The sequence below is a fragment of the Falco peregrinus genome, chromosome Z, assembly GCF_023634155.1.
Source record: "Falco peregrinus isolate bFalPer1 chromosome Z, bFalPer1.pri, whole genome shotgun sequence".
Lineage (NCBI taxonomy): Eukaryota > Metazoa > Chordata > Aves > Falconiformes > Falconidae > Falco > Falco peregrinus.
In genome coordinates, this window is record NC_073739.1 from 308993 (window position 1) to 380299 (window position 71307).

The 71307-nt window shown below is 44.2% G+C and overlaps 1 protein-coding gene across 1 annotated transcript; it reads left to right on the forward strand.

Annotated features, from left to right (window-relative positions):
* Window positions 1–3503: 3503 nt before the first annotated feature.
* On the forward strand, window positions 3504–56532 carry ANKRD18A (ankyrin repeat domain 18A). Its single transcript, XM_055790987.1, is given in 40 exon segments — window positions 3504–3947; window positions 3950–4109; window positions 8141–8255; window positions 8490–8663; window positions 8778–8861; window positions 8863–8888; window positions 9408–9545; window positions 10323–10462; window positions 16218–16251; window positions 16334–16400; window positions 18306–18344; window positions 19204–19360; window positions 20932–20993; window positions 22091–22193; window positions 23799–23827; window positions 23934–24000; window positions 24088–24132; window positions 28208–28293; window positions 29951–30037; window positions 30039–30080; window positions 30083–30158; window positions 30161–30385; window positions 30388–30609; window positions 30612–30904; window positions 31713–31951; window positions 32780–32929; window positions 33901–33934; window positions 34166–34304; window positions 36193–36406; window positions 38556–38736; window positions 39185–39331; window positions 40509–41462; window positions 42159–42271; window positions 42689–42830; window positions 44707–44988; window positions 45212–45222; window positions 45621–45905; window positions 46668–46899; window positions 53392–53437; window positions 54942–56532. Coding segments are annotated over 40 exon segments (5928 nt in total). The 5' UTR covers window positions 3504–3808; the 3' UTR covers window positions 55091–56532.
* The last annotated feature ends 14775 nt before the right edge of the window (window positions 56533–71307 follow it).

A 71307-nucleotide genomic window follows, 5' to 3' on the forward strand; every position in this document is an offset into this window, starting at 1 on the left:
ATATATATATATGAGCTATCCAGAATTTTGTAAACCTAATCTATCAGTATAAAGGCAGTTGTTATTCTAAAACGAGCTCAGTAAGAAGACTACAAGAGGATGTGATTCAACATACTCTTAAAGTGTATCTCAAAAGAGCTTTCAGATATTTGTATTCATTTAATTGTATTTGTATAGTGAAGAAACAGAACAAAGAACAATCTAATACAAAGTCCTGCCTTCAGTCACCAGAGTAATATCAAACTATGGCTCTTAGATCATAACAGATTTCTTTGGGTTTTGTTAGAAAAAAATACCTGATTGCAGTGTGTGCTTGTGTATTGTTCAAGGAAGAACAATACTTGAGCCTTTTTTATGTGTTAGGAAACAGAAATCCTGATGAACAGCTGCTGACAGTTGAAGGTGCTCAGCTGAGAAAGATGACGAGAGGTTCATCATCTGCGCAGATGCCTGCTGGTGGCAGGCAAAATTTCATACCTTTGGGTTCAATCTAAAGACAGGTCTAATTGTATAATAAAATAAGTTAAAGGCGTATTTCATGTTCTTAGAACTTTCTTCATGCTCATTTAACTGTTTCGTTAGGGCATGGTTGGACAACTGCAGCAGGAGCTTGCTGATGCACTTAAAAAGCAATCTATGCCAGAAGCTTCACTTGAAGTTACTACACGCTACCACAGTGACCTGGAGAGAGACAAGCTGCACTTGCAAAAGGAGTTGGAAAAAAAGTTGAAAACTAAGGTACTTAATGTCTGTAACTATATGAAGAAATCTGACTGTAGCTGTTGAAAGTAGGAGCGAATGTTGTACTTTTGCACCACGTTTTGCAGTGTTCTTATGAAAACTGAAGTATAGAGGGAACCAGAGGAGCTTGGCAGGAAAGCTGTAGGGTGATTTTGTGTGTGCGTGGACACGTCATCTTGTTCTCCAAAGTTGTAACCTCATCCTGTCACTTCTAGAGTATTCCTTCTTCCCACCAGCTCCAGCTGCTGTTCTTGGTTATGATTCCTAAGGTGTGTTTTACACTCCACATCAACCTTGGCCATAGGTCTTGGATGGGTGGAGGAGAGTTAGGCCTGTTTCTGTGTAAGTTACTGCATTCTCCTGCACTCTTGTCTTTTCCGGCCACCTTACTTTTTCTTCTGCCACTGTTGCTTTCACAGATGCAGAAGCAGAACATGCTGGCTCTGACATCCAAGGACTTGCACAGCACGTGGGAGGAGCACTTGAAGTCAAGATCCCACCTTGAAGAGCACGTTGCTCATCTTGACAAGGAAAAGGCTGAACTGTTGGAACAGGTGAGCCCAGAAAATTCTCCGGGCACCGAGCCAATACCCAGGAGAACCACATGCACCTTCTGGTCAGGTTCTAACATACTCATTGTTTTCTGTTATCCCTGCCATTCAGGCTGCGAGTACCTTATCGTTTGGGGGTCATGGAGGAAGCAAATAAAAACTAGACGGGTATCTTTGTGTAAGTTCTGGAGTGGCTCTGTTGGGAAGAGTTCCCAGTTACTCCCTCTCGGAAGAGAGGGGAGTAACGCCACCATCACTCGGAACAACTCTATGAAGTTGGCCTTGCCCAAGGTCACCCCCTGAAGCCTGTCTTAGGCACGAGTTGAGCAGGAGGCAGGTGGGGGTTTGCTTTTCGGAATGGTGTCTTTGCTTCCCAGGGCACAATGCAGTGTGAGGTGATGCAGAAAAAATGCAGTAACTTATTGCTTACTAGTAGCTGACTCAGTCCATCTTTCCTGGTCTTGGAGACCCAGAAGCAGAGTTCCCAGAAGTGCTTTTGAGGTTGCTCTGGGTGATAGATTCTAGTTTTTAGTTTTGCATCCTTTCTGGCTAATAATAAACAAATAGTGCCCGTTGTGCCCATAATACTATATCCACAGGACCCATCAGCACCCTCTTATCTTCAAAGCCTGAAACTGAATTTCAGCCCAGCCAGCTACCAAGTCCCTGCCAACTAAAACTGGGTAATCACGGGGGGGAGGGTAATACCATTCTGAAACATTTAATATTGCACAGGAACTGTAGAGTCTCCTGGTCTTGGCTGGGGAGTGACCTGTAAAAAACCCAAGTTTTTGTGGCTGAGCATGCGTGCACTTGAAAAAGGACTGGAGAAGAAATACTTCCTCCTGGAAAGAGCAGAGATGGATTGTGTTTACTCTGTATTGCCACCTTGTAAATAAAATCCTGCCTTTCTTCTAATGTCTGGAAGAAAACAAATACACTAAATTAAAAAATGCATTTTGCTCTCCATTCCCCCATTAAATGGTCAGACTGATTACAGAGGTACTCTTGAAATGGCTGCTGCTCATAGCCATTTCCCAAAACTCATAGAATTCAGGTTTTGCAACCTGAATTTACTTGGATGTGTTTTCAGCAAAAGTCTTTTTTCGGTCTTTTTTAAAAATAATAATACTAATAATTATTATTATTATTGTTATTATAGTTCTTCCTTCTAGAGATCACATCTGCAATAACGGAATGCTGCTAATACACTGAGCATCAGCTAAGGAAAGTGACTGTACATCAGCCACTTTGGTCGGCGAGAACACTGCCAGAGCGAACAGGCTTGATAAAGCTGTGAAGGCTCATTCCAGAAAGGAAAATGAAGGTTCTAGGAGCTGTGCCATTATTAGCGATGAAGGAAAGGAAGGTATTTCAAAGGGCTGAATCTCCTCCCTAAAAGGTGATACTAGATTCCTGTCCTGTTGTAATCAGTATTTTCAGCGCTAATCACAGTCAAGTGTGTCCCTCTCTCTGATTTGGGTTTTCTTTGCCATCTCTCCCATGTTTCACAAACTCATTGGCAAGAGGCAGTTTCTAATAGGAAGTAGTGTGCTGGCAAGGTGTTCCATGAGTCAAACCATCTAGGGTATACTGGACTGTGACATCACCCCAAAACCATATGGTACTTATAGTAAGGTTTCACCACGCTGAACTACTTAGTGCCATCACCGCAGCAGTACAACACGGAGGATGGTTCCCAACTTATCTATACCAAAGGCACGACCTGTCTTTTGATTTCTGGACCACGTTTCCATACACTCAGTGGCCGTTTGTGTTCTTTTGTGGCAGTGCCAGCTCAGCCACGTTTACTGGAAAGTAACTTTCTGACCCTGTCATGGCAAGGCAGGTAACTAGATGGTGCCTACAGCCCCCCCCAGCCCCCCTCCCGCTATATTAACCCTTGCTGTTTGTTCCTTTGGCATCCATTTGCCCAGGGCTAACGATGGCACACAAGCAGGACTGCTCAACAAACTAGGAGGCGAATTGCGTCGGAGAGCTGCATTGGCCGTAACTCCCTGACGAGATTTCCTTGCCCTGAACGACAAGCGCTTTCCCAGTTTGAGCCATTTTCTTTTAAAACCGACTCGCCCGAGCCGCCCCGCGTGACCGGGGCCAGCGGGGAGCTGCTGCTGCCCGGTACGCCGGCACCCCCCGGGCTTCCCGGCAGCGGCCCGAGTGCTCTGCGGGGGGCGCAGCGCCGCCACCACCCGCCGCGCCTCTCGCTGCCCCCGGCCCCGCTCGGCAGCGCCGCGGCCGGGCACCGCGCAGGAGCCGCCGGGCACCGCGGGGCAGGAAGTGACGTCACTCGCGCTGCGACTCGCGCCGGAGCAGACCCCGCCCCCGCCAGCAGAGCCCGCGCTGAGGGAGGCGCTGCCCGCCGCTGCCGCGCTGCGGAGCTGCCCGTGCGCTCGGCTTCCCGCCCCTCTGCTGGTTCGCTCCGTAGACAGCCGTACCGGACCGCTGCCCGGGGCCCCGACCCCCCGTCCCTGCCCCGGGGGCCCTCCGATCCCCCGATGCCCAGCCCCGGGACCCCCGATCCCCCGGCCCTGCCCGGGGCCTGCCGCAGCCCGCCGCGTGCCTCCCGCCATCTCTTCCCTGAGGCGGGACCGTGCCGCGGGATGAAGAGGTTTTTCGGGTTCGGGAGGAAGAAGAAGGAGCGGCCGGCAGCTCCGCCAAGCCCTTCCCCACCGGTGCCTACGAGCTCCGGCTGCAGGAGCTGGGCAAGCTGCACCGTGCGGCCGCCCGTGGCGACCTGGGTCAGGTGCGGCAGAGACTGAAGAAATGCGGCATCGACGAGCGGGACGCGGCGGAGCGGTAAGCGGCGGGGGGGGCAGCAGCGCCGGGCGGTGCTGGGGCGGGGTGCGGGGGGGTTGCGGGCAGCGCCGGGACCCGCAGGTGCAGCTGCAGCCGCCGGCAGCTCAAGGGCGCTGGGAGCGAACGGCAGCATCGCTGCGGGGAGCCTCAGCCTGGGCGGGGAGCCAGGCCTGTGCTGCCAGGAGCCCTTGGAGTCGGCCGAGCATCCCCCGTCTTGCCCCGGCCCCCTCCGTGCCCTCGTTCCCGGGGGTGCTGCCTTGCCTGGGGGCGCAGGAGCGGCAGGGGGCCGGCAGCAGCCTGGCCGGGGGGGTTGCAGAAGGAGCCTCAGGGCCATTCTCCAGGCAGGCTTGGAAGGCAGAGTGCATGCACCTCCGAGGCTCGGCGTGCGGGGTTAGTAGTTGAGCTGAGAAAGCTGCACTGCCTCAGCTGGGAGTAAAAGAGGGTAAGCACTGCGTTTAGGAAAGGGTAAATGTGCTGTGTATTGGTGCTGTGTGGACGGTTGCCTGATGTGCCTTTTGTGACTGTGATGTTGCAGCCAAAAGCAACATCAGTCTGATTTTAGGTGGCAGTTACTTTGCTGTTTGCTCTGTGGCCTTGGTACAGCTAATGAGTGCCTTGCTTTGGAAGATCTGGGCAGTGCCATGCAGAGGAAGCTGCTGCTTCTGGCAGGTGGTAGGATGTGTGCTTTTGAGTCAAGCACAGCAAGTACTTGGCAGTTATATCTTAGGGAGAAGCCCCGGGCTGCAGCGTAGCTCCTCATGATCCACCGCAAGCATAAGGGAATCAGCTGAAGTTTTTGGGTCTTGGATGTGTCGAGCTGTTAATGCCTTTTCTGAAAAGACTGAGTCAAAACATCCATGACATTCAGAGGAGATGCTGGTTTAATCAGAGTACTTCAGCATCCTGCACTGTCTTTTCTGAAGACTGGACTTTTGCCAGCCAGCTAGCTTATTGCCCTGAAAACACCTGAAACTGTCTAGATTTGTAGGAAGGCGATGAAGAGTGCAGTCAGTCAGCATGTGGGCTGTGTGCCTGAGTGTTGCCAGCCAGTATTTGTTTATGCAGCTGCAGGTGGGGGATGCCATTTAAGGTGGCTTGAGTGCACTTTTGTGCATAATTCAGCTGCCAGAGTCAAGGTGCCCGATGGCATTTATGGAAATAGTTCGGAAAGTTTCTCTCTTTTTCTTCTTACTGCTTACTGATTCAGTCAGCAGTCAGTCACGAGCTCTTAGCAGACCCTGGTATGAAATTTCACTAGTTTTTGCATTTCAAGTTCATCTTGTCTAGAAAGCTTTTTTTTCCTCTGAAGGGTTTCCTTCTGTGTGCCAGGCAATTAGCGGTGTTATAACAGGACAAATACAGTCACAAACTGTAAAAAAACAAGCTGGGGGCAGGGGGGGAGAGGGAGGGAAGAAAGAAAAGGCAGCATACTATGATGAGCACTGTGGTGGTTTTGCCGTGATAATGCCCAGTGCTGAAAAGCGAGGCTGAGAGCAATTCGGTGGCCAGAGCCTGCCTACTTGCTGCAGCCACTGCCCTCTGTACCAGCCATGAGGGTTGCAAGGCCACCTGTGCCCTCTTAGTGCTTGTGGGTGTGATGTGTGTTGTGAGTGACCACCAGATGCAGTTGCGTTTCAGGGCTTCGTGTTGGAAGACTTGGTATCATTGGAAATAGAGGTGAAGAATAGGAAATAATGCAAAGTAACGGCAACAATGTGTGCGTTGGTTGTATGAATATCTCGGGTTTGCTCCTCAGGATTTCCAAAAGCAAAATCCTGTACCAGGAGCATGGCAAGGATCACACCAACAGGTTCCTTCCATAAAGTGGGTCCTGTAGCCCATAAGACCTCCCGAAAGTGTGCCTGATACAGCATCAGTTAGGAGCAGGCAGCTTTCAGAGGTGGTCTAGCCAAACCTTCAGCTTCACTGACAGAGACGGGCAAAAGTCAGCACAGAGTTGGAAGCACTGCGGGCACAATGCCAGCTAGTCATGGATCCTGGGTCAGAGCTCATCGCTAAGGGAGATTGACCCTGTCAGCTGCCTGTCAGACTGAACTCCAGCGCTTTCATTGCTTGGCTTGTAGCTGCTGGGTTGTCGGCTCAAGCGCCGTTCAAAGTGCGTACTGCCTACCTGCTGTTTCCCAGTGGGGTTGTTTCGTGGCTGCTCAGCATCAGCAGTTCTCTTCTACTCTGTAGATCAGCGGAGCAGTGTAGCAGCAGCAGGAGCAGGAACAGAATCTGGGCAGTGTCCCCAGGGCTGGGTGGCAGAAGAACTTCGGTGTTACTGGAGGCCTCTTGCAGGGACAGGCAACCCTGAGCCCTGGTGTTCTCTGCCAGCCTGTTCCCTGAAGTGGATCTTCTGTGGAGCACAGCAGGCCTTGCTCCAAGCAGAGCTGTCTCCTGTTGACAGACTGAGAGGCTTGGTTGAGGAGGACAGCAACAAGTCCACAAGTTTTCTGAAGGCTTTTCTGTTTGCAGAGCTGATAGTGACTACTTCACGTCTGTCATGCTTCCTAGTGGTTGGTAGTAGCAGCTTTCAGATGATTGTGGACTCCTTCATAACCGGTCCTGGTTAGCTTTCAGATAATCTCAGTCAGTCATTTCTTCAGAGATGAAGAATCCTGCATGTTTCCATGGGAATTTCTCAAAAAGTGGTGGTAGTTGCTCTTGAGCTACTCCTCTGTCAATGCTCCAGTCTGTTCCCTGTCTGTAGCAAGACATTACAAATTCTTTGAAGTTTTCTGTATTTCTCTCATCCTCATCTTTGTTGCAGTGGAGGAGGATGTCAGCTGCCCTGTAACAAGTATCTGTGTTACAGATTACTGTGTTTCTGCATCACCTGCCACTGCATTTGTGTACCTCTCCCTTTCCATTCCCCCTTAGCCAGGGAGCTGTTGTGCTCCTGTCTCAGCAAGGTACCCAAACAATTGCAAGGCTAGTTGAGCTTTCCTAAATACAGAGAAGGACCTACCTGCAGCGATGTGGTTCAGAACCAGTGCTGGTGTTCCCCTCAGTTCTTGAGGAACTGTGGGATTGTTACTGCATCACCTTCAAGGGAGGAAGGTCCCAGCTGTTTTCTAGCTTGTCTTCTGCTCTGTTGGGACAGGCGTCCTACAGAGCAGGAGGTGCTTTGCTTTTGTACAGAGTGAAGCTTGTGCTGATTTGTGCCTCTGATTTAGGGGGAAACACATGCAAGGACTTTCTGGGCAATTTCTTTCAGTATAAGTAGGCTGGTTAATTGACATCAGACCTAAGATGTTCTGTGGTTTGAAGGAGTGTTTTGGTTTTTGTTGTTGTTGTTGTTGGTTGGGTTTTTTTCCCTCTGGCAAGGCTTTAACTTGAAGAAAAGAGTTTCATTTTCTTATGCTGGTCATGTATTATGGAAACACAGTATTCCCTCCCTGGAGAAGACTTCCTCTGTAGTAGGCTTATTATGACTATTGTAGTTATACGTATCTGAAGGATCAGGTATTACTTTCCTGTACTCAGGATTACAGTGTTCTGTCTGGTTTGCTGCATGTTATGGGGGGCACTTTGGTGCAAGTGAGTACTTGGTTTTGTTGCAGTAGTAAGCAAGCTAGAGAAAAAGCAGAAATTCTTGAAGTGCAGGGAAACGCTAATACACTTTATATAAAGCCCATCTACATCTCGGATACTTCTGGCACATGAATAATTATAGAACTTAGAGGGTTGCTTGCCATAGTTCTCAGATTCCCAAACTTTGGTCTTTTTTGCTGCACCACAGGTGTAGTCCTGCTGGAGGCAGTGACCACCACCTGGGCACAGGAATCTGTGCAGATTAAGTTCTAGAGTGAAGGAAATGGCACCTTACTAAGCAGGTGCTGCGGAGGGGTTTTGCTGGCCAGTCTCAGGTGTTTGGTGCGCAACTGCTGTTACTGGTAACGGAATGAGATATCATTTCTTAAGCTCGCTTTGTGCAAAGTGAAACTTGTGGTCATACCAATTTATCAGAGCCTGAAATTATTTCTCTAGTTGTCTGTTTGTGCTAATTTAATATGTTTAATTTTTAGGACACCGCTGCATCTTGCTTCTGCGAATGGCCATGTGAATGTTGTTACATATCTCGTAGAAAACAAGTGTAAACTAAATCTTACTGACAGTGATAACAGATCGCCACTGATGAAGGTATGTGGAATATGTTATGCTCTTTCAAGTGGGGCTTGTCAACTGTGCATTAAATGAGAGGTGGCTGGTAGGATTCTTTACACAGCTCTGCATAGAAGCATGCGTCTGGTAATCAGTGTGGAATAGGCATATGTTAGCTCAGCTTTGAAGGTGCTCTTATTTTCCAGCATTGGGAAGCTGGGGCAATTGTAACAGGGTGCTGGAAGTTCTTCCTTTTTTGCGTGTTGTTCCCAGGCAGTACAGTGCCAGCAAGAAGAATGTGTAGCTGTTCTGCTAGAGCACGGTGCCAACCCCCGTCTGGCGGATGCTGACGGCAACACTGCCCTTCACCTTGCTGTCCGATCTCCTAATACAACTGTAGCGGGGCTGTTACTTGAGCATAATGCCAATATTGATGCTCGGAATAAGGTAAATTTTTGTGTTTGTTGGAGAAGTTCTTTCAAAAAGTTGTATTAGTCTTTCCCTTGTAGGGTTGGTTTTTTTTTTACTTTTATTTTTAAATGTATTTATCTGCCCTTTCAGGAGGGAAACACTCCGCTTATTCTTGCTATCTCTGAACATCATGAAGATATAGCAGAGTTTCTTCTGCAGAAAGGAGCTGATGTGCATGCATGCTCGAGATCACTGTGAAAGGTGAGTGGTTTGTCAAAACTACATGGGTCTCTTTAGTATTCTTTAGGTTGGATTAATCAGAGGCATGAGAGTGAGCTCTGAAAAAAAAAACCCGGGGAGCCACATAGCAGCTATTTCTGTGTGACTTGTGAAAGCACATCTGCGCTTGGCTGTTGTCATACCTCAGTGGGTGTTTTCCTCGTTGAGGATTACAAGAAGGCATTGCCTGTGGTGTCCCTTCTGGCAGGAAACATGCTGTTAGCTCAGCAGCACTGCCTCAATTTGAAAAAACATCTCCTGCATAGTGGCGTAGTTTGTATGTGAGTGTTGTCTATGTGGAAGCTTTGTCTGAAGATTGAACGTTTGGTTGTTTTGACTCCCTCTTGCATTTTATGGTTGCTCTTAATATTTAATGAAAACTGCTTTTTCTTTTGCTCATTCAGTAATGACGAAAGTAGTTTTTGAGAGCAAATAGGAATAAAAATAATTACAGTGTCTGTGTCAAATGATCTACTTCATAACATATTTTTGGTGTTTCAGAACCCCACTTATGACTGCAGCATCTGGTGGACAGCTTAATTTAATAAAAGTTCTTCTTCGATATGGTGCTGATCTTTTCCATAAAGACACTAACGGATGGACAGCTGAGGATTATGCTGTTACTCATGGATATTCTAGGTAAATTTTTGACTTTATTGTTAGAATAGGTTGTCAGTTGTCAGTGTGGCTTTTGAATGTTTTCGGTAATAGCAGCAAGGTTTAATGGTGTGTTGAAAGCTGTCCTGAAGCTGTGCTCAGTGACGTCTTCTGATACGTATCGTTCCCTGTGTCTAGTATTAATCTGGATGTTGAAGAAAATTTCCGCCCCGAATTGTCTGTTAGATGTCAAGTTTTGATGCTAAACTTGCACCTGCCCAATACAAACTCTAAAACACGTCTGTATCCTACAGTTACCCAGAGGTAGAATGTGGCAAACTGAAACGCATGTCAGTCCTCTCCTCAGACCAGCACCATTGTCCTTACTGACTTCCACTACAATCACCAGGAACTACCAGCCTTTTGTTTTCCGAGATCTAACATATCCCTTTTGTTAAAATCTGGAGCGGTTTCACCCCTCTTATGGATAGCTTTGTACCTGTGCGTATCCCTTCTCTAAGGTGGTTATGTGTGCTTAACAGCTAAGCTGAAAATATTGTGCCGAGCTGGAGCTAATAGCTTCGTAGGTGTGGATATGCACCTCTAGAGTGAACATGACTGTAGTGAATATTGAAGTAGGTAGTAGCCGTGCAGTAAGTTCTGTGTGTATTACTCTCAGTGAATGCATACAAGCATATGAATTCCTACGGCTATGAATACGTGTAGGGTGGATAAGTGGCTGTTAACTGTTCTATTAAACTGTATAAGCAAGTATGTGGTTGTTTTTACCAAATATGTTTCTTCTCTTTCCCTATATAGTCTTTGTAAACAACTGGTGGCATACGCATTCCGGGGAGACAGAGACGAGGGTGGTGCACAAGGCGACACAGTACCTGGCATTCCTCACCGGGCCGGAGCTGCTGGCTTGACGTTGGGTGCACCTGCTGTGGACAGAGGAGGTAGGATCTTTAATCACGCAGGAGCTCACGAGGAAAATCACTGTGGCCTTTTCTTTAGGGGGTTTGTGTTGTCAGCGCTCGCTGTGTTCGCCGTTGACTTTAGGGGAGGCATCAGGTGGGGTAGCGCAAGGAGCTTTGTGAATATGCTGACTTGTTGCTGGTTGGAGGTGCTTCTTGTCAGGGGTGAGGACAGCTGCGGTTTGTGTGCTACGGGCCCACGTACCGGGTTGTTGCGTTCTGCCTGCCAGATTGCCCATCTGTATAGGTTTTCATACCGAGAGAGAAGGGGGACAGGGAAGGAACTAGGTGAGAGTGGTTTTGGTTTTGGGGTGTGTACTTGTACCTGTAGATGGCCAGTCAGATTGTGAAAACGAATTGCAAAAGCAGTAGGTTCATCCTGAGTAGTTGTTCATCTTCCTGTAGTTGGGAAGCAACAGATGAGTTAGCAGGACTGTACATGTACATGATATCCACTGAGTTTGTGCAGTGGTGTTTTAATATTAATAGTTTTACCTGCACTAAGCTGCTTTTAGTGAGTTGTCTTATTTCTCAGCATCAGTTACGATTGTTTCTGTGTAGGTGCTGTAGAGACATACTTAGGAAAAATAGTCTTGGAAAAGTCACTTTGTTAGAAACAATAATGCAACTTCTGTGTGTACTGTATCTTCATGGACGTAGTTTGATTTCCAGTAAAAATAAATAACACTTTTACTTCCAGTAATTTTATGAAATAAACGTTAAAAAGTCCACATTAACCTGTGATCCAGAAAAACAATTGAATTGCCTTGTTATCAAAAAATCAGCTCCTTCAGTGAGTTCATTTTAAATTTAAAAAAAAACAACCACTCCTTAATTTTTAAGATCCAGTCTATGCTTATGAGCTCATATAGCCCTAGAGGAATCTTAGAAAACTCATCTTTTAATATAGAACAAACTCAGGCCCTATGGTGGGAAGTTCTATCCTTTCTGGTTTTTTTAAGGGTGTTACATCAGAACTTTGTGGCAAATGGGCAGCAGACAGTGTTCAAACACAGTTTATTACTCCTTTTTTAAATATCCTGTGTTTTGCTCATATTTCATGACATATTTTTCCGAATTTACTTTTCCCAGATAGGGGAATTTAATTTAGAGCCAAACTTCGTTCCTTTGACTTAGGAATAGTTATTTTGATCTAGTCAGCAATGTGTAAAGTTTCTTGATAGACTGAAGGAAGATGCAGAGGTTTTTATATTTTATTTTGTTTTTGGAAAGGGCTTGGTACAGGTAGTTTAATCAACAAAATGTTGCTTTTACCCAAACAGCACTCTGTGGCTGCCTCCTGTGCACGTAGATAATTGCTGTGGTACCACATTGTGATGACTGGCAGGCCTGGGTTATTTTAAAATATGTGGCTTGAAGAATAATACTGTTGTGTGATTCCAAAATTAATATGCCCTCAGGGAAATAAGGGTTCTTGAACCAAGTAATTTTCTCAGTTCCTTGAAGACAGTAATACTACTAGCATAAGTCCACAACGTTATGGGAAATCCTCACTTGAAGAGGCCTAGTAAGTGTGAAGAGAATATTTATGTGGGTTAAGGACTTGGGAGGAGAAAGAGTGTGCTGTGGTCTCAAACTGTTTATAGTAGGGCTTGTTTTTCTTGAGTAGTATGAATCTTTTTCTTCTTATGCTCAGTCTCCTAGAAAATGACCCCGGCCTGTTGAGTGAGAGGGATTAGTAGCATGCAGGGAACACTTAGTGGCATTGATTCTGCAGTCTCTTGCTTGCACACACAAAGCGCAGGTCCTGCATCCTGAGTCCCTTTGACAGGCTGCAGTGGAAGCTTTGAAGCCCCTGTTAGAGGAGAAGCTAGACTGATCTTGAGACAACGGAGGAATACCCACTTTGAATTCTTTGTTTTAATCTTGCTCTTCATTCCTATTTTTCTGGGATCTTCAATGTAGTCCTTCCTCCTTTTGCTACTTTTGCACTTGTTGAACATTGTTCAAAATATTCACCTCTAGTGAGCAAGTCGGTATATTTAAGAAGTTGGCTCATGCTTATTTGAGCGTATACTTTTTGTCAGAACATGAACCTTTTTGTTGATTACAGACAGACTTGCAAAAACCTCCAAATGAATGGCTTCCACCTCTAGTATATCGAAAGACAGACTTTTCAGATTTGAAGTTGGAATTTCTTTGGCAAAAAGTAATTATGCATTTTTTCTAAAAGCGAGGGTTCAGATTTCTAGTATGTCTTCAGTGGCAGCTTTTTAGCTGCTGCACTGCGTATTGGTGTATTGTTCCTACAGAAACCATTGGTTTTTCGTCATAGAGCTCTTGGAAAAGAAACGAGTGCTTCAGTGTGCTTTATATCTGCTGTATCACCTTTTAAGAAAACTGAGAAATGGAGAAGGAATGAGAAACAATCTTGAGGTCATTTTTTTAACTCTTACATGTGTGTTTTTGATAGGAGTCCTCTTGCCACATCCATTCCATGTATTTGTGGTAACATCAATATAAGCAGGACGCCCTGTTGCTCTGAGGCAAATGTTATGGCCTTGTCACAAAGCCATTTGGTGTTGGGTAGCTGCAATAACAGAACCACACCATTCATTGATATAAAAAATAAAATTTTACTAAGTAGGATGGGTAGAGCAGGCGGATGGTGATTTATATTCTAAAGCTTCTGTTCCACAACACATAGACACGCGTACACACACAAGCACACATGCATGACACTCACAGCAGCCAGTGCACCCGTTTTGGTCCAGTTGTGGCCTGCCCTATAGCCCTGGGGGAACAGGGTATTCACTCTGACTGCTTGTCAAGCCTGCGTTCTGGCTGGTGGCGTAGCTTCTCTATGTGAACAGTTCAGCATGGTCAAATCAATATATGCAGGGCTTTTACCTCAAACTGAGGTAGGAAGGGGCTGTGTTTGCATCAGGCACCATCTGACACAACTGGCTAGTGTATCTCCAAAGTTTGTTGGCACCTACAGATTTTTGGGATGCTTAGACGGAGGGATTTTACGTGTGCCGTATGTATAAAACACTCTACAAATATGAAAGAATTGCATTGGCAGTCAGTGCTGGGCAAGGACTAGTCAAGCTGAGAGAAACACAAAGTTGGCAGTACAGTAAACTGCCAAGAATTGTTTCGGTGTTTCAAAATATTGGAATATAGGTATTTTACAATGGAGCAAGTAAATTAAGTTACACTGTTTGACACTGTCCCTTAAGAGTAGAGTTCTGTAGGTTGTGATAGGTTTGGCTTCTACTTCTTGTAACTGTAGAGTAGGCTGACGGTCACAGTACATTCTCCCATTGCTATAGCTTTGTTAATGTACTGGTTAGGTTTTCCAGATTTCTGGGAATTCACATTTATTCTGGTGCCCTTGTTTGGTCTGTCCTTGACACGCCTTTCCCTAAATGGATCTAGGAATGCAACAATCTCCTAGCCAGACATCAAGAACAGGAAAACCAAAGAAAGGTATTCCATACAGTAGCATTTCAACTGTGAAACATGTTGTGTGATGTACAAATACTAACACACCTGTGATGTTTGTTATCTTGGAGGTCTCTATTCTGATGGTTTTGGTTTTATAAATTAGGTTTGAGAGCAGGCTTTGGGCGCTTTTTGTTGGCATGTTTTGCACGGGTCCTTTATTACTGAATTGAGTGATAGCTTTGTGTCATTAGTGATAGTAAATAATATTTAAAAAAAAAATGCTCTTCTGTTACTCCAAAATGAAAATGGACTTCAATTAAAGTAGAAACAAGTGATCCCTAGATACTACTTTTCTAGATCCCATTTCTACAGTAGGGCATCAAGATCTGTCTGAAAACTAGCTCATAAACTTTCTCTCTTGCTTTTTAAAGGAGAATGGGAACTGGTTTTGATCATTGCTTAAAGTTACTATCCATGGAAAGCAAAAGTTCAGATAACTTACTCAACACGATATGCCCTTTGTTTTCTTTTCCTTTTAATGATTTTGTCTAAGACCTCGGTTTGGCTGTCATCATACAACTTTATGGAAGGCCACCAATCTCCTATTTATAAGCAACTTCATTTTGTGTTGATAGTTAACGAGAACTAATTATCGAGGAATTGAGGAATGCTGAAATGGATACGATGTGGAGGCTCTGTTTGGTTTTTTCCTTTCTGTCCTGGGAATTGAAGAGGCCTTTTATTTCATCTTAGTTGTTGATAATTGAGAGGTTTTCGCACTCTTCAGGCTGGATTCCTAGAGTTCGGGTTTCTTTAGTACATCAGTGGTGTGCTAGAGTGCGCTATGGTTGAGTTTGCAATACGTGCATCTGGGCCACACTGCCGTTCAGAGGGATCTTGACAAGCTGGGTAAATGGGCTGTCAGGCCTGTCTTAACAGAATTCAGCAAGGGCAGATGCCAAGTCCTGCACATGGAAAGGAACAACCATTTGCTACAGCACGTGCTGGAGCTGCCTGGCTGGAGAGCTGCTTTGCTGGGAATAGCCAGAGGGTCTTGGCAGAAAGTGAGCTGAGAATGAGCCAGCAGGGTGCCCTGCCGGCTGAGAGGGTTAACAGTGTCCTGGGCGGTATGAAGAGCAGCGTAGCCAGGAGACTGAGGGAGGGGATTGTACGCTGCTACCTGGCAGTCCCTGGCTTGTGTCCAGCTCCCTGGGTATAATTTTGAGGCCCCAGTGCAAGAGAGAGTGGTCTTTCATCCGTGAGCGAGTTCAGTGCAGGGCCATCAGACTTTGCCAGGAGCAGGACTCCTTGCCTTTGGGGGAGAGACTGGGGGAACTGGGCTTGTTCAGTCTAGAGAAGAGATGACTTTGAAGGGGACCCAGCAGCAGCTTGCAGCACGTGTAAGGAGAAGACGGAGACAGGTGCCTCCCAGTGGTGCGTGACAGGAAGCAAAGTACAAGAGGCATAAATGGAAACAAGAGAATTTCTAATGGAATGTGGGCAGCTTCACCATGGTGAGAACAGTAAAACAGAGAGGTTGTGCAGTCTCCCTTCTTGAATGGTTCAAGATCAGACTGGATAAAGCTCTGTGAGCCTTATCTGACCTCAGAGCCAAGTCTGCTTTGAGGAGGCAGTTGGCTGAGAGACTTGCCGAGGTCCCTTGTGACCTGATTTATCCTGTGATCCTATGTGCCAGTTGCTGTCTTAACATGGATGAAAGCTTGGAGCGTAGTATAGAGTGCCCTGGGTACGCCTGTTTTGCCTGTTGAATACCCTTTTTGGTGCAGCGTAGAGAGCTGCTGGGGATTCTTCTACCTGAGGATAAGCTTTAGATCTTGGTTATGCTTTTTGATGTTTTTTACCTTTTCAGGATAACGTGTAAGTGGGTAGAGCACCAGCTAGTATAGTATATAAACCAGTAAAATCTCTGTCAATAGTGTGTGCTTGTGTGTGCAGTATGAGTACTTCAGCAGTTCATTTATTTACCGTCTTGCTAAAGCACCAGTATTTTGTTACCTGTTTATTAACGTAGCATATTCATGCTATGCTGGTTTTTTTTAGTTTAGAGGTAGTTTTTAAACTTTTAGGTATAAAAGTTCAAAGGAGATAAAACTCTAGTCTTTTTTGTTTTGTCAATTCAGTGTGACTTGAAAAAGCAGTTGTTTGGAAATGCACGCATTCATTCATGCTGTCTTACGTTAAGTTGACTCCCCAAAGTTTCATTCTGTTATGACATGTAGAGTTGTCCAGGTTAAATGTTTGTATGTGCTGGTTAATTTTTAGCATGCCAAATCTAATTTCAACATGTCAATTCGTGTTTGAACAGCAATAGATGACTTGTCGCAAGGAGACTCAATCGGGTAAGACTTTAAACATACCCAGCACATACCTGAGGAATGATTGGAGAGACACAGTACTCATTTTGCTTTACTTTTTAAGAAGCTTGGAGAAAGAGGGGAGCGATGTCAGTTGGCGTGCTTCTGAGGAAGAGCTCGATTTTTCTCCCAAGGTATGGTGTATTTACAGTAAATGTCCTATAAAAATAAGTGATCTGAAGGCAAGTTTTCTGGGGGATTGAAAGAAACTACAGTTCTAGCCAATATTGTTTTCTCCTTAGAAGCAGTCTCTGACCTGCCAGCCTTTCTTCTGCTGTGAGTTTTTCCTAAAAGACCTGTAGCTGTGGCAGAGCATGCAGTAGATTTGTGATTTGAGGCAAAAGAGCAATAGGCGACGAGATAAACCCCCACAGTTTTATTTGTTCTTGGTCATTTGAGTCGGATTAAGTTTATAAGTTACTAATATAACCTGTTCTGTTCTTCCCCAAACACTGTTAATGTTTCCTGTAAATTTTGTGATAGAATCCTAACCGATAAAGGGCACTTTTTAATGAAGATGTACTGAAATCCTTCATCACCTAGTTCTCCTTTCCTCCTCATCAGGTTACTCAAGAGTGCTCAGTGGATGAGTTACTCAAATGGGTCATCTTTTTTTCTTCTATTGAGATGGCATTCTGTGCTTGCATGTAATCTCACACTGCATGTTTTCCCTCTTTTTGTGAATGCTTAGGTAGTATTCTTTTTGTCAGCTACAAGCTCTCAGGCCTACTTTTTTTGCTAGTGTTCTGAAGAACTATTAACTTCTGCAGTGATGTCTGGAGCATCTGTTCTGTTGCTCTGGGATTCTGCAGCGATGAGGAACCAGTGTTCTAGTTCAACCTACTCTGTAATACTGGAGGTGCAAGCATGTTTAGTTTTAACATGATTTCATTTTCTTGCACTGATTTAAATATAAATTATGCATTTTTTTGGCATGTTTTTGAAATTTAAGGATATTCTGGTAAGTGTACTTGCAGGGACTAATTAATGCATTAAACCTAGGGTTCTTAACAGTTACTTCCCTTGTGCACACTTGCAAGTAAGCATCCAGAAGCTGCGATCTTAAATATAACTGAATTTTACTGAAGTACTACAAATACTAAACCCAGATTTTTAAAACTGCTATGCATGTAACCATAGTTTTGGAAACAATTTTCAGAAGGGTACCTGCATGGTATTTTGGGGGTGAAATACTCACTGAATTGCATATGTGAGGAGTGGTTTTGTAGTTAGAAGTATAGGATGGAGCCAACACCTGACCACTATCAAAAGGACAGCCTGATTACATTTAGTGTTCAAGATTTGATGTGACCAAAGGATTTGTCATTGTCGTTAGTGTTCTAAAAAAAAAAAAAATCATTTATTTACAGAAGCTGCAGAAGCCAAATTTGACATTGTTAATGAATGTTTCCCAGCAGCTCAGGAAAAACAGTAAGCTATTTGGAAAAGATTGCATAGTATACTAATATATAAAAGTAGATTTGCTAAGTAGTTTTTTAAACAATTCTTTTCCTTTAGTAAATGAGAAAAGTAGCATTTTGAAAACACAGCACTTGGTCACTTCAGAAAAAATAAGTCATGTTGTTAAAATGAAGGTATTAATCCCCTCCTAAGCCTTTGTCCCTGGCCAAGTCCTTCGTCCATCCTGCCCATCCTTGACTTGGTTCCTTTTCCAGACATTCCCAGATTACTCCATTAATCTGGTAACATGCCTGTTGCCATTTACATAACTCCTTTTGTTGTTTTGACATAACTGCCATGTCTCCAAAGACAGTGAATAATGAAGTATCTTGCAAGTCAGTACCAAAGCAAACTGTCTTTCAAAATCTAAATAATTTGCAAGATAAACAAGAAAGTTGGAACAAGAAAAGCATGATTCAGGCGAAGTTTCACAGAAATGATGACTCCCTTTTTGCAGAATCTAAGATGACAAACTGGAAAAAAGACACCTCAGCTTCTCTCAGATAGTTGTGGTCTTAAGGAGAAAAAGTCAAGCTTCAGTAATGGCTTTGAAAGTGGTAATAGTTCTTTGTCAGCAGGAAAAAACCCAAGGCTTGAAAGTAAAGACCAAACTCTGTCTTTCTTGAACATGTAGATGATGAAGATACAGAAGAAGAGCAATGTGAAGTAGATAATAAAGTCTGTGAAGCACTGAAACAAGAAAGTGAAAACTTGTGCTTGAATAGGCATGAAGAAAAGGTAAGAGCAGCATTTCACTCGGGCACCAAAGTAAGTTATATAAGGATGATTCAATCACAAAGGTATTTTCTAAGGGTAATAAAGGTAAGAACCAAAAGGTAAACTGGATTTCTGTTAATATTTCACGTATATCCATCTTTTGATCATCCTTTTTTTTATATTAGAAAATGCCTTTACTCCTAACCAAAGCAGTTTCTTAGGTATAAGAATAATACTGGGCAGTATTTTCAATATTATTTTATTGGTTGCAGTGGTTTTGCAGGAAAACAAATAGGCAGTGTAATTTTTCTGAAATAAATTCATTTTTTCTCAGTTGTATGTACAGTTTTTATCTGTCAAGATTTATTGCCATTTAGTAAAATACCTGGTGTGATGGCTGAAAGTGAGGAACCAAAAAGTTTGAGTAAGATTGAGAGCAGGAAGTTAGTGATTTTCCTGGAGCAAAGTAGAGGAAAAGGAGCGTGTTCCAAAACAATGTAACTGAAATGAAAGCTAGAGTTAGGCTGACATGAAGAATTGCTTCTCAGGAGCTTTGCAGAGCCAGGGCTAATGACCTAGGGCTAATGTCATTGCTGTCTCCTCAGAGATTCCCATGGAAAAACTGAAGGCGTTGTAAGACAAAGCTCAACAAAGTTTCCCTGTTGTCTTACACAGGAAAAGCATTTTTAAAGTTGTCGATGGGTGGCTAAGAAGGTGCTTGCTTCTGCTATTTCCAGCTGTTTGGTCAGTCTCTTTTAGGAAAAATCACCTGAACAGGAGGAAGAGGAGAAGGAGCAGGAAAAGGAAGACACTGGTGAAGAGCTACAAACTGCAGTTGTTGAGGGTGTGAAAAACTCTATTTGTAATGATAGCCATCAAGTCCACAGTGCTTCCAAAGACAACACTGGTGAGAGAAGTGAGTTAGTAAATACTGATCCCAGTTCTTCCTCTATAAATATTAATGCACAGTAAATGAACTGAAATGGTGATTGACTTGTGAAACAGTAAGCTTTTCCCTTGCCTGTGAACCCTAGTGGGCATTGGCAAGGAGGAAAGTAGCTTTTGTTCCTTTTCGTTCATTCCTGAAGAACAAATTGTGGCCTTGGATTCCAAACGATGCTACATGGAGCAGGTGTCATTCTTGGTTTTGTTGCTGTGTTCTCCTTGAAGCGATCAGAACAAAATGCACAGTTGAAAAAGAGGAGGATTAGAGAGTCTTGGGTGTGACAGTAGTATTGCCCTTTCTGGCCCGTACTGTCAGACTGAAAAGTTGTGATTGCTCTTGGCTGAAGCCTGGGAAAGATTTGAGTCAATCTGAGAGAAAGCTGTTCTGTTCCAGTGCCTCACCTTGTCCAGTTTTAAAACGTAGAAAGTCTCTCCAGTGCCACGCTTGAGTGTGCTTGAAAGCATTGCCCCGTCAGTCAGGGCTGAGCACTCCGGTACTCACCTCAGGTCTTGGAGCAGGAGGAGAAGGCACACTTTCTATCGTCTGTCTCCAGAGAGTAGTGTGGTATGGTAGATGTTACCAGAGCGTGTGTAGCTGCTGATCAAATGCTACAGAGCGGGCCTGGCAGAACCTGCTGTATTCCAGGTGTTGTGCCTATACATGCTCTTCTGTCGGTGCATTTTACCATAAGCCTGCGTTTGGCACAGTGTAAGTAGTCCTAGCTGAGGCTGGAACCAGCAGTTCCCCTCTGCTAGGACGGGTGCCCTCACTGGTCTCTAGCGCCTTTCCCGTTTTTTGTGTGCATGTCTTCACAAGAGCGAATCCTGAATCAGTTTTACCTAATGAACTAGCTTAAAACAGAGAAATGAAGATTAAACTATCAGGAACCTACTGAGACTGAGCCTTGCGTGTGCCTAGTAGAGAAGAGATTCGGATGTTAGCCCCTGAGATAGAGACAAGTTGTGTGTTTGTGGTGAGTTTTTGGGCTGTGAGCCTCTCCTCTTTTTAAATGGCAATGCTTAGGTGTCTACCTTCTGGGAAGGTGCAGGGTAAAAACTGTTAGTCAAGGAAGATCTTTTCTGGTAGTGCTACAAAAGGAGCATTGTTTCTTGGTGATTTTAGAGTGAAGATGTGTCGGGTGGTGTTTCTGTGGTACTTCTTGTACAGTGGATGGTGGTAGTCAATGGCAATTTCTGGAGCTGTGGACTGGAGAGCAGGTGACCTAAACTCCGTATGCCACAGGGCTGCAGCGTGCTGGAGCCTTTTCCTGAGTGTGACCCAAACACGTCTTCAGTGCTGCTTGTAGCTGTGTCAGCTGTTGTGCATAGCCATCTTCTGCTGGAGAGGAGGCAAGAGAGGTGGCGATCTAAAGGAAATACCATGATGTTGTGTGCTGGGTGTGAAGAAACCCTTGAATAACACTCACTTCTTAGTTTGTCCTCAGCAACAGAACCGCTGTGCATCTTTTGGGCGCAGGGGTGATGGGGAAAAGCAGAGTGAAATAGAAGGGCTCAGTGTCTCACCTCTTCCTGCATTTGTAGATGCCCTGACTGCAGTGGGAGCAGAGGAAAAGGAAGATGCTGAATCTCCCTGGGATTCTGAGGTATTCCCTGTGAAGGACACCGGGGTTCCCAGTGGGGCGGGGGTGGGGAGTGAGATCCAGAAGCACTCGGAGCTTGGGCCCTGCCACGGCTGAGGCTTATTTCCCCTTTTCCTGGTTCTGCTGTATGTTTGTAACTGGGGGCCCTTGAAATACTTGTGCTGTGTGCTAGCTGTTCAGCAAGGCTTGGGATGAAGGTAGGTCGAGCTAATGATTTGGGTCTCGTGGCAACTGGCCCTTGCAGTTGGGTTTCTAGTACAGTATTGCGGCAGTGAAGTTTCTTGCTGCTTGAAATAGCCTGAGCTCCTCACGGGGGCTGGCGGGATTGTTGCTTTTTCACCACACAACTCTATTCTGCTGACGTGTTCAGTGGTTGCCCTTAGGGTCTGCAGCCTAGATGATGAGCTGCTTCGGGAAAGAGCCTTTCTACCTTTTTGGCCCTTTTTGAAAGTAATGTTCAACAGAAATACCACACAGGCTGGCTGTGTTTGCCCTTTTAGTTCTGTCTGTGGTAATGGGTTAAGAAGAAAACGAGCAGAGTCTGTAGCTTACCCCCTCTGACTTTTCTTGTGAGGAAGAAGGAACTCTTCCCCATCTCCTTCTTAAAAATACAAGGCTAAAATATTACTGGGGGGTTTTAGGTAGCCTTGGTTTCTGTAAGCTTTGTCTTGCTCGTCTTTGTTCAGCCCTTGCAACTGGGAGTAGCAATGTGTTTGCTCCCCACTGCAGGATGTGTGCCTGGGGACCATCAGCACAAATTTGAGTATCGGGTACCAGTTCAGTCCGAAAGTTGGGTCCCCCCCAGACCTGCAGTTACAACCCACAGCTCGAGTTACCGTGTTAATTCTCTCTTGCGGCTGTGCAGTTTGCCAACGTGACAGAATAGTTTAGATGAGTTGTGAGGTTTTTGCCTAAGATCTGAAAACACACAAGTCTGCTGTGATTTTCCAATATACTGTGTCCTGATGTGCCCTTTCCAAGGGGCTGATCAAAGGCTTTTGTGATTCCATGCCGTGCAAGTTGGCTTAGCAGGAACATTTTGCATAGAAATGAGTTGAGAATTCGTACCGATGCTCACGCCCGTGTTTTATGTTACACAGACGGATTCTGAAAGTCCGGAAGAAGGATCACCTGGTGTGTTGCTTCCAGCTGCAGACAGACACGGAGCACGCTCGCGGATTGTTTCAGGGGAGCGCCAGACTGGTAACTTCGTGGTGGACTATATGTTTGTCTGTAAACACGTATAGGCTGAAGTGAGCTGTTATCGATGTCTGTCTTAGGAATGCGCTTACGGTGTGGGTGCGCGCTATAGCAATGAAGTGCTTAGTATTTGTTAATTAACACCAGCTATCACGGCGCTTGCTGGCAAGTTGTAAAGGAAGTTACCTTGTTTGCATGATGTGTGTTCTTTGGATGTGTTTGTATTTTTTTGGATTCAGGTTCTTGTGGCATAGTGATGAAAGTATATGTGGTTTAGGGCTGACCTGTCTGAACACCTAAACATTCTTGGATGCTAATGTAGCAGGAGAAAGGTATGATCTGGCTAAGCATTTTTTCCCCTGGCCTTAATTTTTTTATACCTTTCTGTTATGCTTTGCCTAGGAGCTAAAATGTGACTAAAAGTTCAGGGTTTCTGCCTGTACTTTGTGATGCTGTCTCTTGAGCATCTGCAGTGTAGAATGGCAGGGAAGTTTTGCTGTTGGGGTAGAACTCTTATCTGAAGGATTTCTTTTTACTAAATGGTCAGTCCTGCTTGTAGTGTAAGTACAATAGAATAGCTGAAGAAGCTAATCCAGTTTTAGTTTAGTAAGCTGGAAGCAAAACTTTAAAAGCTCTTGGGAGTTTGTAAATCTACTTGTCGAGTAGTTGTCATGAAAGTCTGCTTTGTATGAATCTACTAAGATGAGTTTAAAATCAGTGTAAAAAGGGGATAAAAGGTGACTATGATAATCTTGCTAAGGTATTTCCATACTGCTAGACCACCAAGTTTCCTGAAATCAAATGCTGTTTGTTTTTTAATTATTTTTTTAAATACAAAAGTTTTGCTATGGAGCCAGTCTTAATAACATTCCATACGCTTCTTTCATGAGAGGACTCAAACTGTTAAGATGACTAAAGCAGAGGACTTGAGAAATATAGGTGGGCCAGTAGATTGTGTGGGTTTTGTAAGTGATTTAATGTTGGAAAAAAATCTTAAAAAAAATGAAACTATTTGGAACTGTGCTATAAATGCAGATTACAACCGATTGTCATTTGGGTTTTTTCTTTCCTTGCAAGCTGAACCAGAACAACCTGATAAGAACTAGTTTGATTCTTCCTCATTGAATGATGTGTATGAGATTTCTGTGTCTGCACCCATGTTTTCTCTGTCCTATCGATGGAAAAGAAAATATCCCTCAACATCACGGTCATAGAGCTGTTATTTCATATAACTTGTAGTGTTATTTTATGGTAATTCATTACAGCAGACCAGCTTTGGCTTTTGAAATAATCTTTGTAGAAAGCAGGATTCAGCTCCTCAAAATAAGTATTTTGATCTTGTTTTGTTAACAAGCAAATCCTTATTGCTGCCTATGGATTGTCCTAGTTCTGTGAGTATTATTTCTGAAGTCCAAGGTGCATGATGGGAAGCGTGCATTGTCCATTTCTTGTATACTGATACAAATGCTGGATGATGAGGTAAATTGAAATAATGCTTGCAACTAATACTTAGTTGTAGAAACTACTGATGTTGAGTGGAGTAAAAATTTTATGAATTAAATAAAAATTAAATAAAATAACACTTTCTAAAACATTTTTCACTTCCAGGCTTTTTGGAGAAACCCAACAATTCCCAGGTAAGTATTTGTTCATGTCAGACTGACTACTTGTTCTGCTCATTAAATATTATGTAGTTACTTTAAGTGTGATATTTTTTTTTTGTCATTGGATTGTCTTTCATAGCTGAAGACCCCTGAATCTGTTTTGGAAAGGAATGAAACCTCTCCTAACAAAAAGCAACAGAAATCAGGTAATGTTCACTTCATGTGGTTCTGGGTTTAGCTTCATAGTCTTTCTAGATAGGAGTATTTATTAAAGCATCTGATTTGTTTTGCAGTTCTGTTGGAGGAATTTGGCTTAGGAGATGCAGAAGATGTTGAAGGTATTCATAACAATCTCTTTGTAGTGTTCTTTTATGGACAGACACTTTGTACTTGCAATTTTCTTTCTAATATTAAATTAATGGCTCTAACAAGGCATCCCGGGAGCAGAAGGTCTACTGAAATATACCTCGGTGTATGTGTTTGCTCCCTCCTCTAGTCTGCTGTTCAGCACTGTCCATACCCTTCCATGATGTACGCTTCCTACACCGTACTTGCTGTCATTTCCCCTTTACAGGCAGTCCTGAAATTTGCTTTTCTTTCAGTTTCTCAAAACCCCCCCTTCCTGATTTTCCTGGGTCTCTGAGCATGTGCTGTGGCTGATTCCAGGCTAGGGGGCTGTAGGCTAGGCTGTCCAGGAGCTGCAGGTGAGCCACAGAGGGTAATTCTTGGGCTCGTGCTGTAGCTGTAGTTTTCAGGAATTATTACTTGCCTGGCTTTTCTCTACCTGCCTGGCAGTTGTTTTGAATCATGTACAAACATGTTCCTCTGAGGCTTCCCTCTCTTGTTTGATGGAAAATGACCAGCAGGCTCAGAGGCAGGGGAAGGAAGTGAGGAAGAGAGACAAGATGGGAGGAAATTAGTGTCAGCGTGTTTCAGGAATTCTCTTTTCTTCGGAAACAAGGCTAAAGTTGAAGCGGCTAGCTGGTCGGCTATGTATTGGAGAGAGGATATGTAACCTTAATGGGTTTTTAATGTCTTTGTTCTAATGTTTATCAATTTGCATATTTGATAATTTGTGTTGTATTTTGTATTAATCACACTTGTTAATCAGATGAGAAACAATTTGCCACTCAGGTTTTAGAGTTTCTACAATTGGCTATTGACAATATAAACCAGAGAGAGGTGAACAGATATGTAGACAAGTAAGTGGACTTGTAACTTCGAAGTATAGAATACAAATAGTTCCAAGTTCTTTGGCATCTTCGCTTTAGGGGAAGAAAAAAAAAAGTGTTGTTGTTCTTTTGACAATAATAGAGATGCAGCTTCTCTCTAGAAGTATCTCCCTCCTTCTCCTCTCGCTCTTCTCCCTTTCATGTGTTTGCAATGGGTAAGCAACAGGTCTTCTTTTGCCCTTTATTTTGCACTGACGGTGTTCTGGTAAGACACACAGATATTTGTTAGAGGTTGTTCAGTTAAAACGTGAGTTTTGGTTATGTCTGTATTCCACAGTAATGTGGAGTGTAGCCCCATAATGGACCAGTACGTTACAATTTTACAAACACAGAAAGGAAAGGTTGCCTTTTCATGGCTCGTTTCATGTCAGCTGTTTTTCCTGTGTGGCTTTATTCATTTGCGTCATGCTGGTTTTTACCCATATGTTATCTTGAAGGTCAGGTGCTAAGAAGTAGATGTAAAAATTTCTTTCTTTCAAACATTTTATGTTTGGATTTGGGTTTAAGCAATTTAGATTGCTTCAGCAAAGCATCGTGATTCCTGCAGCACAAATATTTCTGACTCTAAAGGGATTGAATGCCATCCTTGACAACTTGATTTCATAAATCTGGAGAACAGGTATGGTATCTTGCATAATTAAATATCCAATGAGAGATGGAATTTCCTATTCTATTTACTTTGTTACTGACTCATAGTAATACATTCTTAAAATTATTTTTGAGTCAAAATAAAATAGCGGTGTTCTCATGTTTTCTGTATAGCAAAGTAGCTGCTGTCCACTGTAATCTGCAAAAAGTCGTTATGTACATTATGTACAATTTATGAGGAGGGAAGTCTCAGAATAGAGTGGAGAGGTAAAGACTAATTGGAAAGAACTACGATGACTAGAAGTCATCTTTCAGTGCTAGCTAGAGAGCAGACAGAGTAAAAGGTGGGGGAATGACAGGCAAAAATACTGGAATCTGGTTTACCCTGTGAATTTTTTATATACATTTTTTTGAATGACGGGCTCTTCAGAAGCCTTGGAGTAGGGTTCTACCAGTGTTTTAACTCAGAATTTCTCCCTGTGCTAAAAGTGAAGAACTCTTGACAATGAGGAGTCATCCTCTTTCACAGTGTTGACAGAAGCCAATAACACAGAAAATAGACTCATGAATTACTGCTCCAAGAAAAGAAGAAATTTTACTTGCAACAGCTAATGGGAGAAGTCCTTAGCTTTTTAGTTGATGTTTTTTGAGTTATTTTTCCAGTGGTTGGAAAAATAATTACTGACTAGAGTTACTGACAGGATGAGAACTGGAATTTTGCAGGTAGAAGAACACTGTAGCCTTTCATCTTTCCTGCTTCTTCCTTGTTCTGTACCTATCATACAGAAATGTCAAGATTGATTAAACCCTATGGAAAAGGATTCTTAGGGGCTCCAATGTTATTAAAATCTTATCTAAAAAGGGAGACTTCAGACTCAAATAGCTGCTGCTGAAATCTTTCCTGTTGACCGTGATGGGCAAGGCTGAACAGGAGTTAGGGTTGCTTTTCGTTCTAGCAGCATGGTGCCTAATTTGAAAGTGACTGCACTCTGAAACAGAATCCAAAAGACGAAGGCACCTACGTACTCTGAACAGAGAATGTGACTTGCATCCTTAGAAGGGCAGTACAAAACCCTGGGTGCTCGCAGGTCTGCTTTTATCCAGTTTTCAGGCAGATACAGTTGAGCAGAAAAGCTTATTCAGTCTGTGTTGTGCAGACCGGAGAGGTGTCACAGCTCTCCTGCATCCACAAAATATTGAAGTCTATCTTCTAAGCAAAATTGTGGTGCCCATGTTACGTGATGGGGGTGATGACGCATATCAAATTATATGGCAGGAAGCTGCCTGCATTTTGCTGTTTGTGACCTGAGTGAACATTGGTGAAGTGACAGAAGAAATCTGGTAAGCGTACCTTCATGGAAGCAGAGTAGGAGCAGCCCCATCTGTCTGACCGACTGACCACCCGCTGCTGTGCTTGGGTGGAGAGGCTTCTAGGAGTAGCACGTAGACAATGAAAGTTTGTAAAAGGAGTCACCTACAGGAGAAAATGCCAAGAGTGAGGTTGGCCCTGTGACTCATAAATAGTGAACCCTTTTGTATTTTTATGATTTTATCTATGTTCTTCCTGTCTTGCTCGCTTTTCTTGTGGGAAGAATGTTGTGTTCCTCTCCAGCAGCGAAGCTTTGTGTATTGAAAGGCTATTAGGTAGAAGCCATAGGATGATGGAGCAGGAAAGGAGATTAAGTGATTGAGGTGAAAAGAATCCATCTCTGTTTTTAGATGCCACACTTGACCTGCTGGGACTTGTTTCTTTCTGAATACTTGTTCCTTCAAAATGTTCAGTGTGCCTTCCACACAAACAATACAATGAGTTGCTGCTTCTAAATTGTGTCTGGAACTATCTGGAGTCCAGTTCTCAGATATAACAGAGATTCAAGGTAGGCACCCCATAATGGGGAGCCCAGACTGAGTGAGTGACTGCTTCCGAGGAGTTTGTGACCTGTCCAGTATTACGTAGAAATTCTAGAGAGGAAAGGATGGAATCCAGTTTTCAACAGTAAAAACATCCGGATCATGGGTTATTTCTCCACATTTCACAAGCCTGTCTTTCATTCAGTGGCCCGTCCACGTCTTCTGGAACAGAAGGCGCAGCAGTTTGACTGAAATACTCTGTCTAGATCCATGTCTAGAGACACATTTGTGTCGTGCAAGGAATAAAGCTGGGGTCTTCAAGATTTCAAGCCTGTGACTTTGTTGTTCATGATTTTCTGTGCACAACACATAGGGAAACTGAAATTGCTGGAGGAATACTGTGTGGCACACAGTGTGTCAGAGATACAGAGGTGTATATCTACGTATGAGAGACGTTGTGCGTGTTTAAGAAACAGGAATGGCCTCTTTGTGACCATATGTAGTGATTTTCAGCAAATTTCCCTTATACATTAAAAAGTAGAATGCCTTGGAAGAAAGGAATTCACCCAGATGCATCTTAAATCTGTATTATGATAATTTTCTCTCGGAGTGCACAAATTTGAGGGGATTTATTTTATGTTAAGATTTTTGTCACAAGTAGGATAATTCAAGATGCACTCTAGGTGTAAATAAGTAGTATTAAGTCGTGCTGGTTATAAAAATGTGTGGTTTTTCACTGCAGGTGAGAACTTGGGGTCTACCTTTCATATGTCATCATCAGCTGAAAAAGACGACGTGAAGGATGCCATTGAATATTATGGGGTGCAGGTATGTAAGCCCAAATATTTTGGATTACAGTCTGATTCAGTAAGTTGTATTATACACTAAGGTAAAGAAAACTTACCAGTCTGTGAATAATGCTGAAGGGAGAGTCCTGTAGGTGAAGGCTGCATTACAGTCTGAAGGAGAGTTGGATACAGTCGTCTTATGGTGGGGTAAAATCCTTGTCACTGTGTCGGATGCTTGCTGTTACACTGATTTGTTTTCAGTTGGTTTGCTTAAATTTTGAGGGGTGTCTTTCCTCTTGTGCACTGCTGAGAAACAAATGTGTGGCCACATGTGGGGGTTTTTTTGCCTGTGCAAAATGCACATTCAGGTGAAGAGGGAGATTTGTCTATAATATGCTGATCTGTTTGATGAAACATGCCGGTCTTCCTCTTTGTAAGCCAAAGATCAAAGAGAACACCTTGAAATGTGGTGACCTTTCTGAGGCTTCCCCAGTCTCTGCAAAATACACTCTTGTTTGGCCAAGTGAATTGTTTGAAAAGGGTTTCTCAGAGGGTATCCTAGAGGGGAATAAGGCAGGCGTCCTGCTTGTGGCGGGCGTGCGGGGCAGGGCTGCACAGCGGGGTCTGGCGTCCTCTGGAACACCCAAAGGGACAGCGTAGCAAATGATTTCCACCCCACAGCCGGGCATCACGAGAGAGGGACGTGCCTAATTCTAGCAGGCAAAGCGCAGGACTTAAGCCTGTTGCAAGGCGGTAGTAGTTGGCCAGTGAGCTTGGGAAGGGGGAGGGTGAGACAGGTGGTGTCTGGCTGAGGTGCTCCTTCCCTCTTGTGAGCGGAGGGGTCTTTGCCGTGGGAGAACAGGGCCTGGCTGATGAGAGGAGCACGAGGAGCGTGACGGTCTCAGCCCGCTGGGACACCAAGGCTGCAGGCCCTGTTCAGAAGGCACCACGAGCCGAGGAGGCGTGTGGGGAGGGAGCGTGTGGGCAGGACTGTGACGCGGGGCAGAAGCAGTCGGAGCTGTTGAGAAACAGAGTGTGGGGACAGGGACTTGAGGGGGCTGGGTAGGGTTAAGGCGTGGTGCGGTTTTCCTGCGAGCTTGGGTTCCTGATTCCTGGGATGAGGGCAGGAGCAGGCAGGTTTCCCTAATAAATCCTTTCCTTTGCACCTTGGAGTGGAATTTATTGTTTCTGAAGCTTGGGTGAAGAAATAATCCTCCCTTAGCCAGTTCTCTGTGTGGTGAACGGTAAGAAGCTTGTCATGTTCATTCCCGTTGGGTTAGCTTAGGTGGCCGGGGACTGTGCAATGCCAGACGGTAGAGCGCGATGGAGGGAGGAGGGTGGGTGAGAAAAATGTTGGCAGTTTTAATGAAAAATGGTATTACAGCGATAAACCGTGAAAAATAAACATGCTCTGTGACAAGCCCCGGCAGTTACAGAAAGCCAGCAGGCTAAAAGGTAAAAGCAACCCTAATGCCTAGGCAAACCTAACCCAAGAAACTGCTGTCTCTGAGTCCTTCTCTTGTTAAGAAGATGGTGTGCAGTGAACCTTTCATTTAGTATCCCTTGATTTTTCTTATAAAAATGGCTTTCAAAATGCCTTATTTCTATTATAGGATGAGTTTGCAACAGAAATTGCATACATCAACTGTAATTTTTTTTTTCTTGATAATCTTTCTGTCTGTACCTGTTTACTTAAGGATAAATGTATTTTAGAAACTATCAACTTGATAGAAAAAACAGCACATGAAAATCACACTGATAAGGCAGAAATTTCACATCAGAAATTCCACAGCAGAAAATGAGGAATTGCACAGTGCTGACAAGCAGTTCTAAGTCCAAAACCTTGGGAAGAAAGAGATGCAAGAATGTGGGTTGAAAATGAGAAGAGGGAATTGAAAACAAGTTTTAAAATGTTACAGCAGAGCTAAAGCAGCTGCTTGGTGAAATTAATGAAACTGGGAAAACTACTTCCCTTGTGGAAGAAATGTCAGAAGATGGCTTCAGTGCTGAGCTGAAGAGTTCTCATGTTGTTTCATCTCATGCAATAGAATTAAGTAACAGCTTAGAAAGTAAAGGTGGATTTGGAGACATTAAACTTATGCTAGGTGGAAAAGTACCCAAAATGGAAACGGTAATCCAAGTCTTGGTGTCCTTTCTGATCAAGATAACTGAAATGCAAACATGGAAGATACCTGGAGTACAGATGAAGAAGATTGCACGTATAATATGGATGATACGAAGGTGCCTCTAGCAAATGGAAGTAGTAGAAACGTAGTGGGAGGTCCTGAATACTCCCTGAGATACAGCTTAAAACCCAGTCTTTTGGATGACATTTCTAATATTATTCCTACAATAAGACAGTTTCTCCACGTGGTGAAAATGCACTTTTTGTAACAGAGAGGGAACTTGGAAAAGACTCTGGATTTAGTGATGATTTTCCCAGGGACTGCTTTATTGAAAACAAAATAGGAGAAGCAGAAATGGAAAGTCTTTTTGCAAATGCTCAGCAATCATACGTCGTGCTGAAAAGGAATCTTGATGAAGAACTAAAACAAGATAGGGGAAGATTTAAGGGTAAGGTAGGAATGCTGCAAATAGTATTCCTGGCTTTGGAGAAAGAGAAGGTACAGCTGCCAAAAGAAGGTTCACCTGCTACTCTTTATTCTTTAATCTCGCTCCAGGTCAATGGTCCAGTTCACTTTAGCTATTCATCATTAAAGGAAGATGCTTCCTACAAATTGGGTTTTGTTTTAATGGAAATACATTACTTGTGAACAAAGAGAGCAGTGGAGAGTTGTCTTTTTCCCCATTTTTGGAAAACGGAATGCATTATTGCTCCAGTTTAACAGTAGGTGGCACTTGATTCCAGTGCAAGGAGTTACCACTACATTGCCTTAAAAAGAAATCCATACAATTCTGTCGGTTCTGATTCTGAATCAAACAATGAAAATAGCTTCTGAACAGGGTCTTGACTAATAATTCATGTGCTGTGGTATCAGCGTGGTGTGTCTTCATTGCCTTTCACTAAAATTCCTCTTCTCTGTGAAACCATTTGTGTTTGTGGGTTTGGGATCTTTTTTTTTTCTTTGCTCCCCTTGTTCAGGGAGCAGTAGCCCAGCACAGTTCCACTTGATATTCTTTTCTGGTGGTGTTACAACTGACATTCTGCAGTCCTCCTAACTCTTTGTCCATCAGTAGTGCTTTCACTTTTTTGTTGTTCTCATGTTTTAAGATACACTATTGTTTTCTTTCTAAGGGCCATATTCTTGTTATCTTTAATCATGAGTGAATTCAAAGTACTTTCAATGACATAATACGCTTTGTAGTGTAATTTTGTGAAAATGCTTCTCTAATTTTATATTATTTCAGGGGTAAACCCTGAATTAATCAATCTTGGATGTGGTGTTTCTGTCTTTTAGAAATACTAAGAAATACATGAAGCTTAACTTTCTTTTATAGGTTGAGAAGGAAAAAAGCAAACGAAGAATTTCAAAAGTGCAGGCGGTGGCAAAACAGGAATGTCTTGGTAAATTAAATATACCATCACACAACATCACTAATCGGCAAATGAAACAAAAGATTACTGTAAGGAAGAATGACTGTTTGAAAATGGAGAATGAAAACACTATAGAAGAAAAAGGCAAAAAGAATTTTTCATCTGGGGAGAGCTCAAAATTGATTAAAATGCCAATGAAAGGGTAAGCTAAGGAAATAATCTCTAATTCTTATTTGTAGTACTATGTAAGTGTCTTAGGTTTTCTAATATTGTAGTAGTTGAAGTAGTTTCCTCAGTGGTGAAAGCCATAGTGAGTAGTCCACTGCTTCTCAAAAAGTGAAGAAAATGTCTTTTTAGAAAACATGATGCTCACAATATTCAAATTTATTGCCTGCTCTAAAAAAAGAAAAGGAAAAAAAAATAAAACCCCCACCCCAATTCCTGTGATTTCTTTGTCAATACTGCGGCAAAATGCATCTTCACAACCAGAACTGAAGACTGGAAAAAGCAGTTATTTTTGTAGGAAATGGCCACCTAGAAAAGAAAAGTAGGAACTTGGGGTTTGCTGCTACTCCCTTTTCTAGGTGATTTTAGTGATCTCCGTGCAGTTGGTGTTTTCCTTTCCATTAAGTTAATATGCCCTTTGTCAGGAGAAGATGATATTACCAAACCAATCTCAAAAGTCTAAAGGAGGCTCACATATTTTTATGTAAACCTAAGCAGGAGTTTTTTCCTGTCTGTCCTTCAAAGGAGTCTCTGCTCTAGATTTTCTGTAACACGGATACTATAGGTATTCCAGCTTAACCTGCGTCTAGCTCAGATTCCAGGTGTCCCCCTCACTCCTAGGGGCAGGTTTTTTAAGTACTTGGGTATCTCCCACGATCTTTGCAGTCAAGTCTGTCATTTTATAGTAGATATTTTTTGTCTCAGTCATTTCTGGACATCATCTTAAGTATGTCTGTTTCACAGAAATATTTTTTGTAAGCCTACTCACTTGGTGATTTTTTTTTCCCCTTTCTGTTTAATGCAGTAAAATTGCCCTGAATGCCAAAGTTGCAAAGAAAAGTAGAAGGCAGCCTTCAAAGCAGAAGGCTCATCAGCAGATGAGCTCTTCCAGTGGCAATCATGGTCAAGTACTGGATGATAGCACTTCCAGTGAAACACCTGAGGACGAAGGAAGGTATGCATATAAGGAATGTTGAAAATAAAACTTACTTAATGATGCAAATTGACCTAAGAGCTAGAGGCAAGTTTGGGTTTTTGTTGTGTGTTGAGGTTTTTTGTAAACCTGATGCATATGAAGATGCTTGTTCTTTCTTGTGGCCACACTACCTGGTGCACTTTGTGTTGACAAAAACTTCCCTTTTGTTTAGAGTGCCTTGAACATGCTGGCCAAGTTACCCATAAGGTCACTGTGCACAAATTCTGATTAATTACATGAGCGTGTGCACAGGCATAGAAGTATTTTATGTGTTTAAAAAGGGCGAGGAGAGACTTACAGAAAAGCAACATCACTCTTTCACTGCAGGTATCTCGGGATTTTTTGCCCTGCACCCCGCTCCACCTTTTCTCTTGCAGCTGCGTACCCTCCTGACTTCTTGCCCACCCTGAACTTTACTTGTGTGGGTTGTGGCAAAGTGAGAAAGAGAAGTTGTTGACACTGTTCAGCACTAGCTAAAAATGTGGTGTGTTATCAACACTGTTTTGGTCAGAAATCTAACACACAGCCCTGTGTGGGCTGCTGCGAAGAAAATAAGCCAGACCCAGGACACCAGAGAATCCAAAATTACAGTTCTTTGACCTGTAGGAGAAGGATTCTCGGTACTGAAGAGAGCTAAACCCCTGGTGTTAAACAGGGAATGCACGTAACCGTATAGCTACATGTCTGTAGCTGTAAGATTTCTGTCACTTTGTGTGAAGTTGAGAGAACAGTTATTTCAACTATTTGCTTAATATCTTGCGGAAAAATTAGCCTTCCAATAGACATAACAGTACACAATAATTGTTTCAGTCTTGAACTATATCTAGCGAAGTTACTATACTAGATTTTCCTTTAATTCACTTCTGAAATGAAGTTTTCAAACGAACTTCAGGTATTATTAATACTGCAATGTAAGCATTCCAGTACTGAAATATATTTCTGTTTTCTAGACCTGCAGCAACAACTGGGAGTGAAAAGAACAAGGTACTGTAAAACTAAGTTCTTGATAAACAGTTTCTATCAACTTTTAATCACTTAGATGGGAGCAGTGTTTATGTAGTGATCGACCAGATGTACAAATTGCTGCTGGTATGCAGCTTCATTGTATTTGAGCCAAATCTGTGGGCTGTGAAGGAGAGAATGAATCATTCCTGCATTTGTAATGGTCTGTAATCCTAGACAGTGGAATTACAGAAAGTACTGTATTTTTTGTAGGTCAGCATACCAATGGAAGTAACTGATGACCCTGGTTTAACTCACTCATCTGACCCAACTTCAGAGGATGTGGAATTACGAACTTCAACCTACAAGGAGGCTATGCTGCTGTTAGAACAGCTTCGTGTGGATCATACGGGTATGTTTTCAAGTCACCATCTTCAGCTGTTACAAGTTCCCCTTAAAACATGGTTTCTTTGTATGCACTCCTAAGTATTTTAGTTTCGTATTTTGATATAGTATCTCTTTATGATTAGAGATCTCCCTCAAAAGCTGTGAAACTGTCACCTAACCTGAGATGTTGCCTGCATTACCAGCCAATGTGCCTTACGTTATCATTGGTTCTCTGTCTAGTCAGAGCTGGAGAAGCAGCTTCTTGCAAAGTACAGTTCAGCTCCTTCTAATGGGGTCATCAAAAGTCAGCAAGAGCTTTTTCTTCTTTATATCCCCTTGATGTGGTTTAAGCCCAGCCACACCTAAACACCGAAGCACCACACAGCCACTCACTTGTTCCACCCCAGTGGGGTGGGGGAGAGCATCGGAAAGGGAAAAGTGAGAAAACTCATGGGTCGGCATGAGGACAGTTTAATAGCAAAAGCAAAAGCCATGCATGCAAGCAAAGCAAAGCAAGGAATTCATCCAGCAGGTCCCATGGGCAGGCGGGTGTTCAGCCATCTCCAGGACAGCAGGGCTCCGTCACGCATAACAAATACTTGGGAAGACAAAATGCCGTCACTCTGGATGTCCCTCCCTTCCTTTGTCCTCCCCCAGCTTTATATGCTGAGCATGATGCCGCGTGGCATGGCACATCCCTTGGGTCAGCTGTCCCAGCTGTGTCCCGGCCCGGCTCCTTGCGTACCCCCAGCCTGCTCGCTGGTGGGGTGGGGTGAGGAGCAGAAAAGGCCTGGGCTCTGTGTGAGCGCTGCTGGGCCGTAACGAACACATCCCCGTGCTACCAACCCTGTTTGCGGCACAACTGTAAAACATGGCCCCGTACCAGCGACTGCGAAGAAAATTAACACTATCCCAGCCACAACCAGCACACCCCTCAACAGCTAATGACAAAGAGTACAGCAAAATAATGGCTTTGCTTAAAAATAATAAATAAATAAATGTATAACAGAAATCAAGATGCTTGCATATATGCACATGGCATTATATAAACATAAGCATCACTTACTAGGGCTATTAAACTATGCTAAAATTTCATTAGGCAAGTGTTAACCTTGGCCGAAGGCCAAACTCCCCCCCCAGTGCTGCCACTGCCCCTCCTTGACAAAACGGGGTGAAAAAGCTTGTGGGTCAGTGTGAAGGCAGGGCTGTCACTTCCCAGTGACTGTCACTGGCAAAACAGACTCCACCGATTAAAATACATTTGGATAGTGAGAAACAAAGACCCAAAAACCGAAAAGGACACGTCGGCACCCCCCCTGCTCAAGCTCTGCTGCGCTCCTTCCCTGCCACCTCCCCAGGCAGCGCGGGGAGGCTGCGGTCTGCAGTCGGGACGTAGCAGTTTCTCTCTGCTGCTCCTTCCTCGTCCCTTTTCCCTGCTCCAGTGTGAGTCCTCCCCCAGGCTGCAGTCCTTCGGGGAAAATCTCCTCCAGCCTGGGCCCTCCATGGGTCGCAGGTCCTTCGGGAAAGATCCGCCTGCTCTGGCGCGGGGTCCTCCGCAGCACTGCGCTGTGGGTATCTGCTCCAGCATGGTTCTCTCAGGGGCTGCAGTTGCTGACCTGGGTGTTCGTTTGCGGGGCTGGTTTTCACATGCTTTTCCCCTTCTCTGCCCGTTTCGCCCTTTCCTACATTTGTTTTTCCTGAGGAGCTGCCAGCACGGCTGAGAGGCTCAGCTGTGCCCTGCGGTGGGTCCATTGAAACCGTCCATGTCCAGCACGGGGTGACCCCTGGCTTCTTCTCACAGGGACCTTCCCACTACCGAGACCTGCCACCTGCACCTAATACAGCAAAGCATTGAACAGCTTATACGTTGGGCAGTATTTGTGCAGCTTTGTGTCTTTTCTGTCTCAAAACAGGTTCTGCTATTCTGTTGAAACTGCAAAACATACTTCTTGAATATGAACAGAGAATAGAACGTGGGACAAATCGGTATACAGCTCTCCTGCGCGAAGTAAGGGAATTGGAAGATGAAAAGAGGGAGTCACGGTTCAGAGCGGAGAAGACTCAAGATTTGAAATCCATATTGGCTCACCAAGAAGCAGAATGGAAAAGTGATATCCAAAGCCTTAAGTATGTAAACTTGTGGTCTGATAATGTATTATCTTGTCAGTGGTTTTATTCCAAAAGACTCTGATGGTGCAGGCAACAGGATGAGAAGTTTCCAGTCTTTTGGGTTTGGGTTTTTGGAATCCCATGGGCCAGTTATGCTATGAAGTACATAATGTGAGAGGGGGAAAATGTCCGGATATCAGCTCCATGTACTATGTCTGGATGTTGTTTTAACTTTGTTTTCTAGCAAGAGAAGAAAACAAGAGAGTGTGTATGGGGAAATCAGATTTATAAGAGAGATTTGAGATACGGGTTGTTGCAGTTTTTTCATTTTGTCCTCGCAGCTTCTGTTGGCCTGTAATACTAGGATTTCTGGTAACTTCACCCAGTGCAAGTCAAACCAGAGCTTAGAGCATTTGTTTGCTTACCTGTTTGTTTGTTGGAAAGGTCAAGTTTGGGATTGCCCCTTTCCCCACACTCCTGAGCTAGACCCGGAGGCGTGAGGTTTCTCATCGCTGTTGACATCACGTCAGACAGGGGTGGCCAGCAGGCACCGTAGGCAGTTGAGCAAGGACAACTGCAGAGCCCTGGCCTGGGAGGGGAGATCTCCTCGTGGTGATCCCCGGTGGGATGGCGTGGCTGGGGAGCTGGCCCAGCAGGGCCAGGCGGCCCAGGCAGAGAGCGAGCTCAGCAGGAGCCACCGTGAGCTGGCAGCTGGGGCGGCCCGCAGCGGCCTGGGCTGTCTGGGGGGCAGCAGTGCCAGGGCACTGGGGGCAGGGAGTGCCCACCCCTCCTCAGGGCTTGCTGAGCTGTGTCTCGAGCCCGGGGTCCGGTTTTTGGCCCCCCAGCCCCAGCGATCTTGCCCAGCCCGTGTGAGGTCGGCAGGGAGATGCCGGGCTGGCCCGGGGGCAGGAGCACCAGCCCTGTGAGGGGAGGCTGCGGGAGCTGGGCCTGGGGGAGTTGGGCCTCCCAGCGCGGGGGAGGGGAGTACGAGGAAGACGAGGCCAGTCCCAGCTTGGCCTGGGTTTGACTTCAGCAGGTGTTCAAAATCCTCAAACATCTATCAAGTATAAAGAAGTAATATTTTCCTTCTAAATGAATTCTCCAAGCAGCGTTAATTTATACTTTCAAAAGTTACACTTTTTATGAAATTACACTAGAAATTATATGTAAAGCTTTTTCCTTGCAATATACGCCATTCAAATACAAATGTTTGTCAGTCTTTCAAGTAATTTTAGTGGTGGTTGATTCTTGTTTTGCAGAATTTCTAAAGCAGGCTTTCAAATTGGCAGTTCTTTCCTTACGTTGATACTTGGTTTTTATTTTTTTCTTCATCATTGCAAGTATATCGGAAAAAATAGTCAAAATAAGGATCAAAGGCAAAGCTGCTTTCTTGTTTGGGTACCGTGGGCACACCATGGACTGTTTTTTACCATGTCAGTGTTCATTGCTGATTGTTTCAGTTGGTAAAGAAGCTGACCTTCCATAAGGCTTTCCTTATAAATCAGCTTCAAAATGAAATTGCTGTAGTTTCTCCCAGAGGTAGATCCACTGAGGTTTAAAACTGGTTTTAATCGTATTCAGCTTAACCCCCATGCATTTCTGAATCTGGTTTTGAACACTGACATCCTTCTGGAGTAAACAGAAACTGCTTGTTCTGTCTGTGGGCAGCCTTACAGAAGGCTTGCTGAAAAATTGTTGGGTCTGCCATAGATAAGTGGCGTGCTGATTCACCAGTATTACTTCTAGTCACTGAATCTGTAATATGTAGGCTCAGTATACTAAGAAAATGTGTATTAACCATAGTAAAAGTTTATGATGCTTTGATCTGATGAGACAACAAACTCCTTTTTCGACAAAACGTCTTTAATATGAAGATGATTTATTTTTTTATTATAGAAGTGTACACACTAGTGTGCATTTCTCTATGTAAACTTAAAAAAACTGGTAAATCAATCAATGGTTTATTTCCATATCTTGTACAACTGATACCATGGACAGTGGAATGAAGTTAGAATTCTTTAAAAAGTTGAAAAGTACAGTAAAAATATGGAATCTGAAACCATTTAACATTTTTTTTATTGTTTGAGTTGTCTCTGCAAGTTCATCATGTGGAACATCTACTTTTATATCAGTGCTTTTGTTTCTCAAATACTCTGTTAAATCCCAGATGTTCTTTGAAACAAGAAGCAAAGAGACTTAGAGTAGAAGTGCTCTGTGAGAAAATGAGAGAAAAACTCCAAAGGAAAGAAGATCAGTGTTGAAAAGAAATGGAGGAGAAACAGAAACTTGAGTTACACTCAAGGAATTTAGAAATGGAGATAAGAACACTGAGAAAGCTCTTGAAACAGGTATATTAAATAATGAATTAAACACTTTCTTTTCTGCTTATTGTCACTTGTATTGCAGTATGCCTAGAGAAGGAGGTGCTTTGTTCATGGAAGAGGCATTGGATAACTATTGCCAAATTTTGAGGGCAGTAGAGAACAGTTGGATCACAATTGGTCTGTTCTTTTTTTTTTTTTTTTTTTGCTTTGCAGTTTATTATTCCTTTTTTCCTTTTTCAGAATTTAGGTTTCATTTGTATTTCAGGCAAAGCCTGACTTTTTTCTAAATTACTACAAAACATCCTGTATTTCTTCTTCTCAAACTTTCAGAAGAAAATTAAAACTTATTCTTTATAGGTGGATTATCATAGCTGTGGGGAATCAAAAATATTTTCAAGTGTTCTGGGGAGAGTGGGAAGATGTATTGCTAGCTCTGATTTTTCTCGAGATGCAAGCAGTTGTGTTACTGTAGGTTGAAGAGGAACATGATGAAACACAGACACAGCGCTCTCAGGAAAAGAGTGCCAGAGCCCTTCAAGAAGGAATTTTGAACAACCACCTTGGGAGACAAAAGGAGCTAGAAGAAGAGACAAGAAGATCTATAGGAAAAAATTCAGAGGTAAGCAGATTTTTTTTCTAATAAGTCAGATTTCACCATATTTGTTTTAAAGTCATAATAAATCTTATATAACTTTTCCTGTTTCTTGACGGTTTATTTACAGTTTACCAGTGTAACTTAACTGTGTAAATACCTTTCCTGTTTACTCTTATGTCTTTAAAAGTTCTGGAAAGCAGCATCACTCCTTTATGTACCTGAATTACTCGTGCAAGTCCGAAACTAATAGAACACACTATTTACCCCGTTTCTTAACCTATCTGTTATTTGTCATTTCACAGACATTTTATTATCACTTTTTAGGGTTTCTAGCAATGAAACACCTAGCTACCTATGTCAAGGTTGACCAGGAAGAAAGTTGTTTGGCAGTGTTTGTGTTTCCATTACTTTTTTTTTTAAATTAGTTATTCCCTTATTGAACTTACTTACTTCAAGTATGCCTTTCTTTTCCACCTCCACATACTGAAATTTTATGATCGACTATCAGCAATGAATTCAACTCTCTGTAGGAGTTAGAGTAATTGGAGGAGAAAAAGCAACCATAAACACTGTATTAAAAAAGATCTTGAAAAGAGTTTACCGAATTTCCTAAGAATGTGCGGTGCTTGGAAGCCTTGTTTGCTCTTGGCTGTGCTGCCCAATAAATGTAGGGTGAATGTGTTTAGGTGGAAAAAAGTTATACATATAATAAAGAGGAAATATACAGGACTGTTGCATTCTGGGGGTGATTGAGTTTTATAGCTAACTTCCAGTAACACAAAAGGGTAAGTGTTCAGAAGACATTTGAGAAGGAAAATACCCTTTCTAGCCTTTTTTTTATCAGATCTGTAGCACAACTAATTCAACCTTAAAGGCAATATTATAAAGGCATGCACATACAAGGAAGCACTGTCATTTTAAAGCTTTACACTTGAGATATTTTAAATAATTTTATTATTTGGTTGTTGGTTTAAGGGGGTATTGTGTATTTGGGATGTTCACTTAGGTTTTAAGGATGTTGCACTTCCGTTGTGTACGTACATTGTACATGCGCGTGGGTTCACAGAGTAGCTTATTGCCTGAAACTTCATCTTTGAAGTCATGCTTCAGTATTAGAAATGTTAAAATGCAGTTTATTGCTGAAGTTTTTTTGTAGAGTCATTTCCCAATTGGCTATTTATTCATGTTCCCTGTCATTCAGGAATCCAACACTGAGAGAGAAAAGGATATGTTGTACAAGAATCAGTTACTACAAGATGAGATTGCTGTGCTAAGGCTAGAAATCAATCAAGTAAGACTTAGACACCAGGAGGAAGAAGGAAAATCTTTAGAGGAAAATGAGACCTTGAAAGAAAAAAATGAAGCTCTCAAAAAGGAACTTAAACTGAACAAGGAAGCATTAACACAAACGGTTCTTCAGTACGATACAGAGCTGGACTTACTAAAGACAGAATCTGCAGTGCTGACTTCCAAACTTGAGCAGACAAACGAAAGTAAAGACAGACTAGAGACAGAAATCGAATCATTTCATTCCCACCTGAATGCTGCTGTTCAAGAACTTGAACGTCATCGGTCATCAGAAAAGGATGCTGAACAAAGATTTCACAGAGAACGTGATGAATGGCATCGCTTGCAAGACAAGCTCCATCATGACCTCTCCGACACGCAAGAAACCAACAAGAGCTTGTCTCTGCAGCTGTGTAAATCTGAAAGCAAAGCTAATAGGCTAGAAAATGAGCTTCACCAGTTGGAGCAAACCCTCAGAGAAAAAACTTTGCTTGTAGAAATGACACAAAAAGAATTAAGTCAAGCCCAGCGTCAGGCAAAGGAATGTGATCGTGCTCAACAACTTGAGAAAGATCCAGTAAGCGGACTTGTAATAAAACAGGAGTCCTTGCAGGAGCGATTGGCCCAGCTCCAGAGTGAAAACCTTTTACTGCGTCAGCAGCTGGAAGATACACAGAGCAAGAGGATCATGAAAGAAGAAGTAGCGAATGATGTGCAGGATCGGTTTAATGATACTCTGAAGAAACTCAGAGCTGATAGAGAAAAGCAAGTTTATCTCATAGAAGAGCAAAACAAGGATTTAAATGCCAAGTGTACTGATTTAAGGGAACAAGTCTTCAAATATGAGACTGACAAAGTAGAAAGAGAGGTAAAGGATATGCTTAGAAAGAACAATTTAAAGTTTGTCCGTTCTTGAAATTATTTTGTTTCTACAGTGTACCTGGTATGTTATGTGCATGGGACCAAAGAATACTGATTTGTTCTGGTTTGTTATGTTTCTCTCGGAATTGTGGAAGGTTTTGGCAAACGGGATATTAGTCCTCAGGTCTAAGCAGAGAACAGAAAAAAGGTATCCAAGTCTAAGCTTTGATCAAGAAAGGTGATTCTTCTTACTTAGTTCATAAAATGTTGAAGAACTCCAAAAGGCCAGATTCCTCCAGAAGCCCCTGCCTGCTGGTTGGTGGAAGATCCCATGAAAGCTTTAGATGGGTCAGTGTTGTCCCATGAAGTGCATTCCTACGTAATCCCTACTGTGAGCAGATGAAAAGATGAACACTGCCAAAAGTGTTCTCCATCATCTTTTCCACCTTTTTGTCTAGAAGAGGATGGCCTTTGCTTCAGCGAGGGCATCTGTTTCTGTAGTTACGTATTGGTCTGTTTGATGTGAAACCTGAAGTGATGGAATATCCTCAGGAATTCTGTCCCATGGCATTCTGTGGAACGTGGCTAACGGATAGAGACGTGCAGCAGCTTCTCTGTGGAGAACGCTAGATGCACAGACTGTACGTAGGTATTTTTCCTGTGCTCTGTGTGTGTGATACATCTTTCTTTTCTCTTTTGAAAGTGCGAGAGTGAAAGAAAGGAAGTGAAGAAGCTGGTAGAGTTGAAACACCCAGCTGAACTACGTCTGGACCAAGAAATGAAAAGAAACCTCGATCTGCAGAAAGACTGTAAGAGGTATGGCTTTTTAGCGTGGTGAAGAGGTATCCCTGAGTAGAAGTCATGCTTTATTGAACTGTAATGTAAAAGAATAGGTGTACCTAACTGTGAGCAGATGCCAGCCTCGTGCTAGTTCTTGCAAGGTACTTCTGTACATCAGCCCCTAGTTTTCAATAGCTGCCAAAACAACTGCAGCTGCAGGTTGCCCTGCAGTTCTCCTGGGAAGAAGGGAGTCTTTCATTCCTCTTTTCAGGTGAAATCTGGACTCTCCAAGTGTATGTGGCACAGGAATACTGGTTTTTCCTGGTAATTCCTGGTGTGTCAAGCACATTAAAGATGAAGCAAGCGGTGTCTGTGCTGTTTATATGAGAGTATGTGAAAAAGTCCAGTTTTGTTCCTTTGCTTCATTGTTTTTGTGACTAATTTGCTGTGCAGGTTGAAGAGGCTGCTGAGCAGAGCTACGAAGAAACTAAGGGTGTATGAGGAGAGAGGGGGACTGTCCCAGCTTAATTTGCAGGGAGAAATGAAGAACAGGTATTCTGAAATGGTCAATGAAGCTGACAGATTAAGAACAAAGGTGAGCTTTGCTTTGTTTGGGTTATTTTGGTGGTGGTGGTTTTTCTTTTGGAACCTCTGTTCTTTCTTCATACTTCTTTTCATGTTGTTGATTTTGACTTTTGTTTTCTTGGCTGTATTTCTGAATTGATTTGACTGGTTTTTGACGTTCCTTCTATGGCCACAGTAGTAGACGACTGTAATACTGATGTAGTTCTTAAGGGTAAAGGTGGAAGTGTTACGTACACAGCAGTATCTGCGAGAGCATGTCAAGGGCAGGCTGTCCTGCAGAGGTAGGGCAAAGCAAGAGCCACAGCAAGGCTGGCAGGGTCTGTGACCACACAGGCCAGGGATCAGCCCCACAGGCCCTCACCAAGAAGAGCAGAAGAGTTCTGGGGACAGTTCTGGGGACAGTAAGCAGAGTGTGCCAAGAGTGCAGGTCACCAGGCCGGTCCATAGGGATGGGCAGGTCTGCAGTCCTACTGGGATGTCACATCCATGGGTGAGGGTCAGGGCTGAGAGCAGTGAAGGCCCAGCACAGGCCTGGCTGCAGCTTGAGGCCGTGGCAGCATCGTCGGGCTCCGACAGATGCATTCCCTCTCGGAAGAGAGGGGAGTAACGCCACCATCACTCGGAACAAGTCTATGAAGTTGGCCTTGCCCAAGGTCACCCCCTGAAGCCTGTCTCGGGCACGAGTTGAGCAGGAGGCAGGTGGGGGTTTGCTTTTCGGAATGGTGTCTTTGCTTCCCAGGGCACAATGCAGTGTGAGGTGATGCAGAAAAAATGCAGTAACTTATTGCTTACTAGTAGCTGACTCAGTCCATCTTTCCTGGTCTTGGAGACCCAGAAACGCTTTTGAGGTTGCTCTGGCTGTTTGGTAGCATGGAACTTTTTATCTGCTTCTCCGCTCATTACTGAGATTTGTTGCTAAAGTAGCTGTGTTTCAAAATTATGCTCCTTTTTAGAAGATATTACTGTAGAATGAGTCAACTGCCATGACAGTGGCTCATTTTTAGTTCACAGGTTAGCAGCATATTTGTGTTCCTGTTGGAAGAGTTATTTTGAATGACAGGGAATGGAATTACGTTTGGGCAATTTTAAATAAGTGTAACGTTTCTACTTATTTTAGAGACTCTTTCAAGTGTTGACTCTGCTGGTTTCCCCCACTTTTTTAAAAACAAAAGATGATGGGATATCATGTTTTATGGTTAATAGGTATAGACGATGGATGTTTCTGGAGGGGGAAAGAAGGGGATAGAAGCTGTAGTTGACCATTGGGACCTATGGGAAGTCTGATATTTCCTGGAAATCTTTTGAAAACTAACTGTAGCTTTGACCTAAAGAGACTGTCTTCTGCCACCAGTGCTGTAAAAGCGGTGTTCTGAACCACTATTTCCAGATCCATTAGCGTAATGGAAGAAAAGGGTATCAGTTTCTTGTCTTGTCAGTTCTGTGACAAAGCTTTGACCGCGTGACAGCATGTGACAATTCCTCTGAAGCGTGACACATGTTTTTTTTTCTGATGAAACCAGAAGGTGGCTGTGATGTAACTGGGTATGGGTGTGTTTGATTTCCTATGATCGTATGAACACCTCGCAGAAGAATAGCCCTAGTGCTTTTCAGCCTAGCCCTGCGGGTGTAATGCCGCTGGTTTGGTACCTCTTGGTCTGTGACCCACTGCAGAACTGAGGAAGGATGGGAACCTGAGGAATGCTGTCAGAAATTATGTGAAAGCTGTTCTTGTTTTAAAAGAAGAGCCTGGTTTCACTTTTGTTTTAACACTGAATCAGCAGATGGTAAATACAGTGTTGATGGCCAACTCCTTTACCAATTTTCACAGATTTGACTAATTTAGATCCCTCTGAGTTCCCTGGTTTTTTCCCCTTTCCTGTCTACAGGTTGATGAACTTTCCCAGCAGCTGGAGATAAAGTCTAAAAAAGGCATGCAGCTAGAAGCACAAAATCATGATTTGTGAGAGGAGTTGTCCACCACGCGTGGGAACCATGAAAAACTGGAAAAGAGCAAAAGCCAGCTGAAAGAAGAGGTGGCTAATCTCAAACACCATATGGAGACTAACATGGTGGATCGCAGCCAAATAGAACTATACAAAAGAGAGGTGGAAGAACGAGCTGCACAAGAAATAAGACAAAAACTACAAGAAGTCAATCTGATTTTGCAGGTAAGTTAATTTCTTATGTGTGTCTGTTATAGACTTCTGTTTTGGTTGTCATTTTTAGGGGTGGTGGTGGTGCCTGATTCCATGTGTTACGCTGTACTTCTGCTTTTCCTGAAGGGCAGTGGGAGAAGGGAATATGGTTGGGCAAGATGCTTTCATGTGCGTGCAGTGTGCCTGCAGGCCCTGAATCAAAAACTTGCCCAAGGTGTGGATTTTCATTTTGCAGTTCTTGGAGGGGTATCACTGTCCACTGGTCTTGTTCTCATTGTTTAGCCTTGAATGGGTATTGCAACTTAGAGTTGTCACAGCCAGGCATACACATCTTCCTTAGTCATTGCATAAGGGGCAATGCTCAGAAAAGAAGTCGCCAAAGCTGCAGGGTGGGGGGTGGGGGTGCGGCATCTCTGTAATTTCTTTGAGGAATGCTATGCCCTGTCCTACAGAGATAGTGTTCCTTCATCAGTAGCTTTGATGAAGAATAGTGCTAAGATGGGGGTTCTTTCTGAATGAAAAGAATCATTTAGTGTGGTAGTTCCAAGGTTCTGCCCTGGTCGCTGATGGCAGTGAGGAGGCACAGTTGCCTCGCTGAATAGAGCTGGGCCCTTGAAATTGGGTACATGCAATTGACTGGCGAGGGGAATTCTCTTTTTCTTTGTGGTGGTTGAAAGTGTGTATCTACTTCGGATGCAGGCAGCCTCCCAGGACAGATTAGAACAAATCAGAGCCAGTCGTCATGCTTTGCTGACAAGCCAGCTAGAACACAGAATTGGAGACCTCGAACGTGAATTAGACAGGATAAAAAATACCCAACGAGACAGTATTTTTCAAAAAGAATCCGCACAGGCAGAAGTGGAAAAGTACAAAGACCTGTATCTGGAGGAGGTAAAAAATGGAAGATGCCTAGCAAAAAAACTGGAAAGGTTTTTTTTTCACCCTGCTTTTTTGGGGTGATAATAAGATACTACTTTTTCCTCAAGCAGTTTTCTTCATTAAATACCTTTTCTACATCTGGTCAGCATTATGCATAAGATAGCATATTTGTGATGAAAGTACCTTAAGGCTCCCCCCTGTTCATTGGAACTATCTTCATTTCTCTTCAGTGTTCCAGCAGTAACACCACCGATCATGGGCGTTAATAGGATATTTTTGAAGTTGAGTTTGTTTTAACAGGCAGCCTTTTTGCCAGTCTCTAATCTCCTCTTCTTATTCTAAGTATGGCAGAAAAGAGAATGTCATGTCCTTTACTGCTTGAATAAGGATAGGCCCTTCAGAGAACGGCATTTGATGCTATGAAGAAGAACAACAAAAATCTTTTGGCTTCCATTTTAGCAGCGTGTCGTAGGTTTCAGCTTTCTTTGGGAAGGGAAGGGTAGCCCAGAGTTCTTACGCAGGTGATGTACCTTTCAGAAAAAGATATGTAAACACACGGTGTGCACAGACTGCTTTGAGGCCTTAATGCTGAGAAGTCCAAACTGGTTAACTCTTGCTGCTTCTTGCAGGTAGAGTGACTACTTAGAAATAGGCTCTCCAAAAAAACCCCAGATCCAGTTATGGAGATTTTTTTTGGACTCTCTTAATCCCTTCCACTTTCAGAAGTCAGATAATAGTCAAAGACCTGGAGGGTAACTTTGTGGAAGTGTTATTACCAAAGATAATTCTTTGTATGCTTCTGAATGTTTCAGAGCTAGTGAGAGACTAGCAGAAGCCAACGCTAAGCTCCTTCAGGAGTGCCATAGAAGCAAACCTTTGATTGCAAGCAGCGCTGTCAGTGGTCCAGTTCTGTATTCAGCTGAACTGGGACATATTAGCAACAATCCGGCACTGAATAGAAGTCTAAATCTAGGAGGAAGCTTCCTAACCCCGACCGGGAATACGTTACCATCAAGAAACAGAGTTGAAGCCTATGTGGCTAAGGTAAGCGTTTTTAAATACTGTTCTCAACTAGTGTTGAAGAGTATCTGTAAGCAAGGTTGTGCTTTTCAGTCTAAAGTTAGAATCCATTTCTAGTTCCAAACCATATGCTCTAATATGCCAAACCAAATTGCTCATCAAAACAGTACACAACTAGGTGGTAGAAATGAAGACTTTTGGTCATCAGGGTTATACAAATTTCCAGAAGTGCTCAAAGACCAAAAATTACTGAGATCTAAATGATGGACTGCGTAACAACATTCTTTTGCAAGAGAAACTGTGATGAAGAATACTGTGGCATAGGAAGCTCCCAAATAAGCTCTTCAGTAAAATTTAGTGCCAATGCCCCATCCCTGGCAGTGCTCAAGGCCAGGCTGGATGGGGCTTGGAGCAACCCGGTCTAGTGGAAGGTGTCCCTGCCTATGGCAGGGGGGCTGGAACTGGATGATCTTTAAGGTCCCTTCCAACCCAAGCCATTCTGTGGATGACCTTTTTTAAAACAGCTAACTTTATGATCAGACATCAGACATCTTTCTTTGAGACACCATTTCCTTCTTCCCTGATCTTCATTTTAGCAGTTTCTTCACTGGAACGTGTTTTAGTACAATACCAACAAAGGGATGCTTCAAAAGTAGGATGGTATGAACAGGACACGTAACTTCTCACTTGAGTGCGGGACGTATGCTGTGCATAGGAGGCATTTGTTTTTGTGGGTCCTGCTATGTGGTGTTATATGTAACTGCTCCTCAGGAAGTCTACAGAGCTTTCTGATTTTGTACAAAAGCTGCAACCTCTGCGTACCTCTGGTCAAAGTATGCCCTGTAATTAGCAGTCAGCATGATAGCACATCCCTCACAGAGTGGTAAACGTGATATCATGAGAGTTGGAAACCAGATGTCAGTTGTCGTAATCAGTTTCCCACCTAGCATAGGACTGAGGCATGGGCAAGCTTGCCTGTTCAGTCGGTGTCTGTCCCTCGCATATTCTGTTGTTGAATGGATGTGAGAAGCATTCGCTCACTTTTAAGTCTATCTCGGTTCGCTGGTCCCACCTACACTGGAAAGAATCCATTTAAATGACGTGTCTGCATACTGTGCCTGGTTTAAGAAAAAGAAAAAAACAAACCAAACAACAAAACAAAAATGGACAAAGCGGTGTGTAGGTAGTGCGTAGCAGTGGCAGTTAAGAGATGAACTTTTCTGTATCGTTGCAAATGTGTTTTTTGTGTCAGAGGGGTGGATGTAACGCTGCATAAAGAACGTGGGAGGCAATTAGTACTGTACCATCTGCAGGGATTATTCTGCACGCAAGCAGCAGAAAGGAGGCAAAATTCAGGGATCCACTGCAAAACTGAAGTAAGGAGAAAGCCAGGACAAGGGAACAAGAGGGACAGGGAGCAAGTGAGGGCAGGGGAAAATGAGAGAGATGGGAATGAGATGTTACAAGAAGAAAAAGGCAAAGGAGGAAACCATCCCACTTCTAGGAAAAAAGCTGTCCTAGTTTAAAAGAAAAGGGTTTAACAGTTGTGGTTTGTTTTTTTGAAGAAGAAACAGGAAAAAAAGAATAACCTCCCTGTTACTAAATCCAGCTGCACATCTTTTTATGATATTTCTTCCTGTAATCACCAGTTAGGGTACAACTGAGACTAATTGTAGTGGCACTGCTTGTAGCCTCAAGTCACCTGACGTTCAGTGTATTCAGGGAAGTCTTAAAACCTGATCTTCTCTGGAGTCCTTCAGAAGAAAGGAACTGAGTTCTCAGAGGTGCAGTAGTTGCTCGAGGACGTGCATCTAAGTGAGTATTTCACTTAGAACTGCGGGCTTAATTGTTCTCAGTTGGGTGCAGTATGTCACGTGCATAACATGCATCTGAGAAAAGAGGATTGAATTGGAACGTAAGACTTTGAAGTCAGGAAGTAACAAAAGGGAAAAACTGCATGTATCCCTCTGCATGCAGTAATGGGTGGCAAATCTCAATCAGTTTCCAAATTCAAAATTACTGGGTGCACGGTCTGTGCAGTCATTTCCACAGGAGTCCTGTGCCATTCAGGAGGCAAGTTGGAGCATGAGGGAAGAAATCAGAGATTATAGTGTTAGTCTTTTTTGAAATGCTTTGCTGGTTGTGCCGCCTGGTATTCTGTCTGTTCACCAGACTGTTTCAAAACAGAAGAATTTCTCTGACTCTAAGCCTTTTCTTCACTTCACTGTTTACTTCAGTTATGCCTCAGCTTTGTTTTCCCACTAACCTGGTTCCCTTCTACAGAATTTGCCTTGCCTTTAAATTCAGGATGCACAGTGCTGCCTTGGCTGGAGATGACAAATGCTTCTGCCACTGAAGCTCTAGATGACAGGGAGTTAAGAAGCTGAAATTGCAGTGTGCCTCAGGCAGACCTTTTGCACCGCTTTTTTTAGTCAAAGCTCTCTGCAGATTTGGTGTTCCTTGTAGTTGCTTCCTCAAGGTGAGAAGGGCTATTGGAAGTAGAGAACGTGCCAGCCATTCTGAAGAGGAAGATGTTTGTGTAAATTTCGTTTGTGCAGAAGCTTTGAAATAGCTTCAGGGGCAAAGAGGTGAAAATAGTTCACACTGCTATTATTCAAAATGATGGTAATCATTGGTCCTGCAGCTGTTGGAAAAAACACTGGTAAATGATGCTGACAAGAGGAAGGAGTGCTCCACTAGCAAGTGGACACAGTTTCTTCTTTAGACTTAACTAAGGAATTTGGTGTTTAAAGGCTTGAAAGATCGCACCGTTTTCCTAAACACGAGGCATGACTATCAGTGATTACACATAGAGTCGTACATGTTGAAGATGGTCATGTCGCAAGTTCAGCAAAAAACGAGCATGTTATTCTTAAAAAAGCATAAAGAAATGTGTTGCATTACAGTATAGCCCCTTCCCCTTTATCAAATATATACGCTACAGAAAATAATCACCTTGAAGTGCAAAAGGATCTTTAAAAATACAAAAAAGTTCATATTGGCACAAGCTTATTAACCAGTAGAATCCCAATCACGTGCAAACATCTTCAGGGTTTTTGGTGGTTTTTATTTTTATTAGAGCTTCAGTGATGTGGAATAAATTACAAGTACTTGACAGATTCTGTGCATGTCATTAGACAGTGACCGTAGCAACTAGCAATTCAGTATTTCAGACCTGCTCCCTTAGTCCTAAGGCAAGGAATGTCTCCTGCAAGTGCTGCAAGGAGGTTTTGGGACTGGAGTCCTGTTGTTAGGTTTAACAAATGTCAAGCTTAAATCCTAAGAGCTGTGCCAAAGGCTGGTGAAAATGAACATGGGTGTCTTGACAGAAAAGAACAGTGAACTCTGCAACCAGGGTGAATCAGTGGGTAAATGAAACCAGTTTAATGTGGGAAGGGAAATGTCTGCTTCCTACTTCATCTTTCAGTTTCTGTTCCATTTCTGATTTGGCTTTCCGCACTCTTGTAGCAGTCTTTGTTGTTAGCTTTTTTACTTGCTTTGTTTACAGGTAGGCCGCGTTTTTGTTTCTCACTGAAGACCTGTGAACTTAAGGCCATTTTTCTTTCTTCTTCAGCTCCTTCATCAAAAATCTGCCCGTCTCTCTCTTCTCTGCAGCCAGATACATGGCAAGGTTTGCAGCCAGCATTGTTTAATGTTGGGTGGTATTTTTTTATACTGGAAATGTTGTCTATTTATGCTGTTAGGTTTTGATTAAAACTTACTGATGTATTCACATTTTCCTAACACTGCACATATTTTGAACTTTAGTTTGTCCAAGTGAAAGAGTGACTGCTGCAGGGGACTTCTCTGCTTTATGTATTTGTAATGCAATGGCTTCTGTGGTAGTTAACCATCTGTGAGATGATAGTCTATGGATTTAATCTCTTACAATGGAACTTCTTTGAGCTCTAGGAGTAGGTTGGTTTACCCTCCTTGCCAGTTTTGGTATTCAAAAAGTTCTTGGTGGTCACAACAGTTGTGTCTGGAGTACCAGTACTGTTCTGAAGTTGAGTTCCTAGACTCCGAGCATCATCTCACGGAGTCTTACAGGATCCAGCTTACTCTGCGCTAAAGCAGCCTGTGTGGATAAGTAGTAAGTCAACACCACTTTCTGAAAAAGAACTGTTGAGAAGGTGCCTGCTGCAAATGAACACCTGGTGTGTTACCGCCTGAAGAGATGTGCAGTGAGGTGAGAAGTGCCTGCTCAGGAGGTTTGGGACACTCAGCTGTGATGCCTTTCCCAGGGGTTTGGGGAGAAGGAGAAAAGTGGAGGCAAGTTAAGGTCCTCGGAGGTGTATTTTGCCTGGCTCTTCATTCATTCCCTTTTCAGAAATCAGTGTGTTGGCTTTATTTCCACCTATTTCTCTTCCCTCAGACATGGATGAGAATCGCAAAGACATTGATGGAATCAATAAGAGGAAAACAAGATCTTTTTCTTCTCTTGCTTGATTCGTACATGTTGCGGAGAGTCCTGTGGACCTTCTAGTCATTGTGAAGACTCAGGAAACCAGGGAAAGTGGTTTCTTCTAACACCACTAACTACTGCTACTTTGCTTGGGCTTGGTCCTGGGTTTGGGCCGTATTTTGGTCTAGGCATTAGTTTTCCTGCTTTTCTCTGTTACCTGTGTTTCGTCTCAGATGTTAGGGGGTCCTTTCTCCCCAGGATTTTGCTTCTCCTTGTACCTGCTGGAAAACAATTAGAGATTTGGGGGGTCCTTTTCCATTGTTCATGCAGCTCTGTTGGCACAGAGTATTTCAATGAAGTATCACGGAGGGGTGCTTCTCCTGCAGGATCCGGTGAATTTGGTCCCAGCTTTCCCTGTGTTCCTGGAGAGAGAGCCCTTCCCTCCGCTTCGCTGGTTTACAGCCCCGCTCCTTTGACCCTTGCAATTACTGCCTGTTACTGCTCCTCTTGTGAGGGTAAGCAGAGTGGTTTCCTTCCTGAGGCTCTTGCTCTCTGTGTCCTGTTGAGTACCCTGTGTAGTGTTTCCGTTCTTCTTGTTGTTGTTGTTACGCTGCTAGGTGGGTCTGCTCATTTAATAAAATAAATGCTCCTTCCCCCAGGAATTCAGTACTAAAATCAAGAGAGTCGCAGAAGGAGTGAGGGTGGAAGGGGCCTCTAGAGATGATCTAGTCCAACGTCACCCCTGCTCAAAGCAGGGTCAGCCGTAGCAGGTTTCTCACGGTTCTGTCAGCCAGGTGTTATACATCTCCAAGGATGGACACTCCACAACCTTTTCTGAGCAACTTGTTCCAGTGGCTGTCCATGCTTACAATTTAAAAAAAAAATAATTATAAAAATCCTTATGTTAAAATTTCCTCTATCTGGATTTGTGCCCATTCCTCTTGTTTTTTTGCTTGGCACCGCTGAGAAGAGTCTGGCTCCATCTTCTATACTCCCCCCACCAGGTATTTATACACATAGATAAGGTCCCCCTGAGCTTTCCTGTTCTCCAGTAAAGAAACAGTTGCAGCTCTCAGCCTCTTCATATAGCTCACAAGGTCCAAGCCCTGCAGCATCTTCATGGCCATCGTAGCCCTGGAAGCTGTATGATATCTGTTTGGAAATTCACTTCTGTGTGTCACAAATTTGATGGGAAAAAAATGTAGGAGTAACAAGTATCATCAAATGTAAACAACAGCATATAGCGCTTGGACTGTGACTCTTAAATTAAGAGATGTGATTCCTTCTTGTGAAGGCTTCTGAAGGTGGAATCATAAGTGAGAATAACTTAATTGGTAACAATACCCCCTTCTAGGGGAGAAAAGGCGTAAGTGCTCCTTTGTAGTGATCCAGGCTGATTCCAGCTACATAATAAACCCCAGAGCACTTGCTGCGTAGAAGCTGTAGCTACGGTTGTTTTTCTTAGTACACAGTTTGCAAGAAAAAATTGTGTGTGCTTTTATATTTTTATAAATGTGTGTCATGGTATTTGCAATAACAATAAAGAAAAGTTTTGGCATCATCTGTAGGAGCTCTTTCAATTTCCCATCTTAAGGTGGAGAAAAGAAGAATATTGGCACACGCTTTTTTCTATACAAATGGTGTGTGTCAATCCTGCAGCAGCTGCTGGTGCAGCTCTTCTCTCTGTGAAGTTGCAGAAGCCAGCCTCAACTGGCTGATTTGTCCCTGTGGGTGGCATTTGTACATATCTCAGCCTGTAGCTGACATTCTGTTCGTGTGTTTGATGATAAACTTCAGCCATACCTTCACCGCAATAACTGCGCTAGGCTTTCTTGCTTTCTTCCTGTGTATTTTGTTAAATGCCCAGTAATAATCCAGCTGGTGAGTTACAAATTGTTTTGTTAACATTGCTGAGCAATGAGGCAGCTGCAGCCCGACTGACCAGAAGTTTCTCTTCAGTAAAAATCAAACCCCAAACCAAGGTGTGTCTATTTGGAATTATATTTTTAGGGTTTCTCTCATTATGTGTGGGTTTTAAGAATGTTTTAGAAGTTTAATATTAGAAAATCGTAACTGTTAATATTTTAACTATATTTTCTGTATAATTCTAGGTACAGCAGGAACTAGATGAAAAAATCGCTAAAGAACTTAAACGAGGTAATGTGTCACTATGTTAGGGGCATTTTTAAGGAAAAAGAAGAATGTTCCTAACTCTTGAACGTAATGGCTTGAAAGCTGTCAAGTTCCTGTGCTAAGCACAGGGAGGTTTTTCTGCTAGCTTTCCAGTTTAGGCTTGAATGTGAACATTTCCTGCTTACCAAAAGATTGTGTAGAATGTTATGCAGTTGCCTGAAAAAGACAAGTGCAAAGAAAACTAACCCACTTCCTCTACACGGGTGCACTTGGCTTAAGCTGAAGTCATGTTTTTCTAGAGTGAATCCTTGAGCACAAACATCAAACATAAAAGAAGCCCTGAGAGAAGACGTTTATAGACTTCAGCCATCGCTGCTTCTTCCATGTGCGTCAGTTGCATTCCGCACTAAATCATACTGTGCACATTCTCTGCTGTTGGACCTTGATTTTTGCTGTTTCTTATTCATTGCTTGTATTTGTAGCTTATATGTTGCAGTCTTTTTTGAATAAGCAAGAAAAATATAATCAGTGATGAAAGATACCCTTTCTTTAGGAAAAAATCATTTAGTAGCACTTAGGCAAACATAAGATGAGTTGAATGCTTTTAACACATAGCATGAAACATGCTCTATAATATGAGGCCAGGTGTCCAAAGAGGAATTCCACCTGTTTCAGGGTAGTCGTTCCTCCAGAGTCACTGCTTTGCTTTGCAGTGACTGGTGCTATTTCAAAGCAGGTAGCCCCTGCAAGAATTTCCTTCTGTTCCTGCATGCTTTTGGTAATACAGAGAGTGTTCAGCTGTAGCTTCACAGCTCTTTCCGTGTGTCCAAATGGACACAAAGCCGTTGCATTTCATCCGGGTGCGTTTTGAACCTGACTGTGCATCTGCTAGGTGTCATAGAGTGCGCTTGGTTTCAGGACCTTGTCTGAAAAATGTGGCTGGAGAAGAACAGGAAAGGTGGGCTTGCTTTCATTGAGTATGTGTTTTTGTGGAGGAAAGAGGGTTTTGCCAGGGTGAGTTACAAAGACGCCCCTCAAAGAAAGTGCCAGGCTAGGAGACTTGTCCTGGCCTGACTGCATTGCAAAGGTGTTTGCGTTTTCACCGGCGGATTCTTTTTAAGTTTGTCACAGAGAAGGCAGAAGCTGGTTTTTAGGAGTAGAGTTCCAATAAATCACTGCTTTGAACATTCAAGGAAAACAGATACTGGAGGTTCGAGAGGTCTGCAGGGGGGCTCAGTTTAGCACTGGTGTAAGCAGGAGTCATTTGTGGATTCCCTGAAGATGTTCAATGTGTAGCCTATAGAATTTCTGTCACTGGCTTTAGAAATACTGTTGACTGGTAAGCAAATGTGGAAAAAGATTGTTTCTCCCTTTGTGCCTAGCCCTTTGATTGTTACGATCCCTTGGAAGTTTTTAAATCTCTTTCTGGACTGTAGTCTCTCCAGTTATCCATAATGTTTTTATAGTGACTGATTTGGCCCTGTCTAGGGTAAAAGCAACACCGGAATCTTGTTTCTCTTCTCCCTAGCCACTGCTGAACTTGAAGCTGGATCTGCTGGAGCTTCTCCCACGGTATTTTCTGATGGATCTTCAAAAAGTATCCACGTTGACCAGGATCCCCTTTGCAGGGCAGTACAGGAGTACCATGATGTTTTAACCAAAAATTACCTGATTTGAACAAAATGCTGGGAAAAAAGCTCCGGAAAGGATTTTGTTTACATAGTGCGTCTATAGTTTCTCATCCCACAGTTCAGATGTGCAAATGTGTTTATTGCAGTCCGAATGTGAATTCTATTAAATGGATGTCAAGCACATTGCACTTGCCTGTTGGCTTATTGATGCATAGGTGTTTTATTTTGCACTCGCCATGAGAAGCACACCTATTTTTGTCTGACTAGCAGAATGACTCACCTTGATTCCTGAGCTTGACAGAATTGTCAAAATGTTTCTTACTAACGTAGAAGCATTATTTTTTCTCCACTGATGTTCTGTGTTTTAACAAAAGCATTCCCTTTGTTCTGCTTAATCCTTTCACCCTGTGTGTTTTTAATGTTTCCAGTGTTACTTTAATGCTTAGGACATCATTTGATGTGATTTGAGCCTGCTGCTTCAGTCCAGATGCCGTGACTGCTTCTGCCGATAAAGTGAAATCTTTACCAGTGGTCATGCTGGAGGACGGGGCACTTCACATTGCTGTCACCTTATGCGCCTTAGGTTTAACATTACTGTGAGTGTGTAGCAGTGCAGAGAGTTACGTGGTGGGTTTGGTATGTTTGTTTTGGATCACAGGACCACGGAACGGGTGAGGTTGGAAGGGACCTCTGGAGGTCATCCGTTCTAGCTCCCCTGCTCAGGGAAGGCCGCCCAGAGCTGGTTGCCCAGGACCATGCTGGCTTTTGAGTATCTCCCAGGATGGAGCCTCCATGGGCAGCCTGTGCCAGTGCCCAGTCACCCTGATCGGAAAGAGGCATTTCCTGACGTTCAGCCCCAGCCCTCTGTGTTTCCGTTTGTGCCCGTGGCCCCTCACGGTATTCATCTTGGCGTTTGTGTTAAAGGCCGCTGCAGCTGTAGACATTCCCAGTTACTACATCAGCAGCTGTGCTGTACCTGAAACACTTCATGTGCGGGAAAAATGAATGTTAAAATACTAACTTCCAGTCTCCTCAGTACTTTCCAAAACTTGTATGATAGGGCAGCCAATCTTTTTGTTGCTGCTAGCAGCTGATGATGTGGTGGCGGTAGCCCAGTTGGTAGCCAGTGTTCTGGGACATTTGTGTCAATAAAAGAAGCAGGTTTACTTATTTCAGGGAGTTACCTGTTACTGAAGATCTGCGTTGTCATTTCCTGTCCACAGAAGTCAGTAGTGATCAGAAGATGATAGAACAAAGTCCCAGTTCTGGGAATGGAAGAATGGTTGTCCCAAGATCAATGAAGACTGGAAAAATTTGGGGGTTTTACCCACTAATTCAAGGACTTGAGTTAACAGGCAGTGAGGAAAGCAATGAATGTTGCTGTGACGCTGTTCCTTTTTATATGAATACATATTTGTGAAGTTAATATACTGTATTTAATTCAGATATTGTTTCAATTTGAAATTTAATAAACTTTGTCATCTAGTATATGTCTTTGTTTTATCGTTCCCCTTCTTGACATCGCTTTCTACCCCTTTCCCTAACTGTACAGCTCTCCAGAGCGCTCTGCTCCTTTCAGCTCTGTTCACAGCTGCACCTTCAGCCTGTCCTGGAGGCCAAGCAAAAGGCCAGCATGTGTGTATGTCCTTTTCCACAATTGTGTTAACACCACGGACTGGTGTTGTACTCATGATCAGTTCCCAGACTTTTCCTGTATTTTAGAGCAATCCTCCTTGTGGTTTGGGCAGAAGGTAGCAGGTGAGCTTCTGCTGGCCGTGAAACGCTGGGAAATCCCGCAGGTTTTGATCCCATGGGGAGCCAGCCAATTTGTAGCTGCAAAGGAAAAAGGTGTAATGAAATTTCTCCAGCCTGCACCAGAGTGGTCAAAGAGAAGGTCAGCTTTTGCTACTTCTAGTGTCTCTCCACAGAGGAAGCAGGGACAGAACATCTTGACATTCACGTTGTGTTGTCAGTCACTGTGATAAACTCAGACGTGACCTGTGCTCAAGTTTCTTCACCGCTCTCTGCTGCCAGCTCTTAGTGAGAGGGGAGAGCTCTTGGCTGGTGGAGCAGCAGAACAGAAATTCGGTGTTGGCATCTGCCATAACCGGCATTGATAGCAGTTATGATGAGGCGTGAGGGGGGTACAGAGAAGGCCAGGCAATTCCTGCGCTCGAAAGTCCATCCCCAGTGTCACTGTGGGGACACTCCTGATGAAGCAGGAGAGGGCATGGCACGTAGGGGAGGCTCTGAGGCCTGGAAGACAGGGAATGTCTGTCCCATCTTCAAGAAGGGCAAGCCCGAGGAGCTGGGAACTGCAGCCTCACCTTGCTGCCTGGGAAGGTGGTGGAGCACGTACTCTGGAAGCCGTTTCCAAAGACTGGGGACAAGAAGTTGGTAGGGAGGAGTCAGCATGGGTTTGCACAGGGTGAAATCATGCCGCACTAACCTGGTACCTTTCTAGCGATGTGTGAGTAACTGAGTGGACAGAGGAAGAGCAGTGCGTGCTGCTTACCTTGGCTTTAGCAAGGCTTTCTCTGGCTTGTGCCCTAACAGTCAAGTTCAGGTTCAGGAACTTCCTGATCTCTTTCCAAAGGAGAAAGCAAGCGTGTTTTTTGATTTCTTTGCTCAGGTACATTAGAAACCCTTTGGGGTCAGTAGCTACAAGCAGGTTGCAGATCTTTGCAATCAGTTGTATGGAATAAACAATTCTGTTTCAGAAAATCTTATTATGCCAGCTGCTTTTTCCTCATGAGCAAATGTGTCAGAAGTTTCCCACGTTTTGCTGTCTTCAATATACCATGCTGAATTGTGGCTACAAAACATTAGTTTTTCAGTTTCTCAGTGGCAGAGTAGTGGTTGAGTAGTGCTGCTGCAGCACTAGTATGTCTACCCAGTGAGTCCTGACTTCTGAAACATCCAGGCATTTGCTTATAATTCATTGCTGATCGCTGCCACTCTGTTCCGCTGATGCTCTGCAGAGGGAACATAACTCTGGGAGTGTCCGTTCATCGCCAAGAAGTTGCTCCATGCAGCGGGGAGCCCACCAGAGCCCTAGAGGTGTCAGTTAGTTCTCTGGACAGGGGTCTCCAGGGTCTGGTGCCAGCCCAGCTTTCATTTTCCTCCATAAGCATGTATCTCTGCATCTCAAGGCTTCTTGCACAGGTTCCAGCAGTAACAGCTGCTGCTGCCATGGGCTCTGTCTGTTCGCTGTGTTTGCAGCTGGCTGCGGCTGCTGGCAGAGTGCTGGTGCCATGACAGTGCTGCTGCTGTCTTGGTTCAGCATCCGCGTTGTTTGTCTTCAGGCCCAGGGTTGGGGCTATGGCCATGGCTGCTGAGCAGTGGGTGTTGGGGAGAGTACTTAACTAAAGCGTGGGTGGCGGATTTTAATTATGAGACATGACCATGATGTGCGTAGTGGGTGAACCGCCCTATTCCGCATAACTGTTATTTGCATATTTAAGCAATAATTGCTATTTAAGCAATATTGCTAATTATACATTGCAGCAAGCCATTTTCCTGATTATTCTGATTCTGTAGGTAATCTGAATTAGAATTACTAGCATATGAATGCATGACAGTTTAGTAAGAAAACTGTAAAAATAACAAGTATTAGCATTGTCACGGCAGTATTAAATGGACTACTCCATGAGAGCAATTAATTCATTCCTTGTATTTCATCTAATTATTTAATGAGATAATTTTATATTATTTAAACAGCCCAATTAAATAGTTTAATATTATAAAATACAATGAACAGCCTGCACCCAAAGTGTGTTTCATTTACTACTGCTGTAGGAAAAATGGAAAGAGAAAGCACAAAGACCAGAAACCGACATAAAGAGAAAGTTAATTACTATTCTAAATCAGGATTTCAGCGTATGAATTAGAAGCCTACTTAGGAATATTTTAATTACCATAATTGCAATAAGATATTATAATAAAATATTCCCAAATAGAATTCTATTTCTACTTCACAGCTGGGAATTTTTGTTATAATACTGCTTGGGCATCATAGATTTAACATTGCTATTATTAAATAACAGGCTGTCCTGGTTTTGGCTGGGATGGAGTTAACTCTCCTCCCCGTAGCTGGTGCAGTGCTGTGTTTTGGATTTGGTGTGAGAATAATGTTGATAACACAGTGATGTTGCCAGTTGTTGCTAATTAAGTCAAAGACTTTTCAGTTTCTTAGGCCCTGCCAGCAAGAGGGCTGGAGGAGCACAATAAACTGGGACAGCTGACCTGAACTGGCCAAAGGGATATTCCATACCATAGACCGTCACACTTAGTACAGAAGGTGGCGGGGAGTTGGCTGGGGTGGGACAGCCACTGCTGGGGTACTGGCTGGACATCAGTCAGCGGGTGGAGGGCAATGGTATTGTGCATCACTTGTTGGGTTTTTTTCTCCCTTGGGTTTTATTTCTCTCTCCCACCCCTCTCCTTTTCATTACAATTATTATTGTTGTTGTTATTATTATTAGTGGTGGTGGTGGTATTCTATTGCAATTATTAAACCGTTCTTATCTCAGCCCACGGGTTTTACCTTTTTCCAATTCTTCTCCCCATCCCACCAGGAGGGGCGGAGGGGCGGAGGGGAATAAGCGAGTGCCTGTGAGGTAGGTACTTAGTTGCTGGCTGGGGTTAAACCATGACACAGGCATTAATGATGCCCAATCAGTGTTCTGAAAGTTTTAAAATTCTTTTTAGCATTTTATTAATCAAATTTAATTTGCACTATTTTATTATAGCTCTACTTGGCAGTTAGTAGTACCTCTACTTGGAAGTTAGTAGTACCTGTGACTATTCCACCACACACACACCACACACCCCCAAATGGCTATATTTAAATTTAGGCAGTCGTGAAACACTGATGATTTTCTAATTTTAATTTTATTTTAAATCTAAATATTTTAATGTTATGTTAGTTCTGGTTTGGAAATTTATTTTTTTTTTTAATTAAGGAAAACGCTATTTCAACTCTGAAGTCCAACCTACCAGGAAAAACAAACCACATGTACAGGGCTAGATGCATTTAGTACCCAAAACTCATTCAGCAACCACTGGCATCACATCCATTCAGCGGCTGCCCAACCTGCCAAGCACTTGCCACCACACGTACAAGGCTAGACACATTCACATATATCGATGAACTTGTACCAGCACTACATTCTGGATAGGACTGAATGACAATGCAGAATTAAATCCTGTAAGAATCTTTCTCCAAAATATCTTTAGTTGCAAGGCGAATTATATACTGTAAATCATCATCAATGGCTCTACATCGCCAAGACTCTAGGTGTCTCCATCTGACTCTCTTAACAGACATAAACAACTCGGAAAGAACAGAAACCACCAGAACAGGGTTGAAACAAACAGAAGCATCAGAAAGTGTACCAAGCACCTTAAGTAACACTTAAGCAGCCTGAACAACAATAAATGACAAAAAAAAAGACACCTCAAGAGAGATGTTGAGAAAGACAAATGAGTCCACACAGAGCAAAACAGAAGTCCTTCTGAGAGGACTGTGCAGGCGAGAGAGGACCCTTCCCTTCTCTCAGAACTCAGGAGGACGTCTGGGCTGACAATGTCCTCAGGGTGCCAGGGACTGAACAGAGGCATCCATTAAGATCAGTAACTCTTTGTCGTATTATATGTATAATTTAATGGCTAGGAACTTATGTTTCAAAGATAAAACAATTTATCATATCTGAAGCCTTCCTGAGGGGCTGGGGCACTCAGAGGGATGGTGGGAGGCTCCCTGGGTGTTGGCAAAGTCTGGCAAAAGCCCCAGGGTAGTCTGGAGAGAAGCGGGGTCCTGCCAACACACAGTAAAGCCTGCTAAATGCCAAGGGGAACTCTGGAGGGCAGCAGGGCCCCTTACCAGCCATGGCAAAGCCCCCCCCGAAGGCCTCAGGACACCCTGGAGCGAGGCAGGGCCCCACCAGGGCATCTGCAAAGTTCAGCCATGGCCCTGGGGCTCTCTCGAGGACAGCTGGGCCATGCCCAGGAGCTGGCAAAGGCCCCAGGGAGCTCTGGAGGAAACCAGGGCTCTGCCTGGGCCCCGGCAAGGCCTGGCAAAGGTCCCAGGGACATGGGAAGGGCAGCAGGGCCCTCTCTGTGCCCCAGCAAACCCAGCGAAGGCCCTGGAGCAGTCTGCGGGGGAGCAGGGCCCCACCCGGGTGTCTACGAAGGAGCCAAATGCACCAGTGTGCTCCAAAGAGCAGCAGGGCCCTTTGTGCGCCTCATCAAAGCTGGCTAAGACCCCGGAGTAGTCTCCAGCAGTGTGAATGCAGGGGTGGCGGTGTGTTTGAGGTGCGCCACTGTGGTGGTTTCACCCCGGCCTGCAACCAAGCACCACGCAGCCACTCGCTCACTCTCCCTGCAGCGGGGCAGGGGAAAACTTGTGGGCAGAGATAAAGAGTGAAGCAAAAGTTGTGCATGCAAGCAAAGCAAAGCAAGGAACAAATTCACCATATCCCATCAGCAGGCAGGTGTTTAGAGCCGTTTCCAGGGAGGCAGGTCTTCATCATGCATAACAGCTACTTGAGAATACAGATGTCATCACTCCAAATGTGCTCCCCCTTCCTTCTTCTTCCCTCAGCTTTATATGCTGAGTGTGATGGCATATGGTTTGGAATGTCCTTCAGATCAGTCGGAAACAGCTGTCCCAGCTGTGTCCCTTCCCAAATTCTGGTGCATTCTCAGCCTGTTTGCTGGTGGGGTGAGGTGAGCGGCAGAAAAGGCCTTGATGTTGGGTGAGCACTGTTCAGCAGTGACTAAAACATCCCTGTATTATCAACACTGTCTTCAGTGCAAATCCAGAACGTAGCTTCATACAATCTACTATGAAGAAAATTAACTCCATCCCAGCCAAAACCAGCACATCTACACACATCTCTTCCTGGCGCATGATCAATTTGCGTGCAGACAGTCCCTTGGGGTTTGCCACTCACTGTTTTACTTCTCTCCGCTCTCTGCTCCCCACAGAGAGGACATGCACAGCAATCAGCCACGACAGAAGGGTCCCCATCACTACCAACACTATGGGTGTCCCGACATGGCAGAGCTGCTCTCCAGAAAGCCCTAGGGACCTTTGCTGGGCTCTGCAGGGACCCGTGCATGGCCCTAATTATCCCTGGGAGTGCGCCAGGGCTTTATCCAGGCTCTGCAGGGGCCTATGTGCGGCCCTAACTGCCCTCCGGAGTGCCCCAGGACTGTAGCCAGGCTCTGCATCTCTTCAGTGGTCCTACCTGGAGCTGCCCTGGCCCAAGCCCACAGCTGGACCTGAGTGTGAACAGGGGGCCATCACTCCAGTCTCACAGCACATCATCCCCCCTTCACTGGATCCAGCCATGGCCACTCACCCCATGCCCAATACCTGCAGAGACATGTAGGATTGCAGAGGCACAGTAAAATGATAATTCATTCATGCACATAAGAAATCCCAGCAATGACTTGGCTCGGAGGCTCAATGCCCCGGTGCAACAGGACAGAGGGAGAAGAGGCAAGAGGAAAGCAGGAGGAAGGACAGAGGGATGCACAGAAGAGGTGTGGGACAGGGAGCCAGAAAATGGGGGAATGAGAGGAGCAGGACAAGGGTGTAAAGAGAGAGTGAGCACCTACTCGTGGTCTCCAAAGATCCAGAGGATGTCTTGTGCACACAGGCCATGTTGAGGAAGGTGATTCAAAGTGCCCCAGCATCATATTCTAGGAGCTTGGTAGCAGTGTATTGCTTGGATATGGATACACCAACTGTGTAGAGTGTCTTCTTGGCTTCAAAACTTTGAAGAGCATCTCTATACCTCCTCATCCCTATAGGCCAGCACCCTGGCTGTCAGGGGTGCTCCAAGAAATCAGTCCTCTCCTACCCCAGTCAAAGGGAAAGGGAGCCCCAGGTGCATGCTGGTGCACTCTGGTTCTTCTTGTGTGACCAGGGGAAAGCCATGAGGAAGCGAGATGGCGAACCCACTTTGAAGATGGAAGCCCATGTACGTGAACTGAGAGGGAAGACAGCTGTTAAGAAGGGGTCACCCAAGAAGGCTGTCAGTGTAGTCGCTGCAGAGACTCAAGAAGGCAATTAATGCTCTCTCAGACACAGAAAAACTGAAATCACCTCCCTTGATCCTGGTGAGGGGAATTCTGGTCTGGCACTGCAAGGGGAAGACAGTGAATACTGTGACCAGGAATGGGACCTTTTATAGGTCCCTGACATCAGCCAGGAGGAGGAAGGGGATGACCAGGTATACAGGACTATGTGGATTCAATGACCTGGCACATCAGATCCACAGAAGTATAGAGCTTTGGTAGACAATGGTGTGCAGTATATGCTGGTACCATCAGGGTATAGTGGCATAGAACCCATCTGGATCTCCAGAGTGACAGGGGGATGCCAAGAATTGTCTGTATTGATGAGGTGAGCTTAACAGGGGCAAGTGGGAAAAGCTTTCCATTGTGACTGGCTGAGAGGCCCCTCGTATCCTCGGCATTGCCTGACACAGGAGAGGGTGCTTCTGTAGACACTGCGAATACAGAAAGATCAAAGAGCTGTCTACCCTGCCTTGCCTCTCCAAAGATCCCTTTGTTGTGGGGCTGCTGTGAGTTGAAGAACAGCAGGTGCCTGTTGCTACCACAACAGTTCACCAGCAGCAATATTGCACAAACCAAGACTCTCTGGCTCCCCTCCATGAGCTGACTCATCAGCTGGAAAGCCAAGCAGTCATCAGCAAGGTTCGCTCACCTTTTAATAGTTCCCCGCGGCCAGTGCAAGAATCTGATGCAGGATGAGGTTAACAGTAGACTATCACAGCCGGAACAAAACAATGCCACCATTGAGTGCTGGTCCTGGTTTTGGCTGGGATGGAGTTAATTTTCTTCTCAGTTGCTGGTGCAGTGCTGTGTTTTGGCTTTGCTGTGAGAATAATGTTGATAACACAGTGAGGTTGTCAGTTGTTGCTAATTAGTGTTTGCACTAAGTCAAGGGCATTTTAGTTTCACAGGCCCTGCTAGCAAGAAGGCTAAAGGGTCACAAGAAACTGCACCCAGGACAGCTGACCTGAACTAGCCAAGGGGATAGTCCACAGAACATCATGCTCAGTGTAGAAACTGAGGGGGAGTTGGCCCAGGCCCTGAGAATTGCTGCTCGGGGACCAGCTGGACATGGTTTAGTGGGTGGTGAGCAACTGTGTTATGCATCACTTTGATTTAATTCCCTTTTGGATTTTATCTCCCTCTCTCTCCTCATTACAATTGTTGTGCTAGTTGTTATAAGTATTATTATAATTTAATTATTAAATTGTTTTATGAGTTTTACCTTTTTCCCAGTTCTCCTTCCCATCCCTTGGGGTCACAAAGTGAGTGATAGACTGTATGGTTCTTAGTTGCCAGCTGCAGTTAAACCATGACAGAGGCTTTAACTGCTTGGCTTGCTTAATGGCAACACGTTTCACATGCATGGATAACCTGTGCGACAGTGTCTACGGTGAAGTCCACCCCTCTCAGTCACGAGCCCATCTATATGTTGCATCTCTTCCTTGATGGCATGAGGTCTTATGGTCCCATCATGCTGTATTGTTCATATAATTCACTCGCATTTTGCCAGTCCAGATCCACCCAAGCCACTTCAATCTTAGCAGCCTGATCTACCTGCTGGTTACTTTGATATTCTTCAGTAGTCTGACTCTTGGGTATAAGAGCAGCAACACGACGTACTCCATCACAGCAAACTGGTGACCCTGACGTGATGGGTTTATGAACCACCAGGCTGAGCGGCAGGCTGAGTCCCACAGAACTTTTGAATGAGCTGCTGAAAGGAAGCAGGAATTGAAAAAAAAAAAAGTCCCTCTGGAGTTGACAGGTGAGCTGTGGAAAACTTGGGAATCAAGTGTCTTCCCCTATGAGAGACGTATATGGACTCATAAAGGGTCTTCTGGTCAGATCCGGGAGTCGGTGCCTCAATCTCCTCAAATGGTGACCCCTATGGTGGTGTTCCGAAGCCTTGGAAGAATAAGGACGGAAAAAAGACAGCTCGTGGAAGAGGGCTGCGTTCCGGAGGAGACGGCTTGGCTGAACGATCGTCTTGCTGTCTGGACCAGGCGGACAACCTAAACCCCGAGGATAACACCTGTATGCATCGAGACAGGTGAGCAGCCAAGAAACCTTAGAGACTTTGAAAGAAATGAAAGTGTGTACAGACAGCAGCCAATTGTATGATGCTGCCGCGGAGGGGAACTCCGTGTCGGGAATGCATTTAACAACTTGGTGGCAAATTCTGACTACTCTTTGCCAAGTGTGGACTAATTCTGCTAACGGTGCTAAACCAGAGGAAGCTGTAAATTCCACAAACAGTGTAAGCACTGAACTGGAGGAGGCTGTAAATTCCACCGACAGCGCGACTCTTCTCAGCACACTGTCAACGATGGCGATTCTGTCCACACCTCCTCTGCCCCCAAAGCTTCTGTCACTGATTGCAGCGACCCTCACAACACAGGAGCAAGCACGGGAACAGGACAACTTGGACAATGATTCCATTGACACTGATAAACCTTTTGATCCAGGTCCTATAGATTCAGAAAAGGAGCTAGACCTTTCCCCCCCCCCCCCCCCTCCTGCCGCCCACCTCTCTCGATGCATTGACTGTATTTTCGGGGAGGGTGAAAGGGGGTCTGAGGGATCGGTGGCAGGAATGCAAGTGGGAAACACTTAAGTGAGGGGTTTTGGGAGTCGCTATGGCATGTTCAGTATTTTGTCAGACAAATCAACCTCAAGAGTGGCAGCCTGTGCAATACGAGGCTGTTAAAGAGTTAAGCAAAGCAGTGCGGGAAGGGAGGATTCATAATACATTTGTTATTTGTCCCTTCGTAAAGTGATGGCAGAGCCTTATACACTCACACTGCGTGACTGGAAGTTATTGCTTTGTATGGTACTAACTGATACAGTATATGATGTGGTTATCTGATTTTTGTGGGCTATGTGTAGTGGCCTTGATTGAAAACCTTAATCGGGGAATTGCTGTTAACTATGAGCTGTTGGCTGGAGAAAATAATTGTGCTGATTCTGTGACTCAGGCAAGGTATCCCAGGGAGAACGATTTGCAAATGAAGGAGATGGCTATTAAGGCAGTCCAGATGCGGGAGTTTGGGCAAGCCTCTAGTGAGTCGTTCGCCACAGTCTTGCAGGGTCCTAGAGAGTCACTAACTTTAATACTAACTTTATTGACTGGCTTCAGAATATTTTGCAATAAGTCGAGCATGTGGAAGCTCAAGGGTTGCTTTTAAAACAACTGGCTGTGATAATGTCAATGAAAATTGTAAACGGGCAACTTTCACAATCGCAACCCCAACATGTTTATATATAAGTATAACGCAGAACTCACAGCAGACTGTAACTCTCAGGCTGAGTTCTGGAATGCAGCGTAACACATTTTTGCTTCTCTAATCTCTTCTGTAAGAATAGTACACACTCTTAATTTGCTTAGTAAATTAGGCTGCTAGCTTGCTAAACAAAGTAATACTACAAATACTCTTCTTTTTTTTCTCTGGCTTATTAACAGATGTTGATTCTGTCCATCATATGTTGCTACAGAACCGAGTTGCTATTGATTTTTATTATTAGCACAGGGACATGCATGTGAAAACTTTGATAGGATGTGTTACGTGAATCTGAGTGACCACTGTGAATTAATTTACAAAAGTATACAAAACTCAAAAGCCTTAAAACAAAGATCTGCAGCAGAGCCAGGGGCAGGATGCCTTTGGTCTCTTCTCACAGCTGGGAAACCTTGTATCACAGCACAGATGGGTTTACCTTTGCACTACAAGTTGCTCTGCTTCCATTGCTGCAACCACCCATGCAGGGCATTAGCCACCATCCATGTACCATTATAGAGGCGAAGTATTGGCTACTTTTCTCATTCAGCGATGTCTAAAGCCAGCTAGATAGCCTTCAATCTGATTCAATAACCTTCCCCTTCAGCAGTCTCTGTGACTTGTCATAGAGGACTCCATATGGCCACCACCCACCTCCAATGCGTTCCTACAATACGGCAGGACCCATCAGTAAGCAGAGCATGCAGCTGCTCACGTTCTTGCTATTTATTATATGGTGGGGACTCTTCAGCATGTGTCACCTCTTCCTCTGGTGACATTCCAGATCTTTGCCTTCTGGCCAGTACATGATCCCTTCCAAGATTCCTGGGTGACTGGGGTTTCCTATTCGAGCTCGTTGTGTGAGCAGTGCGACCCACGTACTCCACGGAGCATCAGTTGCGTGATGTATAGAGGAGATGCGGCCTTTGAACATCCAGCCCAGCAGCAGTAACCGGGGTGCCAGGAGGAGCTGTGTTTCGGTGCCAATCATGCCTGAAGTGGCTTGAACCCCATCATACGCAGCCGGTATCTCTCCTTCAGTTGGAGTGTAGTGGGCCTCAGACCCTCTGTATAGAGCATGCCTGGTACGAGCAGCACTCAGCGGCGGCGTGACGTCGTTCAGGCCACGATAGTCCAGCGTTCATCTCCTTTCTCCATTAGGCTTTCACACGGCCCATATGGGGCTATTACAGGGCGAGAGGGTCCTGCTGATCACTCTCCTTGTCTCTCCAGTCGCTGAATCAGCTTACGAACGGGAATCAGGGAGCCTCAGCTGCTGCGGTATTGCCACTGCTGTGCCACTGTGGCAGCGACAGGCACCTGTTGTTCGTTGACCTTCAGCAATCCCACAACAGAAGGGTCTTCGAGAGACTGGGCAAGGTAGGCAGCTGCTTAATTTCCTCTGTCTCCAAGGCAGCTATACCCAAAGCCCACCGGTACCCTTCTGGGCCCTTGAAATACCCTCTCCTGAGAGTCTGGGCCGCGGATGCACAGAGCCTCTGGGCCAGTCGCAGCGGGGTGCTTTTGCCACTTCTTCCTAGTCATCTTACTTCAGCCTCCAATACAGTTGGCTGTTGGGATCCCTGTCACTCCAGAAATAGAAAGGGCTTCTGCCCGGTATGGCTTGATGGCATTGGGTTACACTGTGCACTGGTGTCTACTAGAGCTTTATTCTCTTCTGGATCTGATTGTGCCTGGCCATTGGGTCCAGACAGTCCAGTAAATTCAGCTGTCCCTCTCCTCCACCTGGCTGGGGGCAGGGCCCCTCTAATTCTGGTCATAGGATTCTCCACCACAGCAGCAAGTGGTGTGGAGCAGCTGTACCACAGAGCAGTCCTGTCCATTTACATATTACAAAAACGGGTTAGAATTGATTTTCATAGGATCAATACTAAAATCAGCCCTATCACTCTGTCTGAGAAACTACCCCCTGGAGACTGGAGCAGTAGACTTGCTGAAAGATCCTCTATTTTTGATTGGTTTTCCTTGCAACTCACGCACCCATGCCTTCAGGGTCGAGGTTGGTTTTCCATCCTACCTCCTCATGTCCTCTCCATGGTCCTGCAGGTAAAACCACAGGGTACCCTGTGTTGTGTACCTCCTACATTGTTCCTCTCAAGCAGAAGGACACTTACTGACAACAGCTGAGATGCAGCTCCATACAGGTGGGGAGTAGGATCTAAACTTGTTGAGTTCTGGACCAGTTTCTCTTCAGCCAAGATGAAGGAGGTAGAGATGTTATCTTATTCCAGGAGTTGGTGAGCCACTTCATCCACCACAGGTGCTGCTTTATATCTCCAGTTCATTACTGCCAATGAGTTGGCATATGACAGTGGTCTGCTCCGTAGAAATTTCTGCTACACAGGTCATGTGCATTGGACTTCATCAGGATCTGTGGGTTCACACTTCATTGCGATCTGCGGGTATGTTGTTCAGGTCATAATAAATTCACTTTCATGGCTAATTCCCTCAGGCACTGGATAACACTCTCTATTGCAGTCCACTTGCCTGGTCGACATCTAATATCCTCCCTGAAGGAACACCTTTCATTCATGTTTGACAGGAGTCACCTCCAGAGCCTGGGGACTTGTGTCCCTTTTCCAATTGCAATGTCAACGGCCCCTTCCCTTGAAAGTGATCCCAGTTGCTTGCCTTGCCTAGCCTCTAATTCCAAACTATTAGCCCCATTATCCCAACATCACAGCAGCCAGATGATAACGTGCTCACCTGGATAATGGGCAAAATCTCTTTGCATACCCCACAGTCATGCAGGGACAGGGATTGAGTGGTTACCTCTTATTCTGCCTCTTCCCCCCATTCCTGTGGTGGCCTTTCTTTGTCGTCCTTTGCTAAATGAGGCGACTTTTGTATCCATTTTTGATTGTGTATAGGGGTGACTGATACAGACAGGGGTTGGTCCTCTCCATCGCACGTCATGGGGCTGCAGTAGCCACAGTACTTGTCGGGAGGAGGGTTGGATGCCCACAGCTACTTGCCTGATCCTCAGCCGGGCCCAAAACGTCAATACCACATCCAGTATTCCTAGCAATAGCATCAGGGCCAGCGCTACGCTGGGTCCAACATCCTAAGGATGGTCGACATCTTCAAAAGTCTTAAATGCTTCGGTAGTTAGCCCTGGGGAGAAGGGGGAGGTGTAGGCCCTACCCACAGCTCGGCTCTCCAAGGCCAAAGGTGCAGTTGTCAGCATTGCCCGCAAGATGGCACCAAAGTACAGGGATGACAACAGCCCTGCGCGCGCAGACCCAGTTAATTTCGGGACCAGCGAGCCCATCAAAACCAGAAGCCAGCGCTGTAATAGCACAACAAAACGAGATTTTTAACCTGAGCCCCAAGGACGACAAACGGCAGAACACGGAGCACATGCTGCAGTAAAGTGCATAACGCAACCCTGAGACCATGGCCAGCAACTTTAAGAGCAAAGAAATCAGCATTGTGGCCAGTGATTATTAAACTGTTACAATGAACACTTTTTTTGTTGTTGTTTCAATTGTATTTATTTTCAATTGCATTTTATTTGTTTCAATTGTTATATTCAATTGTATCAATTTTGTTCTAACACACTCTAGACAGAGCTGTTATGATCTCACCCCTTCTTGCCCCGCATTGGGTGCCAAAAAGGACTGTTGTGGTTTAACCGCAGCTGGTAACTAAGCACCGTACAGTCGACACAGCACCCCAGAAAAAACTGAGTCAGGTAACAGGAGTCATTTCCAAACCCTCATAGACACCTGAGCCAAAGAGCCTGGCGTTATGTGGGTATATCACACCCCCTGTCCTGCACAGGCCTCCTGGAAAACCAAACGACGCAATGGACTGTTAAAAGACCACACTGAGAGCAAGGTGGTGGGACCTTCAAACACTGGGATACACATTCAGCAAAAGACACCTGGTTAGTCAACACTAGAGGACCTGCCAGTCGAGCTGCCCAGAGGTTTTACGTACTGTAGAAGGGAATAAAGCTCCTGCAATGCACATTAAAAATATGCTGGGGAAAATGGCCTGATTCATTCCTGCCTCAGGCAAAGGCAAACCTATTCAGGGATTGCTTTTGTTTGAGGACCTGGCAGCACTCGGTGGGTGAGGCGGAGGGATGGGCAAGTCCAACGTGTGCCTCAAGGGGATTTGATTCTGGGTGAAAATAGCCAATAAATCAAATTGTGTGATGTGAATTGCTGTACAACACTGCATATTGTCGTTTCGATATGCTTGAAGCACCCGTCTCTGCCATTCTGGATTTGTAGGTCTGAACCCGACCTTCCTATGGCCACATTATCAAAGAATGAACTCTGATGAAACTAGATCAGTGCAGCTGTGATAAGATCAGGTCTGGCTTTAGCATGCAACAATGAAACACCTTGCACCATCTTTCCTGCCTTGAAAGACTCTTAATGACAGACAGAGCCCAACATCATGGACTAAATTAACTCAATAAACTCTTAGAGGGATGGTCCATAGATTAAGGGAATGGTATCTGTGTGTTTATATCAAAAGTCAGGGAAGGTGATGGCGCATTGCTAAGTGTGGCATGACATAAATTGTATGAAATAAAGGGTCGATACTGTCCTCATTTTGGCTGGGATAGGCACTTATTTTTTCCCAGCAGCTGGTGCAGCGCTGTGTTTTGGATTTGGTGTGAGATAATGTTGATTACACAGTGATGTTGTCAGTTGTTGCTAATTAACATCTACACTAAGTCCAGGGCTTTTCAGTTTCACAGGCCCTGCCAGCAAGAGGGCTGGAGGGGCACAAGAAACTAGGAGGTGACACAGCCAGGACAGCTGACCCAAACTCATCAAAGGGATATTCCATATCATAGACCATCATGCTCAGCGTAGAAATGGGGGAGTTGGCTGGGGCAGGCCAGTTGCTGCTGGGG